Source organism: Sabethes cyaneus, chromosome 3 (assembly GCF_943734655.1).
Source record: "Sabethes cyaneus chromosome 3, idSabCyanKW18_F2, whole genome shotgun sequence".
NCBI lineage: Eukaryota > Metazoa > Arthropoda > Insecta > Diptera > Culicidae > Sabethes > Sabethes cyaneus.
In genome coordinates, this window is record NC_071355.1 from 32,910,908 (window position 1) to 32,982,473 (window position 71,566).

A 71,566-nucleotide genomic window follows, 5' to 3' on the forward strand; every position below is an offset into this window, starting at 1 on the left:
CCGATGCTCATCGAAATTGACACAAACGACCGGAACATGAAAATGCATCTTTTTATTCTTCCAAATTTGATAAACAGATTGTAACATTTGTTGACCAGTGAACTGTAAGTTTCCTTTTTTCTAGGATCCAGCTGTAGGAAAACAGCTTGAAACACATCTGTTAAGGTTCAAACACGGGTCATCATAAAAGTTTGTTGCTATTATTTTTTCTTTCAAAAGAATCAGTACTCTTTTGTTGTATTTGTGAAAGCTGGTAATAGTATATGTGAGGTTTGCACAACCAAATTTCAGGTTTGAAAATGACGCGCGACCAGGAATACTCCTTACACCCAAAAAAATCGTCACGTCCAGTTTACGTGAAAACATAGGTAATTCTCATCCACCGCACTTTGCATCTAACATTCACGTGAATTCAACCGCTTAATTGGTTTTGAGGTACAATGATGTCCTAACACGCCAGTCGTCGTATTTTCGAATCTCAGCTAGGCGAAAAGATTCGGGCCTAAACGTCTTTTCTAAGACTTGACCCTTATTTATCGACGGACTTCACAGCCAGCTATTAGAGTACAAGACAGTTACGGGGCTAGTGCAACAATCCTACTGACTATAAAGCTCTCGACTCAAGATTCGAAAATACGACGACTGGGTTGTTAAACCGGCATCATACCTCGAAACCAGCTAAGCTAAGGTTTACATGAATATTATATGCAAAGCTAGGCGGTGCTGATAGACAGAGTCAGTAGGATTGCTGCACTAGCCCCGTAACTGTTCTGTGCATCAATAGCAGGCTGTGAAGCCTGTCGATAAAAAAGGGTTAAGTCTTAGAAGGACGGTTAAGCCCAAGGCTTCGCTTTTTTCACTTGAATTATTGGTGGCTTGCACTCATACTAACCGGTGTACGTGCGATCCCGGTAACTATTATCAACTTTCCTCACATCGTTTTCGTAAAGCTTTTTTCATAATTTCTTTACAATCATCATCTCTACCGGTTATCGGACATCAATTCAATTCCCGGATCCGCTTGCTTGAGGCGTTTATTTACCTCTCGTAGTAATCCGCCTACGCATCGTAAAAATTTCAAAAACGTCAGTTGAAAATGCTTCAACAGACTCGTACAAAAGCATCGCAACATTGAAACGAGAACGATAGTAACACGTACTATTTTTATGAAGACGTTTGCTATTGAAAGTACCATGAAAAAGCTAATTAGATTTACTATGATTCTTGAATAAGCAACATGTTCTCAGACAATTTTACAACCTTTCATGGTAATGTCTAGAAATTTTTATTACGAATCTATTATTTTTGTTATACATTGAAATAACTCCGAAAGTAACGTATAATAAATTTGACTAAACAACGCTAGGGCTAAACAGAAATCTTTTTAGCCAATATTTACTGGTGCATTCTTTCATTTTTACGTTCTAATATAGTATACCCTACCATGAAATTTCCTTCTGTGTAGCGTACTCTTGCGAGAAAACCCTGCGAGAGAGTTGCGAAGACGGACCTGTTTTTCTCATGCTGTGGCTGTTCTTGGTTTCATTTTCGGGTTGACAAATCAAACTTGTGCGTGAAATCCTCATTGTGCATGTAAACTGTGCGTTTTAAAATGATATATTTTGGTGCTAGTTAGTCCACGGGTATTTCACATTTTACAAAAAAGTCAATTTCCAGTGGAAAAAACAAGACTAAATCAATTTTAAATGTGTGTTTTTCAAAAATCGCCAACTGTGAGTTATCAATACTTTTCCATTTTTGACCAACGATAACGGCTGGCTGCATATGACAGATCGTACTGGCTGCGTGAGTCTCTCTGAGGGAGAAACCAATCCAGCATAGGAGCCAAGTTTATGGCTTTTGTACATCCACATTTATTTTGGATCAAAAAATAACGGTTTAATGATTGTGTTTTCCATGGGTTTTTAAATCAATTTCGATTGTTTGATTTTTCAGTAGTAAAATATTAGATTATAATTATCTAAATGAAGAGTAATTCGAAAAAAACAGCGATTTGATAAAAACTGTCACAAAAGTATTGGCTCTAAAGTTGGCATCGCTGGTTTAATGATAATTCCGCTCAAGTAGTAGAAGAGAGTACAACGTATTCGTGTATATGTAAACAACACAATCGCGGTGTACTGCAAGCTTTTTAATTTTCACTACTGTTTTTCATTGAGAGGATTATTGGAAGATACAAGATATTTTTCAACAAAAGTGGGGTATATTTTCTGTATAAACTGTTTCTTTTTTCAGAAACAAGTTGTAGAAATTACGGTAGGGCTATTCAAAATCGGGAAGAAAAAGTGCTTTAGTGGTGTGTGCATTGTATGCGTATGTACACACTCAACGGAAATCATGAGCATCATGAAAATTAATTGCCTGTGTTTGAACCTTAAGCTCTGCAAACATGTGGAGTATTTATTTACAGCGGCACAAAGGCGACACGATTTGTTGAATATTTTCTACAAAAGTAGTTTATTTTTTCTATGGATTGACACGATATCATTCTAAAATAATCACTGAATCGTATCAGTAATCTAAATAAATCAATATCAATTATCTTATACTTTTATTCGAAAAGTGCAAAAGTAAACCTAAACGAAAACTAAGCTTCATTCATTGGTCTCTAGTCTCTCAGGTCTCTAGGTATTAGTGTTGACAAACAGAGCTACACGCTACCGCTGCTGCTGCTGCTGCCTGCCGCTCTACGCATGTTTCCTACCTTCCTACTAGCTGCTCATGCTCTAGACTTCTATCAGCCATATTATTTATGTTTCGGTCATCAAGCTGTGATGACGTCGAGGCATTGTTCAGTGTCGGTAGTGAATTTTCATTAGATTTTTTTTTGTTGGGAAAAAGAAAATCTAAACTACAGAATTTTCAATCATAGTAGACAAGTGATTTTGCGGTAAAACGTCAACTAGTGCTCTAGTGCTAAAGCGCAATTAACAACAGTGCAGAGCAGAGGCTCTCTAGATAGATAAGCAAATCTGAAAGTGTCGCATTGATTATAACATTTTTTTGGACTTCCTGCTAAATGCAGTAGATAAAAATTTTCAGTGAATATAAGTTTTGGACATTAAGAGCAACGCAGTTGTTCTCGATAAGGTAAGTTTATTATTTTGTTAGGTATCTAATAGCAGAGCTGTGTCATTCATTTGATTTCACTGCGACTTGAAGCGTGGTTTGGTAATTGATTTAGTTTTTTCACAATGGTATCGTTGAATGCCTACTTAAAAAAATTGTTGCTTTAATCATCATCACCGCTTTGAACCATGCTGCTTTTTTCTATGTCCAATTTCAAATAAAAAGTATTTGCCAGTGCCAAGTTATCCAGGCAGCTAACAACGTGATAGTCAGTTATCTAAGTTTATTTAAAGCGAATTATTTAAACAATTGAGGCTTAAAGTTCATTTCTAATTTCATACGAATAATAATTTCCTACTCTAGTGTTCGACTAGACACATTAAATTCAAGACTGACTAAGGCGTAGGATATGGAAAAACCAGCATACGCCCCCTACAAAGCTTTACGCAGCACTTACAGCATAGAATTTTCGAAGGTCATTCTACCTGAAATCTCTTTTTCGACTTTTACTTCCTACCAGGCAGCGCATCGCTCGGTCGTCGTCTGCCTAAAGTTCAATAATCCCACCCACCCTTTCTTTGCTATTCGATCGGTTTAGATTTAGATGGATGCAAAAATGAACTAGGGTGCAAAGAGCCCCTAATTCCATGCATTTTTGCCAAAATTACCAATACAAAAATAACACTGGAGGGTTTGGGTAGAAATTGTAGCTAGGAAAAAGGAAGAGATGAAAGAATACAAATGAAAATTAGCAAAGCATTGAATTGGTATAATCCTACAAGTACAGCTTTCGGTCAAACTAAGTAAATGAAAAAATAAATTTTGGACCACTCTGCACACACAAAGCGTGGTTAAAATTAAATCGCAGATCGTTCTCATCTAAGAAAACTGTTTTTCTTTTGCTCTTTCCATTCTAGCCCGAATGGACGCAGCAGCCGAGAGATCCGCTGAAAATGTGGACTCTCCCACTGAGCAGCAAAGCGGCACCGGCGCGGATATTCCGGACGGCAAAGAACTATTCGAGAGTTGGACATTGCTAGAGACGCCGACGAAACGCTCGCGGGCGACATCTGCCATGGATTCGGACGAAGACTCCGCCGGGGAAGTGCACGATCAGCAGGTAGCAGTGCTAACCGATAGTGACGAAGAGAAAAACGAGGAAGAAAATGTCGAAAAGGACCCAGAAGAATGTGCAACGGAGGCCGATGATGAAGTGGAAAAGGAACCGAACCAAAATGACCAACCGAGCGGTGTGGAAAATGTTCCGGAAAAAAATGAAAAATCATCCCACGATGATGACGATGAACCGAGCACGAAGAAGGCGGTTTGCGGTGAATATGGTGCTGAGTAAGTATATATTTTTGTCGAAAAAATTTGTCATTTCCTTACATACCTAACAGGTAGATACATATATATGTTATTGTTTGCTGTACGGATTTCCTAGCGATATAACTTTGCGTTTGTGTTTGTGTCTTCGTGAACTTTTGCTCAAAAAAAATCTTCTAATTGACACAGCGCATTTTCAAAGTGTTGTTTTTTTGGCAAATTTACAAATTGATATGCAACAATTACTTTACGTTAATGAGGTGCAAAATCCAAAGCAAAAAATCCAGTATTTACAAGACAGAATGCCAATTTTATGAGGCTCGGTATAATGTCAAATGTACAACAGTATAAGTCACATCTCACATGTGTCCCGTGTGACAAAAAAAGGAAAAAGGAATCGCACTCAAAGTTACAGAACGAGTTTTCCTAAAATTGGTAATTCCGCAGTTACTTTTTCTTCCTCATTGAAAAGCTGTTGAACAACCAAATTTTACAAGAACTAATGTATGGAGTGGCACAAACATGCGTCTATTTTCCGAGCGGGACAAATAGTTTTTAAATACTCAAGTTTTCTAGTACAGGTCGGTCTCGATTATCCGGAAAAAATTGCTCGATTATCCGGAAGTCATAATTTTTATTTTTTATTCTAAAAAAAGTATGGAAAAACAAGCATTCCAGACTTGTATTGCAAACATTGATAAATCTTTTGCCTCAAATGATATGCGGTCGCCGCCAGAATATTGTATTTGCGCATCACTTCCCAAACCTTTCTCAAAATCTTCAACAATTTGTGCCTGTTTCTTGATGGCCAACGCCTCTTCTCACTAATTCTTTGAACTTCTACCATTTTGCGAACCATGAGTCACCGGGTATGCGAACACGTGTTATGCCCACTTCAAACAAGACAGTTCTCACGTTTGACAAATGCCAACTACGATCTACTATAGATGACGGTGGTTCATTTGATATGGACTTACCATATAGGTTTAATTATTTTTATTTGGTCTCGTAAATGTACTACATACAATAAATAATGGTAATCATGATGATTTTGGTTCAATATTCGAATACAAAAATATGGCTCCATTATCCTGAAGATTCAATTATCCGGAATGAATTTTTTTCAATATTCCGGATAATCGAGTCCGACCTGTATTAATGTCTAGTATTAATGTCCGCTTATATTCTCATGTATTTTTGTTAAACACATGCGAGCCGTACAGATGGGGATTTGCATTCGCATCAGCTTAAAAGGTTACATACTGTTAAGAGGTCAAAAAGTGGATCTCTAGAGGATGATTTTCTAGAGAAAACCTTTTGATTGATGGAAGTAGCTATTTGTTTACATGTTACGGTAACTTTCGACAGCATTTTAACATATTTTATTTGTAAAAATAGTCATTGAAATACCTGCTACAATTAATCTCCTGGAAACTACTACTAGAACAAGATGTCTTGCGATCTATAGAAGTCAAAAAACCAAAAATGAATCGGTAATATAACATATTATGATGGAATTAATCGAATGGAGGTTGATCAAAGACGAAAACCCGTATTTTAGAATAAATTTTGCACCTAAATTGTACACATATTGTACAAATACACTTAAAATGACGGATATTAATTGGCGGGGAAAACTTTTGATTAATTTCTTGAAGATATTCGCAGAAAACTTCTGTTAAAATTTAAAGTGGATCGGTTTACACTTTTGCGAGTATTCTAGCTGACCGACCTTGAAAACGCAGTTTTTTAAAACACGCGTTCAAAGTTTCACGTACCTTTGACGCGTCGTTACAAAAGTGCGTGTAAATTCGTAAAAAGTTGACAGATTGACATTCAGATCACCGGCGTAGGATAACTTACTTTACTTTAGTGGCAACAGTCCGTTCCCGATCCTGCGCCGAACGAATTATGGTCCTCCAGAACTGTCGGCCCTAGACTGCCGTTCTCCAATCCCCACGAACACCAACTGAACGTGCATTGCTGTCGACAGTGCACACCCCATCGGATGCGTGGTCTGCCTCGGAGTCTACGGCCTCTTTCTGGTTCTCTGCTGAAAATAGTTTTGCCCACTCTTACGTCGGGCATTCTGACCATGTGCCCAGCCCATCGCTGCCTGCCACATTGTACTACCTTCACTGTATCAGCATATTTGTATACTTGATTCATCAATTTTCCATTTTGCATTCATTCAGCAACCATGTACTTCGTTTTGGTGGTGTTAATGGTAAGTCCCAATCTCGCCGCTTCCCTTTTAAAAGACCTGAAGGCATCTTCCACTGCTCTACGGTTGATTCCGGTGAAATCGACATCATCCGCGTACCTAGTTTCGTCGATAAACAATGTTCTAGCATTATTTGCCACAGCTCATTTAGTTTGACTGAATCGTACGCCGCCTTAAAGTCCACAAACAGATGATGTGTCTACAAGTTGTACTCCCGGAACTTGTCTAGTAACTGACGCAGGGTAAACATCTGATCCGTCGTGAAGCGACCCTCACGAAAACCAGCTTTGAACTCGCCGACGAAGAACTCCGCTAAGGGTCTCAGTCTGCAGAACAGGATACGGGAGAACACCCTTTATGCAGAATTGAGCAATGTAATTCCTCGATAGTTTTTACACTCGAGTCGATGCCCCTTTATATAAAATTGGGCAAATGAGGCCATCCAACCACTCCTCCGGCATTTGTTCTTCCTCCCAGATCCTGACAATGATCCGGTGGATTGCTTCGTACAGCCGCTCGCTCCCCGCTTTCAGAAGTTCAACCGAGATACCGTCCTTCCCAGCAGCCTTACAGTTTTTCAGCTCACTGATTGCCTTCTTAACCTCCTGCTGTGTTGGTGGCTCCACAGCTTGGCCATCGCTTACAATTCTTATCCTGTCCCTGCTGATCTCCGCGTTTACCTCTCCGTTCAACAGTGCTTGGAAGTGCTTCGTCCACCTGGCTGCTACCAGCATTTTGTCATTAAGCAGATTGCCAGCACTATTATTGCACATCACAGGCATGGCAAAATTCCTGCATGTCACCGTTTTGTAGAAATTTCGTCTGTCGTTGCTGGCGTATCGCTCCTCTGGCATAGAATAAACGAGGGATTTTAGGAACGTGGTTGACATCATCGAAGTACAGTAGAGAACTTAATGGTCGTAAATGAATGCCTTGTGGGATTCCAGACGAGGTCGGACCGAGGACCGTGTCATTTCAATGTATGTAAAAGTATGATTGATTTTGTCGAACGCCGCGGACTAATCAGTAAAGATGACGTCCATTTGAGCACGATCCACTACGCTTGGCGCAATATATGATGTGAGACACAGAAAATTTGTAGTATTTGATCTACCAACACGAATCCGTGTTGATCATCGCCTGACCTAGGTATTGTTGGCAATGTGACAACAGCGGAGTCATAATTACAAGCTCAAATAACTTGGAAGTGGTACACAATGATGAGATTCCTCGGCAGTTATTGATATCTTTCCGATCCCCTTTTTTATGAACACGAAAGAGTTTTCCCTTAAATGAAAATACTCCGTTAGAGATGGACAGGCTAAACACGAGCCAAGGGGAATAACCACATTAGCCATGTGCTTTTCCAAAAACTGAGACGGAATACCATCTGGGCCGGGTTTAGTCAGAGATTTTAACGTTGTGAGGGCTCTACAGATCATCGCTTCGTCGATGTTGAGAGTACACAGCGTATTCCCAGTCATTTGTGGAACATGGTAAGCAACCTGGATAACTTGGTCGTCTGGGATCAGTTTACCGCCAAACGTTCGCCTGCATATATCAGCAGACAGTTGGCAGATATACTTAGAATCCGAAGCAACCTCACCATTGAGGGTCTAATTCCCTACGCTGATCGCTAACATGCTTTCAGACAGTTTTCGATTGTAGCTTCAGATTACGCTGAATTCTCTACAGGTGTCGTTCTCTTGTATATAGCGTGCAATCTAATGTAATGCAACGAAAGGGAGCGAATCTCTTATTCTAAGCATAGTCATTTTTTCTGTCTCCAGCATGCGAACCTCGCAAGTTGATCGAGGCTTCTTTACGAGTAGGGAAATCTGCTGAGCATCTTAGAAGATACGGTACTATCAGACACCTGAGAAGGCAACTCAGGGAGTGGGGTTTAGGTATCCCGACCCCCCTAATGGGGCGTGAGGATCCCGACTAGGGCTGTCGGTATTGGGGGCTTTTGGTGAAAACCGGTATTTCGGTATTGGCGTAGAAAATACCGGTAGTACCGGTAAAATACCGGTATTGGCAGATTATTCGAAATCAATAGAAATATCGATGTTTTTCAGTAAATCTTTTTATTTTGAAACATTAGCTTCAGTATTGTTGCTTAGCAAAATAGAATTGAAGCAGATATAATACACTTAGCGATTTAATTCCCTTACTATAGAACGAATTTTATTGCCAACACTTCCAACAATTGAAAAAACTTCCGCTTTCATCGATGTCTAACGGCTCTAAGCCCATCAGGAATTTTCCTTTCATTTCTTCAAATTTATAGTAGGGAGACCCGCCTTTAATTATTTACAAAATATCTTGTATTGTCGCTTCCAGCATAATTAATGCCTCGGTCTCCTACAGCCTTTCAACAATTTTTTCTCCATCCCCAAACCGGAACTCCTGCAGAACGTCATCCTCTTCATCATCGTTCACAAATACCTTTTCTTCTCTGTTATCAATCCCATTATTCGAAGATAGTGGGATGCAGATTTCATCTCCTTGTATAATCAATGTATCACTCGATAGACTTGAAAAATATTCCAAATTCTTTCCTGGCAGATCCTTTGTTGGCATGAATGCTCAAAACGCGCAAAGATCCCCGTATTCTGATCAGAGCCCGGCATCGTCGAAACAAATAAATGAAGCTAACTTTCCCTTACATTCGCTTCATATATGAAGCGACTTGTTTCATTTGTTGAACAGAACGTTTCGAGCAAGCGTCAGCTGATGCTACTGACTGTGTCAAATGATGACGATTGACAGTCATGCACGATTTGTCGATGTTGAGTAGATTAATGTTGGAAATGTTACTAAAAATCCATTCAATTGCATTAAAAGTCTAGGCTGACCTTTTTCTGAATATTTGATAGAGATTTGATAGATACAAATGAAACTTTAAAACCGGTCGTCATGATGAAGTGAAAATCGTTTCAATGACGCTGATTGAAGCCAGTTTTGAAACGAAGCGGTGCTGCTTCTGTTAAAACTGAAGCTTCATTACCTCATTGTTGAATAACAATTTACCAGTGTTAGGTACCACTAATTCGCTAACCGAGCAATCGCGAAACGCTAATTAGGCTTCATAATTTATACTCAGACTAGCCGAATTGTTGCTGATCCGTAATTCTAAATGAAGTGCCGCTGTTAATTTTGAAATTAATAAAAGGTAGAGCATTTTATCCATTATTATAGGTTTTGATCTTAGTTTTATTAAGAAAGTAATAATTTGTACAGTGATAGATTACAATGCAAGTTGTTGTGATATGTTCAAAAATAAACTGGCTGTTAATTTGCAGTTTGCGATTAGTGATTAGCGAAATTTCCTCAATTATCGAGCAAATTGAATTGGTTAGCGTATTAGCGAATTAGCGAATTAGCGGTGCCCAACACTGCAATTTACTATTGTAAGTGACGTTTCTGGGCCCTGATCTTGTTTCCTAAATTTGTTATTTGAGAGCTTCGAATAATTTGGTGGCTTTTGAATATCAAGTTGTTCAAAAATAAATTGAAACGCGACGTCTGGCTCATACAATGAATCATTTTTACAGCAAAGTTGCTCTACTGTGCCTTAAACGGGTTCAAGAGCTAAAATAATTTGACCCACAATTACACTCTCTTCATTTTTAGTAGTCGAAGAATTTCGTCGGCATTAACACCAAGTTGTTTTTCTGAGAGTTTTATAATCTTTTATCAAATTTAGTTCTTATTCGAATAAGGAGTTGGAAAAAACAAGGAGATTAGAAAATACCGGAAATACCGGTTTTTTGCCTTTCTAAAACCGGTATTTCGGTATCCAAAAATTGGCCGGTATTACCGGTTTCGGTACTACCGGTACTACCGGTTAGGCAGCCCTAATCCCGACCCACTAAAACCCTACTCGAGTCTCCAGCCTCAATCCCCCCTGGCACCACCTTATCGGTATTACTTCACTATTACTTATTACTTATTACTAAGCCTCTAGTTCCTCGTTGGTTGAAGCACTCTACGTCCTCACTGATGATGATGCCAATAGGCATCATACCCGCTAATACACATATTGCGTCATACGAAACTGTGCGATACGACTCCCAGGAGTTTTAAGGACCGCGTTGACGAAATAGTGCAATCCCCACCGCTGATATTTGCTTGCTGCACCGACTTGCAGTTATTCACCACGATAACTTTCGTTTTACGATGCGCTAGTTCCAGTTTCCTGGAGCGCAACTAATCTTCGACAATGCTTATAGAGTGGGCAGCCGTCAACTCAACCTCTCTGATAGATTCACGGTAGACTTCCAAGGTGATGTTGTCCGCAAAGCCGACAATCACAACCCCTACCGGAAACTTTAGCTTCAACACCTCGTCATCCATGACGTTCCACAACACCGGGCCCAGTATAGAACCTTGCGGAACCCCCGGAACCCCCCCCCCCCCTATAGAACCTTGCGGAACCCCGGAACCCCCCCGAAACTACCACTAAGTATTACTTCGGGGGGAGACTGTGACTGTACACTGCTCCATCCACCTGTCGAGACGTGAACCGATTCGGAGATGGCGACCGTCATAACATCCACTCCTTCACAGCCACCCTCGTAGGATTTCTTCTGTATAGCCATTCTAAGGCTCTTATTTTTTAACGCATGGGTACTATCTTTCAGTACTAACTCGTTGTTCCTCTCTCCAACTACGCTGCAGCTGTGACAGGATAACTTTAATCGCCATGCTTAGCGCATTCCAGATGCTCTCGTCCCGGCACATTTCGTTAATAATTGTATCCACGCTCAGCACAGGCAAACCACTCCGCGCCGCTCCAAATCTAAGACAATCTACGACCACGTGTTCCGGTGTTTCTTCAATGTCTACACACTCGGGGAAAAGCGGCGATGATGCAAGCCCAAATAGGTGCAAATAGTGTCTGAAGCATCCACGTCCAGACAGAAATTGCGTCAGGTAAAAATCCACCTCTCCATGGTTTCTGTTTATCCAAGTCGACAGATCTGGAATGAGCCTTTGGGTCCATCGTCCTTTACCCGTTGCATTCCATTCTTGTTGCCACTTCGCCATCGATTCAATTCTAGCGGTTTTTCGAATTCCTTGGGTCCCTTTTCGTTTATAGCACTCGCTATCCTCCTCCTGGATGATTCCAATTGGAATCATTCCGGCGATTACACACACTGCTTTGTATGAGATGGTTCTGTATGCGCTTGCGACTCGGATGACCATGAGCCGATATGTTTTGTTCAGCCTTGATCTGATCCGCAGGGTTTTGAGCGCCACAACCCGGGCTGGACCTCCGTACCTCAGTATTAACAGAGATTTCCCCTCCGTTTTTGTTTAGAAAGCTCTCCGAAAGCCAAACTGCGCTTTCGACAGGCCTTGGCTACCCTCTGTAACTTTCATCAATCGATTGAGAATTACTCTTTCCAGAAGTTTCCCGAGTGTATCTAACAAGCAGATAGGCCTGTACGATGTTGAACCTCCCGGGAGTTTACCTGGTTTTGGAATCAACACAAGCTTCTGTATCTTCCATCTATCCGGGAAAATACTTTCACCCAGATATTTCTGCATCACCACTCTGAAATGCCTGGATTGCTGCTTTCAAGGTTATATTGGGGATTTCATCCTGTCCGGGCACTCTGTTGATCTTTAGCTCAGTTACCACTTCGTCCGCGTACCCGTGCGGTGATTGGAACGTACTTCTGACCCTCCTCCGTGTCGTAGCATAGCACACCGAAGCGAATCACCCGAATAGGACCAGGTTCTGTCGCTTCCATCTATTCGGGAAGTGGTCATCTTCCAGGCATCTACTCATTACTGCTCCGAGTAATTCGGGAACCTCTAACATAGCCGCTTTAATGGAAAAATTCGGGATTCCGTCTGGTTCCGGTGCCTTGCTCACCTTTAGGGATTTAGCGATCTCAATGAGTTCTTCGTTCGTAACCGTCGCTTCCTCTCCGACCTCTAAACCGCCGTCGCCCACGTTACTTTGGATGTTCGGCTGAGAGAGACCTGAGGCCAAGGCCTTGGCTCGTGGCGCGGAAAGAGGCCCCCGATGATCCGCTCCAGCATCTCAGGCGATCGCTCTGCGGGCACCATCACGCCCTTGGTCTTTGCCATTACGACCCTGTAGGCATCACCTCACGGGTTCGCATTGGCACTAACACATAACCTTTCAAAGCAGGCTCGTTTACTAGCTTTTATCCCACTCTTAAGCGCTGCGCGTGCAGCAACAAGTGCTATTCGACGTGCAGTCATACCTTCGTCCGAACGAGCTCTTTGCATAATTCTCCTCGCACGAAAACACGCTCCGCGGAGTTCCACAATTTCAGCTGTCCACCAGTAAGCCCGTGACCTCCAATACCTAGGTCGGCGTTTCCTAGGCATGGTAGCACAAATACTTCGGGATCGAAGCATGATGTCTTTCATCCACGGGTAGTTGGAGTGTCGGCTCTACTCACCGCCTGCCGCCTCGCCTCGTCTGACCGACAGCATAGCAGACCGCCTGATGGTCACTGTGAGTGTAGCCATTGTCTACCCTTCAGTCTCCTATCAGACCAGGACTGCCGAATGTCACGTCGATGATAGAGCGTCGGACGGGCTCGGTTCTTCTGGCCAGAATATACTTTGTTTTGGACGTATTTACCTTTAACTCAATCTATTTTGCTTCGCGCTTTAGTCTGGTGTTCTGTTCAGATGCCAGAGATGTTTTGCCGATAATATCCATGTCATCGGCAAAGGAGACAAACTGACTAGATTTGTTTAAGATCGTACCCGCGTGTTGATATCCTCTTGGTTCATAACACCTTGTAGCGCTATGTTGAACGGCAGGCATGAGAGACCAGCAACTTGACGAAGCACTCTGTGTGATTCGAACGAACTTGACAATCCAACCGTAATTCGAACACAGCACTGTGTACCATCCAGCGTACATTGAATCAGTTTGATGAGCTTCCTGGGGAAGCTGTTCTCGTCCATGATTTTCCGTAGCTCTTTCCGATCGATGGTATCATATGCGGCTTTGAAGACAACGAACAAATGGTACGCGGGAACTCTGTATTCACGGTCCTTTTGCAGGATATGCCGCAGTGTAAATATTTGATCCGTTGTATACCGACCTTCGATGAAGCCGGCTTTAATAAGTTCTCACAAACCTGTTCGCAATTGGTGATAGTCGGCGAAAAATGATTTGCGACAGCACTTTGTAGGCGGCGTTGAGTACGGTGATCGCTCGATAGTTTTCATAGTTCAGCTTGTTGTCCTTTTTGTGGGACGGGTAGATACTAACATCTTTCCATTTCTCCGGACCGGTAGTTGTTCCGTATACCAAATTCTAACAATTAGCCGGTGCATTCAAATCCATGCATGAAAAATCTGTCAAATTTATGGTAGAAGTAAAATCCGTCTGTGTTGTATCTGGGCCATAATATTTTCCAACAAACGATTGCATGTTAAGTACATACTTGTAAGCGAGCTTCTTAAGTACTTTAACTTCGTGAACTGCATACCAGTTTCAAGCCAGTTACCTAAAGCTGACTACTGCTACAAGTCATGCAAAAATTATCAAAATGCAAAATCATCGCCAATCATTAAAAGATATGTAATTATGTAATTATGGGTTTAACTCTTAGTGGAACTACAAACTCTAAGAAATTGGTAAAGATAAAGAAATAAGAATGATAAACAGAATACAGACATTTACGATATTTAAATTCAACTTGATTTAACAAATGAATGTAAATGTTTTCGGGTATTTACTACAATACAGTAAATACCAGTGGTAGTCGATGTTGCAAGAAGTTTTCAAGCCGACCAGTTAAAAACTTTTCCAATATTTTATTAACAACGAATGATGTTGAGATTCAACGATAGTTTGATGGATCACATATCATATCTCCCCAGATTTTGTTGAGCAATTCCAAGATCTACTCCCTGTGCAAACTGAACCGTTAGAATCGAAGCATTCCCAATGTTGTTTAATGGTGCTTACATATAGCTGTTTAATAACCAACTAATCAAATCAAATGTTTGTTGACTTGTCTGCCACTCTGGAACAACCCATCCGATTTGCATCCACATGAGACACGGTACCGATTGTTGGGATTTGAAATGCTCGAGCCGAGATGTATGACAGCTCAAGTTTTGTTCATTGCTGAACTCTGATCGATCAAATTGATTATTTAACTATACTGGAACAACTGAGTCTCCAGGCCCTAGAAAGGTCTCGTCGTACGAGAAGCTTTCTCCATCTCGAAGTACAGGTACAAACAACTTAAATTACAAATGAACAAGTTCTACATAACCGTTGCAATATATTTGAACTGTCACTGCAGCAACTTATCTGTTGGTACACAATCAGCACACGCGTTTCCGCGTTTGTGCTCTCTGGAAACACGTTTGGGGACGATTACATAACAAACGACGAAATGTTATGTATCCTAGCGGTCCCATTCCCGTAGTAAATCATTACCGTTATCAGTGCACAACAAACTAATCATTTTCTATCTACCTTTCAGTTCATCCGACGGTATCAGCATGATAAGCAAAACTGCGGAAAGCAACGAAGCGTCCGTGCCCTGTAAGAAAGCTTCTGAACCTGAACCTGAATCTGAACCAGAATCTGAACCTGAACCTGAACCTGAACCCGAATCTGAACCTGAACCTGAACTTGGATCTGAACCTGAACTCGAACTCGAACTTGATTCAATGGGACACCTTAAGCTACCCGCTTCGGCTCCCTATTCACCTAATGAAGAAGAAAATGATCCCGCTGAATATACACTGATGAACCTACTTACCAATTATCCACCAGGGAACTCCACGATAAGACGTGTGGTACTAAATATTGCGATAGGTGCGTTCGTAATGCTAATGGTTAACTCTGCCTTTTTCGGACCGGCTCAAATTAATAAAGCACTTATCGACAAGTTACAACAAGAGAATAACGCACTGAAGCTCGAATTGGGTAAGTACCAGCGCATGTATACCCGTTCCGAATTAGATCCGCAAGCGCAGGAGGCTGAAGCGGTATTGATGCAGAGACTCAAAGAGCAAGCAACTCCTGAACCGGAACCGGTTTCGGAGCCAGAATCTGAATCTGCCGCTCCAACCATGCGCAGGGTTCCAACGATGGAAGATTACGTGAAACGTCGAGTCGTCTGGGCCGGTGACGATGACAATCCGGCTTTGATTGCCGACGACGATTACGTGCTGCCAGACTTCTGCTACAACCTCAACGGTCACCAGGATGCGGAGTCCGCCACCAAGTATTGCATTGTCAAACGAGGTAAGGTCGAAGCGAAGCTGCGCCAGGCAGAATGGGACCAAAAACACGGCAAGCCAAAGAAAGCTGAAGATTACCGTAAATATATACAGCCAACTGAGGAGGAGGTGGAAGAATACAAGCGCCAGAAGACTGCTCCGCCTCCGGTAGTCCCTTCGATCTCTCCGTTAAGTTTTGACTACTCAGCAGCATTCCAATCAATCAAGGAAGAGGGTGCAATGATCATCAAAAGCCTCAAAATGATTCTAGATCTAGATCCAGAGGAGGTTTATTTTGCAGATGATGAAGCCAGTAGCAGCTCAACGATTGATAGCATTACCTCCAACGGGGCTACCGATTCACCGAAGCCAATCGTTATCAATTGGGACAGCTATCCAACATGGGTACGAGCAAAGTACGAACAGCAACCGGAGATGCACAGTAAACTAGTAAATAAAGCACAAATGTTGTGGGGTTGGGAGAATGGCAAAAATCAATTTCTTCAACACACTGGACTGAACACTCTGGCAGAGGTAAACGGTTTGACAGAGGAGGAGCTACTGCAACGATTGCAACGCAATACAAAGGAAGCTGATGCTGAGCGAAGCGAAGAACGGAAGGATCAACCTGCAGAAGAAAATGATAAGTAAGTGCGAACAAGAGGTTTGTTACGTTTGAATTTGGTTCTAATTTGATTTTTTTAAATTCGGTAGATTCAACGGAGATAAGGAACACTACAAACAACAGAAAAAAGTTGACAATGGTAAACCACAAGAGCTTAAAAAAGAGGAGAACAAGTCTAAAGAACAGGAACGCAAAGACCCCAACAAAAACTCCAAAGAATCGTCCGATGGCTACATAAATAGCAAACTTATGGAACAGTTGGATACCAATCGTAATTACAGAAAAGGTAAAAACTCGAAAGAAAATGAATATAAGAAAAACGGTGATAGTAAAGAGTGGAAAACAAAACAAAACGGACGCTCAGCCGAGAAAAGTTCGAAAGAGCATGACAAAAAGGGTGACGACCGGAAGAAATGGCATGACAACGATCGCAGTGCCGAGGGTAACGATCATCTGAACCTTCACAGCAGCGATGAGTACAGGAACAATTACAAGCACGACAAGGAACGTCACTACAAAGATTACAAGCCAACCTATCGGCGAGATAGTCATGATGACGACGACGACGACGACGACGACGACGACGATTACGACGATGATGATGATGACGACCATCACAAGCATCACAGAAAGGACGACCGGTATCGCAAATCGCAAAAAGACGGACGTGATCGAAAGCATCACAATCACAGCAAGAGCAAGGAGGAACAACACTGGAACAAGCGACACGACGACGCAGAGAAGTGGCACGCTCGTCGTGAATCGCACTCGCAGGAAAGACGGTGGTGAAGCCCGAAACAGTACGGGGAATAGATTCGTTTGAGTTTGAGCGTGTATGTGTGTGTTTGGGTGTAACGCAACTTCTTTTGGACAATTTTATATACCAAATTTCTTTTGTAAATAAGTGACAACTTTCGAGAAGGGAGGCGAGACAGAGTGATAATGCTATAGTTTATCAAATTTATACCTTGAACAAAGCTTAATTTTAATAAAGCCCGATGTATATATGTACCATTTTTTTAATGTACCTTTGGCATCCTGTTGCTCAAGTGTCACTAAAATTTTATTGGCAATTTTTTTTTTGGCAAAATTTGTCTGAAGTAGGACTACGCCCAAGCAACAATGTGAGTTTTATTGTACTCTTATGGGGGTTTTAAAGGCCAACTTTGGTCTTAAATGCCATCATAAGAGTGTAATAAAACCCAAATTGTTACTTCGGCGTTATGGGAAGGTGTTGGTGTAAAATCAAAACCGAAAACACTGAAAAAAATGTTCTGGTTTTATTTCTTAACAGGTAGCAAAATTTTTGCGTCATTCAATCAGAAGTAGGATCTAGGCCCAAACAGTATGCTGCGTCAACGCATCCGTCAGCGTCAATTTGACAGTAAACCCAGGGAAAACTGTCAGAATAAAGCTGACGGACGCGTTGACGCAGCATTCGGTTTGCCCCTAGATTCTAGTATTGCGATAGTTAAATAGTAAAAATTATCATTGACATTTTTCTCACGATTTTCAAACATCAAAGTTAGTCTTCAATCATTATCGCAGCAGTCGTTGACATGGAAAAAAGTTTTATCATACAAAGGTGACATTTCGGTAAGAATGGAACATTCAGAATTTTATATTCGCCGAAGATGGTCTACACACTTAAATGAATTTACCTGTAAATAGGTTGGATTTAGCTAAAACTAGGTTAAAACTACTTCAAAATGCCCCTGTGTATGTTCAATGGGCCTATCTTGACAAGGGGAATTATGGTTCGTCACGTTTACCAGCTCCTGTATGAAGGGCCAAAATGGAATCGGTCGGCAAGCAACATCACTTGCACGTATCAGGAGTATTTAAGAATCTTCTTCCAGAAACTGCAGTGTGACACACATGTTTTCGAACAAAAACAAATTCATATATTTTTGGTAATAAAAGTTGAATTTCGAATTTTACTTTTAGAAGTTGTTTACCCATAGATACAGAACGCAACAAACAATCATTACTCTATTGAATCGTCTTTTGCCTGGATAACACACTTCAAACGCTGTTTAAAGTCGTTACATGCGGGGCGCACTACTTCCATCGGAATATCATCCCATATCATGTTGATAACTCATTTAAACTCATCCAAATTATGATATTTATAATCCTTGAGCTTATGCTGCATGTACAGCCATATACAAAAATCCTGTGGGTTCAAATCAGGAGAACTTGGAGACCATTCTTTTTTCGATATGAAATCCGTCGGATTGGCCTTGCACCACGTCTTCACAAGATTTGCGGTGTGGGCTAGAGTTCCATCCCAAGCAGCACCATTTGTTGCATGAAGGGTTACGCAACTCTAATTGAAACATTCAAATATGGTAAAAGTTCGCATCAGTTACCTTTATCGAACTGTTATGTGATTGAAAAAGCGCAAGAGGTGGAGCCTATATGCAACCAATTGTTACACAGATGTTTTATGGAACATCAATGCGCGTTATCTATCCATTCGCGACTACGATACTAAAAGAGATTTTAAGCCTGTTCGCACTCCCACGAAATCCTATGCCGCGTTGTCAAAACTTGCGTGAAAACATAAACAAAAATACTTCCTTCTCTTTTTTTCTCGCACAAAAATCAATGCGCGTTATCTAAATACAAGCAGGTATTCGCGACTACGATACTAAAAGAGATTTTATGCCTGTTCGCACTCACACGAAATCCTATGTCGCGTTGTCAAAACTTGCGACTACGATACTAAAAGAGATTTTAAGCCTGTTCGCACTCCCACGAAATCCTATGCCGCGTTGTCAAAACTTGCGTGAAAACAAAAACAAAAATACTTTCTTCTCTTTTTTCATCGCACAAAAACCAAACAATTATGAGCAACTTCATCACGAATTATGTTTAGCGGGAACCGGGATTTCCTCTCAGACCTCAGGGATTTCTTCCTGCAAGACGAAAATTATTTATATTAATATTCTTAATGCGACTTTAGTTTTTTGGGCCTATTATGAGCTAATCTCCATGCCATTCAAAATTTATCGTGCAAAATATAATTTTGCTTTGTATTATTTGATGCGCCTCGTGAAAGTTATTAATTTATTTATTTTCAAGTTTAAAGAATTAACCCAGCCAGATTAAGAATTCGTTTACGATGGAAAAATGCGGTGTAAAATCGAACTAGATACTGCAATCAAATAATATTTTAGTAAATGCCATGGATTCCTGACGAATGTTCGTGTAATTATTGTTAAAATAAAAACATTCCTTCGTTGAAAAATATTTTTTCATAAAAATATGGCAGAATATGATGTTACATTGGTTGTATTTGCTTGGTTACATTTTATTTAACAAAATGCCGTAATCAACATGATGCAACATCATGTGACATTATTGTTTAGCAATGGCATTATAATAACACGATGTTGCGATGAAGTTTCATGTTACTAGATATAGACTAATATATTTGTGACAGCCAATATAAGTATTGGATAACCTGAATCCAACATATTAATAACATGAAGTTGCTTATTTGATGCGTGTTTCAATACTGTAACCGGTGAAGTTTTTTGCAATTTAAACAAGACTTAATAGCCACATGGAAGATGTTGCAAGTGCTGCTTGGGATCCTGTTGAAAGTCGTAATCTTTTTCACCATGCATTCCTCGAACGTAAGTTATCAAATTTTGTTCTAAAACCATTTCTGTATAGAGGATAGTATTTTGCATTAACTTTCACACCCTTGTCAATAAATAAGAGAGGAAGTTTCCCTTTCTTTAAAATGCCTCCCCATACCATGACCGTTGATGAATTTTGGTATCGTGGTACATTCCGTTTGTGCTTTGAAACGTCCATGATCGAAACCAACCACAACCGTTCATTTTCACCTTTTTTTATGTCGAAATGTTTGAGGTCACGAGAAATAGTACTGCATGTAGCACCGTTTCGAAATTTATTTATTATCAACGACCGTAACTCAAATTCTAGTACGTGAACACCGAACGAGACACGATACGAAAAAGGAACTACGTCAAGTAAGATTTAAGTCATGATGCCACACACACACATGGTCTTAGTTTGATTGTATGAATTGTATATGCCGCTGCAAGCTTGAAATGGTTTTTGTTCGAATATATATATGTGTCACAATGGGTGGGGAGAAGGACCCACTCATTATCCACAATGTGTTGTTAGCCGGGCCAAGGTAAACCTTAGGAAGTTGACCACTTCACTCCCCCTAAGCACACTGCTTCAAGCAAGTGCCCTGATGGACCCTCCCATTCATTGATGTTATTGTTTTTGTGTAGTTTAAAGATTTGAGTTTTTAAGTGATCTTCTTTAATTACTTCTGTCGTTGCACTTATTTATAGTCTTTGGGTTATAAGTCATAGTTTTATTATGCTCTTTTTTATGATGTTGTTGTGTTATAATTGTGTATTATTGGATCATAAACTTTAAGATACTTTCTATTTTCATTTTTTTGGTATTTGGGGTGGTTTCATTATGCTTTCCAATTTTAGGAAAACCGAAACGTGGATATAAAAAACAACATACGAGAAATCAGTTTATCAACACCGAAGGTTATGTGTTACCAAATCATTTGACCTGGCAGAAATCGCGCGTGAGCAGTTATTAGATACCGATAGACATTTGTTACTATACGCGAAAGCCGTCCTGGCACAAACGGTTTTATTTTGGCAATTTCATCAAAAACCATAGCTGTGCGAGATACCTTTTGACATCCTTCGATCACATAATATACTAAAACATCCTTAACACTTTATCCGGGAGCTGTTCAAAAGCTATCAAGTTTGTGATATTCAATAATCATATAATGGAAATTACGCGCGCGGTGTTCCTAGCTAACCAGTTTCACGATTTCAATGCGCGAGATACCTCGTTTATAACACTTCAATATAAGACCCGGTTTATAAACGCGTCATTGTTCAGTGAGTCCAAGCAAATTCAAAATGACTTTTAGAAACAACCACTGCCGGAAAAATGCAACGAGCGAGGCACAAAAGCAAACGATGCCAAATTGCTATGCGAAACGACACTCAGTATGTAAGCACCCGTCATATTAGACTAACCTTGATATTCGAAAATTTTCTTGTAAAGCCAATAATCACGAAAATAAGATACCGTAACCGCTCCTAATTCTGCGCAGCTCCTAATTCTGCGCATTTAACTTTATATAAGTATTTTTTAACATTGTGCATAACTATGATCATAGCGTTATTTTTTTATAAATGTCTGTTGAATATTACGTCATTATTCACAAACGGGCCATAATATTTGAGAGCGAAATAATTTAACGTGTTATATGGCGTTGTTAGCACCAACGCTAAGATTGTCCTTCTAGAAAATTAACAAATTTATGATCGAAATTCTTTGCAATCATGAAATTACCCAGCATAATTAGAAAGAATAATTAATTTTAGTCATGTTTTAGACAAAAAGAGTGATTGCATGCATTGCTTTCCTTAGAAAAATGCGATGCAATAATGCGCAGATTTAGGCACAGATTTTTTATTCATGTTCCAAATTCTGCGCAGTAATGTATCCTACGAAGAAATCGCGAAAGAATACGCAACCTCACCCAAATGGCTGAGGTATAGAGGCATGAAAATTCAAGTAGAATCTTTAACTTGCATTGATTGGAATCCTGTGCTGTGTCTCGGGATCTGAACCTACGAGCGCCAATTCATGAAACCATGTCTTCTATTTTTTTAATGTCCAACCTCATGGGGCTGTCAGAGAGTGGGGAAGTGGTTTCTATATGAAAACACAATTTTTAGTATTAGTTTAAAGTGTAATGTTCAGTATACAGAAAACCCGAATCAATTCGCCCTTCACGTTATCGAGAATAAAATATTTAGAATGATGCAATCAAAATGATAACAATGTTCCTTTACCACCCGAACAGCACAAGAAGGCCGGATCATGGATTTAATTATGGTTATGGGTAATGCCGGATTTTTTGATGTGCTTTCAGCGTATAAAGACATAAACAGCATGGCAGGAGTATTTATTTTCACTTTTTGGGTGCGCAGAATTAGGAACAAACATGCGCAGAATTAGGAACATGGACAAGAGAGTGCGCAGAATTAGGCACCGTGGATAAGTTTACAAAACAAAAAGTACACTCAGTTGTTGGTCGACTTATAATTCCCATATTTTTTACCAGATATTATAGACCGTAGCACTACACGTTGCTGTTATCCACGTTGTTAATGTAAATCTAGAATACTTAGAATAGCGGAAGAATCATAAAAATGTCTTAACTGCGCAGAATATGGTACGTTCACGGTATATAATATATATTTTTATGGATTTAATATAATGGTAATGGAACTCATAAGCAGCCATAATTTGTAAATTTACAGCCAAAAATGGTTCAAAAACCATGTGACAACTTAAATTTATTCTACCTGAAAATAAAAATCAGGCATAATGAAACGAGCTAATATATAAGTTGACAAGCATTTCCTCTTACCTACGCTAATATGCAGAGAGATAAGGCCCTACACGCTTACTACTCAAAATACCCCTAAAGTGTACAAACTCAAATTTTGAGCAGAAAATTTAATTCATTGTGGCTACTTGTTACCAATAATGGAGTTATTCGCTATGGCAAATAACGCAGTTTGCTGTTACTACTGCCAATTTTTTGGTTAAAAAACTACTCAGAATCTGAGTTTATAGATTTCAAGGGCATTTGGAGTAGTTTTAACCAAGTTTTAGCTCAATCCAACCTATTTAAACGTGATTTCCCTTAAGAGTGTACACTATCGTCTAAGTCAGTCCCCATCAGTGGCACATCGACTTCAATCTCGTCACTGGAAAGACAGCCGGACAGGCTACACACTACGTCAGGTTGGTATATCTCGGTTGCAACTGAGAAATACGAAATCATATCTGCACAAAAAAGTTGTATTTCACGCCACATAAGATCATATAAGTACCAAAGTGGAGGCAATATACGTGCAAAAATTATTTGCTGACAGTTATTTGTAATTCTATCCTGCAGTTTATACGCAACTTAAAACTCCTGAATATGTATGATCAAGATATAACTTAATATTACAATCATCTGCACTGCTTTCTAATTCACAATCATGAGTTGTATATGAGGACACGGGCGACTGCACTTACTGTTCACTTTGCTTTGCCATACTCTAATCGATATGCAATTCCAGCGTAATATTAACATGCATACGACGTAATGTGAGCTTTCTATTACGATCTTGTGTTATCTGGGTAGCCTTTGTGCACCATTAACAGTACATTTATTTAATTAACACAATAATTGCTGTAAGCTTTAATTAATTAACACAATAATTGACGAATTTGACGCCAACTGGACCAAAGGTTGCACAATGGGCAAAAACGAGCTCATAATCCCAAGAATTAGAAACCGCTGGTTTGGAATCTTACAAGATACCTATTTCTATGTAAAAAAAAGCAGAAAATCGATTGGTGATGGTTTCATCCTGCGCAGACTTCGGGAAGTGTGCCATTTTGCCCTATTTTCCCCAAAAATCATGATGAAAGCTAATTAAACAGTATAAAAACTTATTTGCCGCCCGTGAAACGAACTCAAACAGCTTCCAAATTTTGTCAAAACATTAGAAGAATCAAATTCAATTCATTCCATACAGTGCGAAATGCAAGAATAGTCCATTTTACCCAATTGACCCCCACATACATAGATAACCTAATTAAAGCGATTAAAACTAACTCAAAGGCAAAAACAGTCTTCAAAAAAAACGTGTACTACATCATACTGAATAACTTTCCAGAACAGTTGGAAGCAAGAAATTAATTGGATGCGGAGTTATTGTGCAGAATTGATTTTTAAGTGTACTTTTAAAATAAATCATTGTATCTTGCAACTAGCAAAAGATAAATAGTTACTATATTCAGCAAAGTTGCTCATTGTAATGTGTTTTATAATTTTTCTGACGAAAAAAATTTTTTGGACGTATTCAAGTAAATTGGTACTATTCGAGTTTATTCCCCTGTCTTTGAATTAGTTTTAATCGCTCTAATTAGGTTTTACTATATATTTAGGGGTGAATTGGGCAAAATGGACTATACCTGCATTTCGCACAGTATGGAATGGATGGGAATTGATTCTTCTGATGTTTTGACAAAATTTGGAAGCTATTTGAGTTCTTTTCACGGGCGGCAAATTAGTTTTTATACTGTTTAAGTAGCTTTTAACATGATTTTTGGGAAAAATAGGGTAAAATGGACCACTTCCCGAAGTCTGCGCAGGACGAAACCACCACCAATCGATTTTCTGCATTTTTTTTACATAGTTACACACTGAAAAAACCGCAGCTATAAATTTTGAGAAAAACTTTTTTCTCTTAAATATGACCGTTTTGCAATGTATGTGGAAGACTTGTAGGCCACATAATTAAGCCATTACAAATATTTTATAAAGTTTTTGTCCTTCCGGTGTTCGGCCACTAAAGGAGGGGAGGCAAAAAAAACAAAGTGAATTTTTTAATCGAGCAAAAAAAACTTGGGTTTAAGCATTTTTATTTAAAGTTTAAACGTGAAAGCCGAATCTATTCTTGCTTATATTGCGGGACAACCGCAAAATTAAAATTAAGGTTTTCTGTTTTTTTTTGTCGGAAGATTTGACCACTGCGACCATTATTTTGATCTATTGTGGTAGGTTTTCTGGTTTGTGGTTCGACAAAATATTAATTTTGTAACGTGTTTGTAGTGGAAAATATTATTGATTTGGTAAATTTTCAAATACTTAATTACTATAATATATCATGCGGTTATCTTTTGGTGGTTTGGTCCAGCTGACAAGATAACCGCAATGTGAGGATTTTTCTTGCAATCTGCAATAATATATACGTTATTATTTTCCATGCAAAAATCTACGAAAAAAAGACAAAAACGAAGGAACATTTTTTTGAACGATCTTCGGAAATTCCATTGTTCGAATTTCCATTTTTGTTTCGTGCTAGAAGCGTAAACTCAACTTGTACACTCATTTTTCGAGTTTTTCAAGCTATAGAGCCCACAGACAATTGATTTTATAAAAAAAATTGACTCATATCCTACAAATTAATGTTCTGCCCCCCGATTTTTCAAGCCAATTTCCATGGGGGGGTAACAAAAACTTTGAAAATGATTTGCAATGGCCTTATCAATCTCCAGAAAAAAATCATCAATTTCAGAAATGGCTTTTTTTGGAAAATAAAATTTTAATTTTTAAAATGCTTGTTTTTTTAGTGTAGAAATTCATTTTTATTTTTTTTTTAAATTCAGAAAATTTCCTAAAAGTCACTGGTAGATCAGTTTTTTGTAGGTGCTATAATTTTCGAGTTAAATTTTTTATTAAAAAAAAGAGAAAAAAATTAAGTCCTTTCCAGAAGTCAGTCTAGAGTCTAGACTAATCTTGGAAAAACTAAGTGTGCAAAGTTGCTTATTTATATGAACTCTGATAGGGTACTGTCAACTCCTTAGACGAGTTGGCGTGAAATTCGTCAATTGCAAAAATTGCTGACCATGTGAAGACATCAGACCGCGACTTGGGATGGCCAGAGGTATGTGGCTAACGGCTAAGGTATTCCCGAATCAAGCTTTAAATGACCCACAAAACTAAATTTATATGACACAAAATTCTGCCAAAGACCAAGAACGACCAAAATTAAAATTATACCACAGTAACGTATGCATTGAACTAATGGACTAATTTCGGCCGACTAAACATAACACAATGGGACAAATTTTCCTTGAGTTCTACGTTTCTTAAGCCTTTTTCTGAAATGCTTCAAGGCCAGTTTCCCGCGGAACCTTAGCCTTGGCTGATGGAAAAATAGATGTCGACATGCCCTGCGGCTCTTTCGTGGAGTTGAACCGCCGTTTTAGGTTCACCCAAAAAATGTTGAGGGTGATGATGAGGGTTGAATGTGCCTGCCGATGTTCAACTTCTTCGCTCCGCGGGGGAGCTATAGTGGTACGAACAAATCATCGAGCGTAATTGCTTGACTGTTTACGCCATATGGCTGCTACAGAAATCAACTGATAAAGTTGTCAATTTTTATTCTGTCGCACAGAAGGGTCGCTACGATTGGCGATGCATAGATTGATTCACCGCCAGGGCCAAAAATGCCAAAACCAGTCCATTGTTCTAATGCATAATAGATGATAAATTAGGTTATATTGGGTTAATGATCAGGATAGGATTTCTGGCTTTAATTTTTTTAACTTGACACGTGGGTTTTAATCCCTACCGGTAAATAATCTTAATTGCGTAAGCAAAGAATACGTAATTACAGTGAATTATGCAGTTCTAATAGAGTTGAAAAATCATCTATCTTAAAACTAACTCAAAAACATGCACTTACAAAAATTTTCTCTTATCAGCTGGCCTCATGCCTTCCTGCGCTAACTTTTTACAGTGGTGGGTGGACAGATTCCGGCCACGGTTGAAGAGTGCCTACACCCATCTCATCGAAGCCCTGCATATCGATGCAGCCTGCTTGACCTACTTGATCTGTATGGCATTGCTATGCCAACTAGTAAGTACACCATTTTATTTTTATTTGTACTCTCGTAGCTTCGCTCGGACCCACACTTCTAACGATGTGACTCCTCTCTTGCGTCGCAGCTTTTTTTTATGCGTGTTTTATGCCGGCTTTTGCCAGACAACGTAAAGGTCACCAAGGTTGGTCCAACTAGATTATCGCGATACTCCAGCCGGATCAAGCTGAACTAAAGCTCGAGAAAAACAAGTTAACATACCAGAATTTAAGCTCAAGTGCCGTCGCAAAAACCTGTCTAACTTTGTTCCGGTATGAACGCATCGTCGAACGGTTGGGAGAAATCAGCTTGCGCTTAGCTATCGTAGTAGAATACCCAGATTAAGTGGAAACTCGGACACGGACAATCAGCATCAGTTCGCTCAATCAATAGCGAAGCTGGTAAAAAGAACGAAGTGCGGAATACAGAAAAATACACCTGGATGATGTCACAATAGCTCAAAATAATTTCCATACAAATGAAAAGTGGTCGACACAAAAATATTACTTTACAATTTTAAAATGATCGAAGTTTGCTCATTTTATGCGTTTCAAATTGATGCGAATTCTTATAACCAACCTATAATCAAAATTCATAAAATAGTGTAGATTACCATTATTGTTAGGTATAACTAGAATGAATATTAAGACTATAAAGAATTGCGCAATGTATTTCTGTACCTACTTATAAGCTCTTATATAATATTAAATGTAACCATTTTTGTCTGTGGCTGTGCGTGCGCGCGTGTGTGCAGGAACGGTTCGATAACTTTGACTCAATTTTAAATTAATTTGACAGTGGCATCTCAGCCAAGCAAAATTTGAAAACGTTATATATGAAAAATTTGTAGAACTGATTATTATCTATAAGCTTGCTGAAACGCTTTAAATTTTATTTTTTATTTTATTTTGCTATTCATCTGATCTTTATTGGGTGGTCCCAACAAGACCATCCTCAAATGTGCATAAAAACCCCACCATCTTTTAGTGTGCTTCGCAATACATTTGATACATAAAATTATTACATTACATTGCATTACTATACCATTACATTGTCATTTTTGTTATGAAAAGACAAACTACAATAAACCACTCCAATAATCATAATCTAATCTACGACGATACACGACGGATGAAGTCTCATTGAAACTGATTAAACCTGGAACTCCACCTGAAGCATAATTGTTGGTCGCAGGAATCTTATAATCGATAACCGATAACCGATTTGCGATAACAGATCCGGAGCATCGTACTCTGCAGTAATTAGTTTTACGATAAATACAGCTGTGCGAATCATTCCAAGGTTCCAAGATTCCTCGAGGGCGTAACGAACGAACTTGCGTTGAATGCTCGCTAGTTCTATTGATCCATAGTGCCTGATACGGGCACCAAACAACACTGGCAAACTCTAGTCTCGAACGGACCGGCGGACAATATAGAGCTTTAAAGCATAATGGATCGTCAAACTCGTGAGCTGTTTTGAAACTAAACCCAAGCTGATGGCTGGTTTTCTCGCTAATCGTAGAGATACTCGACGCTGCTCACACAACATTTTTCCACGCTCGATAACAATTGGTTTCTCTTAAAACAATCGATAAATCGATTTAACAAAGTCTGCAGTTCTATGCAGTCTCCGATTTGCCGAAATGCGAGGTATGTTTTTAAATCGTCAGCAAAAAATTGCCGACGACCTGAGTCAAGGATTAGTGCTGCATCATTCACAAATACTGATAATAACAAGGGACCCAGGTTGCTACCGTGCGGTACACCTGCCTGATTCGTAGCAGATGTAGCAGATTGGCAATTTCCAACTCGTGACGGCACGGAGAACCTTCGCTCTAGCTCTTTTCGTTCGACGAAGTTTCACGTGGGCCATGGAGGATTCGGCGACAAAATCCAGACGCGTTCAATTGCCGGAGTCCCAAAAACGCAATACTGTCAAGCAACATACGACTGGTAGAAGTAAATGACGATTACTGGTTGAAGTCACCCTAGACCAGCAGAGTATCGCACGTTCCCATTCTGGCAAAAGCAGACTCAAACACACTCAACTGATCTTGTATAATACACAGATGCAATCGGCCCGTTTTTCGGGTGGGACATAGACAACCGCAATGAACGTATTTTTGGTTCCAGCAACTATTTTGACCAAAAGCTTTTCGAGTCTTACTGGAACTAATGCGACGATCTGACAACTAACGAGGGAACTCGAGTGTTTGAGTTGTGCTCGTTCCGGAAGACGATGTAGTCATCGCCGAATAGTTGCAACGAATTGAAACGACTATCTAGCCAAGTCTCCGTCAATACGTATACGTCGTGGTCGTTTCCAAAACAGCCAGATAAACATCGTCGATTTTAGTCCGGAGTCCTCTTGAACTCTGATAGAAAACTCGATTTGATCATCCGTTTCAGGAACCGGAGTAGAAGCCATTGGCAGGAAAAGGAGGAAATTCAGATGTGGGTACATTGAATTCTCGCCGTCAGTTTTAATACGTTTTAGTAAATTGCAAGAAATATCGCTATTAGGTATCGTCAATGCTAGGAGTGTCAGCGCACAAAATCACTAATTTCTGGCCGGTGTAATCGTTTCAATGGACTGAACTTCACTTTAGCACAATACAGTAGATACACCTGGTGTATCACTTGGTGAATATTTATCACACGAAACTATTCAGAGCGAATTCCACAATAACAAACGTCATGCAGTGTTGCTGGTAAAGCTCATCAACGTTCACTTGACTACCCGGAAAAAAATAGCCATAACACGAAGATAAAAATTATTGTAACAGTAGGATACAAAATACAGGAATAACAGTAAAAATTATCGTCAGAAGAGATAACCAAACCATCAAATGTATTGTTGTCCACCATAACTTTCATGATTTTGAGAGATTCTACCATAAAAGTGATGGGTTATTGCATAAAATAAGAAACAAAAATATGAATAAAATTTGAATTTGAGAGACACTTTTACAATAAATTTACCATCTGTTTCAATGTCCACAATAAAAACTGTTGTAGATGCATTGTTTCTACTACAAAATTTAACGTAATTTTTTTTTTCGGGATACCAACGAGGTAGAAGCATTGCAGCACCGTAAATTCGAATTTTACTTGGCTGAGACGGAACTGTCAAATGAATCAAAATAGAGTAAAAAAGGATTCAGTCATCCCTGGGTTTGTTTGTCTGTGTGTGCATGTGTGTGTGTGCGCGTGTGCGTGTGTGTGTATAGAATATTGTTGATATCAGTTGTAATCGTAATGACACAATCGAAATGATTGACTTGTAATAACGCCTAAAAATCAAGCAGAGAGCAGATATCCGGGCTAAAACCAATGTTGTAATTATCCTAGCCTGGATGTCTGTGCTGCCCCCCTAGTATATAGGAACTAACTATACTATAGCTATAGATCATAGAGAAACGGACATAACATTCACTGTTTTGCGCTGTTCACGCGCGAAATTAGAGCTTCAAATTTCAGAATTGGCTTTGGTTGGGAATAAATCTCCGCACTTGTCAATAAACTTGTCGCACTTGAGTGCGATAGTCCAACCTAACCATCAACAACAGCAGCCAATTAGTTGCGTCCGATGTTCAAAAAAAATTTTGCATTAAAATTGATTGAGGCATTACTAATGAGTAGATAGGTAAATAGATTTAATTAATTAATAAAAACAAGAGTTATATTTTAGGTAAACTGAGGCCTTTCATCCAAGAATTAATCATGATTTATAGTTAAAAATGGGGCTGGATTTGTAAATTCCCACTGAACTAACAAGATATATTACTCTAATTGACATCTAGGATAATTAAATAAACAGATGTATAATAAATGAAAAATTCAATTAAGGTAAAACAAGCCGTCATCGATTCTGCATATTTCAAAAGCAGTTAATGTTAATGGGTTAATGACTGCTAGTTTCCCGTTAACAAAAACAAAATTTGTACATACAAGCAAATAAGCGATCAGTTCCTGCTCTAATTACGTTATAACTACAGGCAAACAGACATAACACTCACTGCATTGCATCCGTCACTCGCAATAAAAGTTTCAAATTCGACTAATGGTTCTGGTTCCGGGAATGTCTCCGCACTTGTGCAGCTAGTGTCGTTGAGAAATTCATCTATTCATCTGAGTACTAGCCTAAACTACCGCAGTCGATCGGTTGTGTCTGTTCATCTGTGCATTAGATTTACTTAGTGGTTAAAAATGGGGTAATCTTTGTAGAATCCCTCTGCAAACATAATTGCTAATGAATAGATATGTAAATGAATGGTGGACTATATTATTAAGTAAAAGCAAAATTTGTACATAAAGCAAACCGAAGTTGACGAAACTTGAATTATTTGAATTAATAAGCAAAAATGGGATTGTCTTTGTACAATCCCACTGCTGGTATAAGTAAATAAAACTAATTAATAAGTAAAAATAAGACTGATATATAAAGTAGATGGAGATGGATTAATTTTAATTAATAATTTAAAATGGGGTTGTCTTTGACAATCCCACTGCACTGGCGTTGATTTCCGAACTAGGATAATTAAAAAAAAACTTACGAATAAAACCGTTACAAATATTTAGTAAAGTTTTTGTCTTTCCGATGTTGGACTGAAGGGGCAAAAAAACAATGAAAGATTTTTAACCGAGAAGAAATATTAGCGATTGAGGAAAGCATTTTTACTTGAAGTTTAATTGTAAAAACCAAAATTATTCTTGCTTCTCATATATACCTACGTTATTATTTTTCATTTTTCAAGCTCTTGGGGCTCTTGGAGCCCACAGACAATTAGTTTTATACAGTTATCTTACTCAATTTAAATCAAATTAAATTTAAAACAAATTTTTAACATTAAAAATAATTTACAATGACCAAACTAAATGGATTGATAAATAAATAAATGAAAAATTCAAGCAAAGCGACAAACTGATGCTGTACTTAGGTTATAACCACAGGCAAACAGACACAACACAAAGTGCAATGCATCCTTCGCACGCAAAAAAGTCTCAAACTTTACTATCCAGCTTTTGGCGTGCCATAATGGCGGCTGGCATAATCCGTGGTCGTAATATTTGAACAGCATTTTTGATATTTTCCTAATATATCGAACGTTCCTTTGGTTTTACGGTGAACGTGCGATGTATTACTGAAACGTCAAAAATACTGTTCAAATAGTACGAACACGGATTATGCCAGCCGCCATTATGGCACGCAAAATGCTGGATTGATTTTGGTTCCGGAAATGTCTCCGTGCTCTTGCCACACTATCGTTGAGAAAGTCATCGGAGTACCTAAATTACGGCATTGTGTCTGTTCATCTGTATGTTAAATTTAATTAGTGACTAAAAATCGGGTTGTTTTTGTAAAGCACTACAGCAAAAGGTATTTGAATAGATAAGGAAACAAATGGGAGATTTAATTATTAAGCAAAAACTACAGTTGTACATAAATCAAACCGAGGCTCATGCGCGTCTGAGTAATGTAATAATGATTAGTGTTTTAAAATGCACCTTTGTCAATTCCCACAAGCGATCTACCGATTCTTGATCTAGGATAATTGATAAACATATAAATAAGTAAGTAAATAGATAAATAAAAAAATGTAAATTTTCTTTAACAAAAACATCACTTTAGCACGAGCAGACCATAAGCAAAGGAAATGATTAATAAAACCAAAAGTTGTACATAAAGCAAAGCGACATCAAACTGGCATAACCATATTACCACAGGCAAACAGACATTACACTCACTGCGTCGCACCCATCGCGCGGCTAATGAAAGTTTTCACAGCATATCTAAGCCACCGCGGTCAGTTAGTTGTGTCTGTTCATCTGTGTATTAAATTTAGTTAGTGGTTAAGACTGGAGTTACCTATGCAAAATTCCACGGGAAATGAATAGATAAGTAAATAAATAATAAATTAAGTTAATAAGTAAAAGCGATATTTGTACATAAAGCAAACCGACGTTTTCGAATGGATAATACTAATTAATAAGTAAATATGGGATTGTCCTTGTACAATCCCACTGCAGGTATAAGTAAATAAAAGTAATTAATAAGTAAAACGAAAACTTGTACATAAAGCAAATGAGAAATGTTCAGATGTAAATCAATTTTAATTAATAGTTAAAAATGGGGCTGTTTTTATAAATCCTCATTGCTACAGGCATTGCTATTGCGTAATCTACAGCTAGGAAAATTAAACAATAATAAGTACATACATCCAGCTTTTTACGAGCCATAATGGCGGACGTATTCGTAATATTTGAACAGCATTTTTGACATTTCCCTAATGCATCGCACGTTTTCTTTCCGCGCGTTCACGGTAAAACTAAAGGAATGTACAAAAAGAAAACGTGCGATGTATTACGGACATGCCAAAAATGTTATTCAAATATTACGAACACGTCCGCCATTATGGCTCGTAAAAAGCTGGATATACATATATAGTTTGGCGGATAAAAACTTGGTAAATTGGCATCGTTGATTTATAAAATTAAATTTAGCACCACAGAAAAATGTACAGGTTTTTACGAAAAATTATCACGAGTTGAAAATGAATAATTCTATGAAAGTAAAGTGTGTTTTTTAAGATTGCTCCCGCATTTTGGATCTTGAAAAACGATTGGCTCCGCTTTTGACTTTTAAATTAGCTCCCAATTTTCTAGGATATATAGAGAGAGACTACACGGTAAAATGGCATAACCACAGGCAAACACCGGCAAACAAACATAACACAAACTGCACAGCATCCTTTGTCATAGTATCGTTGAGCATTTATCGACCAACATTAGAAAAGGGCGGATAAGCCAACTGTTAAACAGAACGAGCGTGAGTTCATTTTCCTATGCTGCTTCAGCAAAAAATAGCTCTCACTCGTTTCAAATGTTGGTCGACATTTCATCTACTCATCTGAGTTCCTAAACTACCGCAATCAATTGGTTGTGCCTTTTTATCTGTACCTGTATTAAATTTAGTTATGTATATTGATTAAAAATAAAATTGGCTTCGCAGAATGGAAATGTACCATTGGAAGAATGGATAAGTAAATAAATGTGAGATTTACTTAATAAGAAAAAAATAGTTATAGGTACACATTGACACTGACACAGAGACATGGAATCGATGGATTTTTTTTTGGATTTTGTTTTACTGGGTTAACTAAAGAAAACAAGAAAAATATTTTTGGCATTCTCAAACCGAAATATGACGGTATTAACGAACCTCAGGAATAGCAGATAACTCAGATACATGTAAGGCATATCCAATTTAAAATCAAAAATACATATAAATTGATAGTCGTAAATAGTTTAAGTAAAGTGTTTACAATAAATCGATGTCACTCATGCCAAATTTCTGTTTTATTTTCTTCTCTATAAATTGAAACGAAACTCCCCATTTTTTCTGCTGCACGCACGTGGGAAGGGAACCTAACATATGAGCCAACGTACTAACCTGCAAGCTTACTCTTCAGCAGTCCTCAAATGCTGAAACAGCTTGCTGTGGAATTGCTGTTTTAGCAGCCCCTTCCCAAGCAACGAAAATCCAACTGGCCTAGAAAGAAATGACAAAATCTTCCCAACCCAACAGGCCGATGATTCTTTGCGACGAATGAAGCTAGACCAATTTGATATCGGTGCTTGGGAAGTAAGCCAAACAAATGACAAAGTCTCCTCGTGTCAAGCGATTAAACCTAGCCCAATTTGATGCCTATGTTAGGGAAGTGTGCAAGAAAAAATGATCAAAAGTCCCTCGAACTAACAGATCGCAAATTCTTTACGGCGAGACGATTACAGTTCTTGTATGGATCATGTCAGACCATCGACGCTACCGGCAGTTGGTTGCTTGCAAAATTGGGGAGGTCCTGTCCAAATGCAACGCTGAGGTGTGAAGGTGGATACCCACCAAGGACAATGTGGCAGACGAAGTCACGAAATGGGGCAAAGGGCCAAACCTACTCCTAGATAGCCGCTGGTTAACTGGTGCACAGTTTTTGAGAGAACCTGAAGCGTCGGTCGTGGGCACAACATTACGCAACCGAGGAAACTCCAAAAGAAGTGAAACCGTGTATGGTGCAACACCTCGTATCGCAGAATGAGTTAATCGAATGGAATCGTTTCTCTAAGTTCGAGAGAGCCTGCTACGCTCCTGGTCGTCTTGTTCCAACCGGATTTGAGGCAAACACCACATCTTTGCAGAGTAGTTGTTCGGCATTCTTGCATCCGACCAACTTTGCCATGTATCCGACCAGCTTTAGCCACTTTTTGAATACTGGTTTTAGCTGTGCGAGTTCATGGTTCACCTTCCGCCTCCATACTCCGTTCTCCTGTACGCCGCCGAAGATCGTTTTTAGTATTCGTCTTCCGAAAACCCCGAGTACTCACAGCTCCTCCATGGTTCATTCACGTAGAGAACAGCCGGACGTCTTATACAGGGTTTACTTTGTACGGGGGCTTAATTTGCCTGACCGCAATGGCTTGTGAAGCCCATAGTAAGCAAGACTTCCGCTGATAATACACCACCGAATCTCACGGATGGTATCATTGTCCGCCGTTACCAGGGAGCTGGAGAGCATTAGAGAGTCGCCAACTTAAACCGAAAATTCTAATCGAACAGAATCAGTTGTCAAAAGTAACCCAGGTAACCAATAAGCATTAGTATAAGCAGTAAATCAATCGTTTATTAGCATCCCTGGCGTTTTATACTGCAGGTTGCTGTTTATCAGCCTTTTGTCTGCATAACTGTTGTAAATTGGCATCCACTACTCTATTTAAATTCTTTTTGTCGGTAACTATCATTATCATCATCATCATCATCATCAAAATTATCATGAAAAGGAATTACATATCAAGATTTTATAAAAGTTATTTATTCCAAATGTCTATTGATCACAGAATAATCTGCGCGTGCGGCAACACTGATATACGCAACTGCATTGTTGCTAGAGTATTTGTTTCAGATAGCGACTCTCCTCTAAGGCTCTCTACAGTGGGCCAAAGTAGACTCATCGCCAAAGATAAACTGATCGCCGTCGATCGTTACATTACTGCCCAAACGGCGTCGGTCGGCCTCGGTGCCCGGCGGCAGGATGCACTTTGTTTTAGACGTATTTACCTTTAATCAAAACCGAAGCGAACCGAAGATGTTCTCTTCCATGCTTTTTCAAAGCTCTTTTCGGTCAATGATATTATCATATGCGGCTTTGAAGTCAATGAAGTGGTTATTCACGGCCCTTTTGAAGAATCTGTCGCAGTATATATATTTGATCCGTTGTAGACCGACCTTCGACGAAGCCGGCTTGATAAGTTCCCACAAATCTGTTCGAAATTGGTGATAGTCGGCGGAAAATGAATTGGGACAGCTGCATTAAGAACGGTGATTGCCCGATAATTCCCACAGTCCAACTTGTCGCCCTTTTTATAGATTGTGCAGATAACCCCATCTTTCCACTCCTCCGGTAGCTGTTTCATATCCTAAATTCTAACAATTAGCCGGTGCATACAAACGGCCAGCTTTTCTGGTCCCAATTTAATAAGCTCCAGTGCGATGCCATCTTCACCAGCTGACTTGTTGTTCTTTAGCTGCATAATGGCCTCCTTAACGTTGCCTATCGTTGGGGCTGGCACCTCTTCCCCGTTTGTTACACCGTCGAAATCGGTATCCCCATCGCCGTTCTTCGCCTGGGCGCCATTCACGTGTTCGTCGAAGTACTGCTTCCGCCTATCGGTCACCTCACGATCGTCCGTCAGAATACTGCCAGTCTTATCCCGACACATTTCGGCTCGCGGCACCAAGCCTTTGCGGGATCCGTTCAGTTTCTGGTAGAACTTCCGCGTTTCCTGACAACGATGCAGCCGCTCCAACTCTGCATATTCCTGCTCTTCCAGGTTGCGCTTTTTCTCCCCAAAGATTTGGTTTCGCTGCATCTTCTTCTGTTTGTGTCTTTCCACGTTCTGACGTGTGGCACTGCGCATCTTGGTCGCCCGCGCAGCGTTCTCCTCATCCATCACCCTCCTACATTCATCGTCAAACCAATCGTTCAACTGATTCCCGGCCACATGCCCGATGGAGCTCTCCGCTACACTGCTGATGGCTGTTTTGATAGTGTTCCAACAGTCCTCGAGAGGGGCTTCGTCCAGCTCGTCCTCTTCCGGCAGCGCAGCTTCGAGTGAATGCGCGTAGTATCAATGAGTATGCATAAGGTTTTGACTACTACATAGTTTGAGCAGCTTCACCAAAAAACCATTCTCTTCGTTCTGAAAATGATTGTCGGAGTTTTTCAAGCATTCAATCGAATACCATTTGAGTAACTCCAATCCATCCATCCATCCAATTTTATTATATATATATATTAACTTTATTTACGAGATTGTCAGTTTCATTACTTTTTCCGGAAAGGTATAATTGGAAATCGTCAGCATATAAATGAAAATTTTAGTGTAGTAATTGCTCAGGAAGATTACTAATAAACATCGAAAACAAAACGGTCCTAAAATTAACCCTTGCGGAACTCCGCTTACAAACTTGCGCTAGACAAGTATGATTTTGTGCCATTGAACTCAACATGTTGTGTCGACCAGATAGACATGAATGAAGGAGAGTAATAGCATATTTTTGAAGTGAGAATGAACGCGTTAGCTTTACACAAAGTAAGGCATGCTTGATTGCGTCAAAAGCTCTGCTAAAATCAAGGAGTACCATAACTGTAGTAAGCTTTGGATCCAACGCGCAACGTATATCGATCATTCCTCGCCAAGTGCTCGAGAAAAAGTACAAATTTATAACCGACCCCTCTCGGATTTTTACCAAATTCGGTCAGATTGTTCGTTTTGGGCCAAAAAGCTAAAATCCCGAGTTTGATACCGATTGGACTACCCTCTCTTTACAAAAGTCCCTCTTTTATAAGCAAAAGTCCTGTTTTCGTCAAATCCGCTTATTTTCTTTTGCTTATATCTTCGGAAATATCAAATCTAGAAAGACACTATTATCACATTTTCAAAGAATGTTACCCAAAAAATTCGAAAATATAGTATTTTTTAGCACCAAAAAAGCAAAGACATCGATATAAACGTCCTGTTGAGAACTTGACCCTTCTTTGTCGACAGATTCGCAGTCGTTTATTAGAGTACATGGCAATTACGGGGCTAGCGCAACGATCCTACTGACTCTATCGAACATTTGAATTGGAACATGATAAAATTAAAATTTTTAAGATAAGATTGTATTCATTGAGAAAAATAGAAATTTAGTTTTTAAATCTAATTAAGAAATGCTTGGCAACACTGGAACTAAAAATTAGTATTTTTTCGAGTTCCTTGGGTAATTTTCTTTGAAAATGTGAAATTAGTGACTTTCTAGACTTAATATTGAGAGAGGAAGTCCAATCGGCACCAAACTTAGGATTTTTGCTTTTTGACCCAAAATGAACATTCTGACCGAATTTGGTAAACATTCGAGAACGTCAATTACAGGGACCTCGGACACTTGGTGTGGAATGAATGACCCATATAGTATCATTACCACAGTCAGTAGGATATTTTGCCCTAAATAGTTATTCAATTGTTTAGTTATAAGACCTTTAAATAAATAAATAAATAAAATAATTTGCTTTTAGTTTCTATGCGTAGAAGGGAAGTAAATAGGTATCTATTACAATTCTCGGGTACTTTTTCATTTCGACGTATCTGCAAATAAGAGACTCTCTTCGTGTCTCCTCTCTTCCGCCGTTTACGGCGATACTAATGCATTTTGAGTCATTTTGACACATCAGCTTTGCATGAATCAGTTGCCGGAGTCACTAGCTAGCCAAATGTTTTGAAAATTTTGTTTTCAATGCATTAGTATCGCCGTAAAAAGCGGAAGAGAGGAGACACGAAGAGAATCTCTCATTTGCAGATACGTCTAAATGAAAAAGTACCCGAGAATTGGACTTCTACGAAAGCATCAGGCTTAAAATCGCGTCTATCACATTCGTGATCGAGCGCACTAACCTTCCGTATACACTACAACGACATTATCTCCAGAGCCAATAAGCAACTTGGATTTATTTTTAAAATCGCCAAGAAGTTCCGTGACCCGTACTGTTTTCGATCTTTGTACTATGCACTTGTAAGGTCTGTTTTGGAATTCGGATCAGTGATCTGGTGTCCATATCAACAAATTTGGATCACTAGAATCGAAGCAGTGCAGAAAAAATTTCTACGGTATGCTTTGCGCAGTCTTCCATGGCGCGATCCCAGAAACCTTCCGCCATATGAGGAACGCTGCCGTCTGCTTAACTTGGAGACTCTTGAAAGAAGACGTGCCTACGCTCAAGCCACGTTCCTGGCTAGATTGCTACTAGGAGATATTGACAGCCCCGCTCTTCTGAGCCAACTAAATCTGTATGCTCCTGAACGACCCCTCAGAACCAGGTATTTCCTGCACCTGCAGGGACGGAATGCAAACTACGGACTGTACGACCCTATCCGATTTATTATGGCAATGCGGTTTAACGAACTCTACGGTTGGTTCGATTTCAACAACGACTCTCTCGTAGACGATAAATTTGTAATTGTACTATTGTATGTATTTACTGTCATATGTGTTTATATCATGAAGACCACCTTGTGTCCGATGATTTTTTTTACAAATAAACAAATAAACAAAATTAAGCAGACTTACTTACTTTAGCAGCCGAGCCGGGGTGGCTCTTGCCGTATCAAGAATTCCTCTCCATTGTACTCGGTCCTGGGCTACTCGTCGCCAATTCGTTTCGCGTCTCGACACACGCAAGTCGGCTTCAACCTGATCGAGCAATCTAGCACGTTGGGCCCCTCTATTCCTAGTGACGGTGGGGTTCTTGAAGAGAACGGATTTCACTACACAGTCGTCCGGCATCCTTGCTTCAATAGTCACTGTCCCTGGGAGGTAAACGATGCTCCATATATTTGGTCGATGCATTGATTTGTAACTCTATCCTCCTAGCCTCCATTTTTAGTCTGGCGTAGATTGCCTCCGCCATCCCAAGGTTTCTGGTAATGATGTCGAGGTCATCTGCAAAGGCTAAGAGCTTGCTACTCTTGCTGAAGATCGTACCTCTCGTTTCGATACCCGCTCGCCGGATCGCACATCCAATAGCGATATTATTATTATTATTTATTACAAAAAATCCATCTGACTGTTTGTCTTAATGAATAAAATAATTCTGGCTTCTATTGAAAACATTGACTAGTCGCTCTTGAAAAACATGAACTGCAGCATTGAAGTCAAATAACTCAAGCACTTCATTGAAACGTTGGCACATAATTCTGACAGGTTCATGAGCTCCAAATTGGCGGTTCCGCGGCTCTAGGTACAGAAAATTCTTTTGCCGTAACTGCCTAACAGGAGCATATATGTTCAACTGCTCCAGTAGCGAAGGACAGTCCACGTGGTTGGATAGAAGCTTCGCAGCGAAGATAGCTTGGGCAATTCGTCGTCTCAACACCAAAGGCTGAATACCAAGAAGTCGGCAGCGATCTTCGTATGATGGCAGGTTCAGCGGGTCACTCCAAGGCAAATGGCGAAGCGCATAGCGGATAAATTTCTTCTGCACCGTTTCTATTCTGTTGCACCAGTTGGCGTGAAATGGGCACCAAACAACAGAACCTGCTGCTCTGAAAACCACGAAAATATTATGTGTGGGTACGTTGTACTCTCGACATTTCTGGAGGATTTGTCGGAGAGTAAAAATTTGATCCGTAGTAGCACGGGCCCCCATACAGCCCGTCTGCCCTACTGCCCTACAATCAATCAGAAACGGTTGGTACGAGACGTCCCCGTTTCTTTTTCCCCTGTTGATTTTGAAATGCATCTATGTATGAATAACTTATTCACACAAGATTCATTTCGTAAATTGTCTTCGCGGCAATACTTTACAGTTGGCCTGGCCAATTAAACATTTGCAATATATCACTGATATTATGCAAATGTTAATACAGACAAGAAAATAATTTGAAATATTTCTATAAAAATAGAAATAATTAAAATTATTTCCGGGAATCCTTAATTGTGGCTGTGAGGGTATTAATAAGAATAAGAGTAAGAATAAGAATAAGAATGGGACAGACTACACCTTCCATCCACTCCTCCGGTAGTTTCTCCTCTTCCCAAATCCTTGAAACCAGTCAGTGAAATGCCGTTGCTAGCGGTTCTTGGCCATTTTTGTAGAATTCAGGCGGGAGTCGGTCCTTTCCGGCGGCTCTATTATTCTTCAGCAGACCGATTTCTCGCCGAAACTCTTCGAGATCGGGAACCGGTACACTATTGTCGTTTGTAGGTACTCCGAGGTTAACTTCCATTGCGTCTCCTTCTGCTATATTGCCGTTGAGGTGCTCATCGAAGAACTGCTTACACTTGTCGACCAACTCGCGCTCGTTTGTGACTAGATCCCCTCCCCCGTCCCTACACATGTCAGGTTTGGTGTGTGGGCCTTGCGAGTTTGGTTCACCTTCTCGTAAAACTTGCGGGTGTCATTAGCCCGGAAGAGTTGTTCTAGCTCCTAACGATCTCTGTCCTCCTTCTGGCGCTTTTTCGTCCTCAAGATCGTGGTTAACTTATTCCTCGCTCGTCGATACTTGGCCAAATTTTCTTTCGTGGATATGCTCAGATAGTTTGCCCAAGCTCTTTTTTCCTCTCTATCGCTTCTTGGCATCCCCCGTCAAACCAATCATTTCGTGCACTCGAGGTTTCCACACCTAGCACCGTGGTTGCGGCCTCGTTGACGGCCGAGTTCCACAGAGGAAGGCAGAGCTTCATCCTGCAGAGTTCTTCATCCAGCAGAGTTCTTGGAGGCGGCAAAGTCGATAAGTCCTATTTCATTGGTCAGCTGGTGTGCGATGAACCCTCTAATCATCGGTTTGTATTCCTCCTCCTGCTCGACGTAAGTGTCGAAATCCCCTGCCTATGATGATCTTGATACCATGTTTTGGACAGCAGTCGTATTCACTCTCCAAATGCGTGTAGAATTCATCCTTGTCGTCATCGGTACTTCTGAGGTGAGAGAGCTGTGTATGTTGATGATGCTTATATTGGGCCCTTGGTTCGCAGCCTGCACATTCGAGAATTGATTTTCCACAACCCAATCACCCGTTTCCTCATTCGCCCATCTCCCTGTCGGTATACGACATTGACTTTAACCGGGGTTGGTTACCCGATCTCCACCAAGATTGCTCGTATCCCGGCTAGGCTATCACGAGGGGTAGGGGTATAAGTTGCTGAATAAGTGGCTACGACTGTAGGGTCTATTTTATGCCAACAGGTGCACATGGCACCGATGATACGAATTATTCAGCCGTTTACCAGCCAATACCGAGATGCTAGAGCTGCCGAAAACGAACTTTATCGTCGTAAGAAACGCCAGTAGTGGGATTACTTGCCTCGAGAGGCACGATACGAGAAGCTCAATGGAATCTGAAACCGGACCGTGATGTCACATGTTATGTGCAACGACAAGGATGGCAACCAGAATTCCAAAAGATCGAAGGTGGCTAGACGTTGGAAACAACATTACAATGCATTTTTGAATGGTGAACAAGATGGAGCGGACAATGAAGGATCCACCAACTTTGGACGAGGTTAAGAAAGCAGCGAGAGCTGCTGCAAAGCAGCTGGAAAGGACGGCATCCCCACCGAACTTTTGAAAGTCGGAAGCGAACGGCTGTATTGTGTGATCTATCAGGTTATACTAAACGTATGATCTGAGAAACTACGGACTGGTTGGGAGGTCTCATATGCCCAATTTACAAAAAGGATTTTCTAGAATGCAGCAATTACCGAGGCGTTGCTCTCCTCAATGCTGCATACAAAATTCCCTCCCGCATCCTGCTTCTCAGACTGAGGTCGTTGCAGCAAAACCTTTGCTGGCGAGTACCAGTGCGGTTTTCGAGAAAGACGCTCCACGACGGACCAAATTTTCACCTTGCGACAAATCCTCGATAAATTCCGGAAATTCAACTTACAGACTCACCATTTGTTTGTAGACTCCAAGGCGTCGTACGATTCAGTTAAACGAAATGAGCTGTGGCAGATTATGCTTGAACATGGTTTTCCAACAAAACTGATTAGGCTGATACTTTCTACCCTTAATGATTCAAAATCAAGCGTCAGGATAGCGGATGAGACATTGGACTCGTTTGTGATGTTAGATGGTATGAAGCAATGTGACGGTCTATCGAATTTGCTCTTCAACATCGCATTGGAAGGTGATATTCGAAGGACAGGCGTGCAGAGAAGCGGTACCATCATCACGAAATCTCATATACTCCTAGGCTCTTGGGATTTTAGAGCGCAAGATTATACGATCAATTCTTGGCGACATATTAGACCAAGGAGTCGAAGGCTAGCCACGTAGCAAGGATGCCAGATGAGAAACCTGCGAAAACAAAATTTAGCAGAGAACCGCGAGCAGCGAGTGTTAGAGGCGATTGGCGAGAGGCAGCCTAAGACCGAAAAACGTGGAAATGGCGCCTGAATTCGGCAGGGATTCGATAAGCGGATTGTCGCCGAAAAAGTAAATTAAAACTAAGTAAATTGTCTTAACTGTTTCAGAAGCTAAAGAATAAAATTTCAAACTTGCTGAGTATCATATTCAAACTTTTAAACTAAAAGTCAAATAAAACCCCGAAGTATCTTATTCCATACATTTATTATTTACTAGATTTTTACATACTTTAGTTAGAGCAATCTTGACGAGATGATTAAGAATAATAACAATTTATATTGTTTAAATTTTACTGTACTCAATTTTAATACCACGTATCAACAATCGTTTTGCTGTCAATGTTCAGCTTCATATTTTATACGCTTATTTATTATTTGATGCTGTTGTTCTTGAACGTGACTCGTGTCTTACACCGAGCGAGAACCTCTTTCCCTCTCTCACTTCGTTTGATGACTCGTCTGCTCGGTTTTTAAATTGTTTTGCGCAAAGCATTGATTGCAATTGATTGCTTGCAATGATTTCAGTACGATCGACTTTCTAGATGATATCCAGTATTTTTGTTCGTAACGAGGAATGCAAATTGTGAGTTAAATTTACTTAGACAACGGTGCTTGTCGTTCGTAAAGGTAACTCTGAACGAATAATATATCTTTGGACCCGCGGGGAAGCTACAAAATAAAGGTTTGCCGCTTTAGCGTGCCCGAGCAAAGTTTAAGGGCAAATTGGAAACTAAATTTGATATTTTATTCTCGTGGATTTTGATTATACGGTGTAATTTTTTATTTGGTTAACCAATAACGAAACTTCCAACTCGAGCTCCAAATTTGCTCCAAATATTATAATGAAAATATATGAATAATGTTTTATATCAATAAAAACTGGAATAAACCTATATTTTTTTAATGAAATTTAAAGCGTAATGCTAGCGAGTTTAGATTGATTATAGATGATTTCAATTCGACTTCAACAGCAGTATATATAATAATTTAGATATAATGTTTGCTGTTAAACTATGCTCGGGTAAAGCAAGAAAATTTTGCTGAAACAATAAAATGGCAGCTTCACAATTATTACGCTCCTAACCATCATAATGGTAAAAATAATCCATCGGGATACTTGCGATACTTAGATGAGATTCACGGCGAAACTCAATATGGCTCACGTAGGCTCTATAGGTCTTTACAACATCGCCGGTTGCAGTGTTGTTTTCTTTCGCTAAAATAAAGTAATATCCGCTATAACATTCCACATTACCAAAGAAAGGCATTCCCAGTGAAGGCATTTGTCAAGATTTTCTTAAAAAGCATCACTTACCTGGTTGATAAATGAGAATACAAGCATTCTTCATGGAGTGACATTAAATGTGACTAATATTGCAAAACAAAGCGTCATCCCACCCGCGAAACCGGCTCCTTACTCTAGAGAATTCAACGTCAGCAGTTGTTTCAGTACTTTGGTCTGCGAAGTTTCCCGGATCTCTCCAGCCAGGAACATTTCGTCCACAACCGTGTACACCTTGTAGAAGTTGAACACCAAGTCCAGCTCGCACACATTGTGGAAGTACTCGTTCAGAACCTCGACGAAGTTGTGAATCGCCTCCAGATAACACAGATTATTGTCATTCACGTCCACACAGATGCAGAAATACAATCCGGCATATCTCCGATAAACGATCTTAAAGTTACGGAACTCAACGAAGTTCGTGTGCTTGGCATCGCGTACCGTAACGACGGCGTGGACCTCCTCAATCAGTTTCTGCTTCTCGTCGTCGTCGAAATTCATGTACCACTTTGCCAACCGGGTTTTTCCCGCACGGTTCTGGATGAGAATGAATCGTATCTGCTCCCGGAAGAAAAACATCATTCAATTTAATCCGCAAACTTCATTCCGGCTACCCAAGCGCAAACTTACCATTTTCGATGTTCGGCGGTTGACGTCGGTGGAACGTGACGGGAACAAACGGATGTTTAGCTGCGAGTTGCAGGATTTTTCCTAAAATTGCAAAATTTGGAACCTTTTAACGAGCCAAAATTGATTATCAGCTATGAGATAAATTTCTCTTTTAGTTCCCTTTTTTACACAACTTTGACAACTCGGCGAGACACCCACTTTTTCGTTGCCAACAAAACAAAGAGAAAGAAATACCTACCTACACGACAAATACTATCTACTCATAATCGTTATTTTGTTATTAGATGTTATCTTTTAAATTATACGCGATTTTGCGGCAATTTTTGATGCTAGATTTCGATTTTTGCTTGGTTTACTCACACTTACTTACTTAATCAGCTCTAGGCCGTGGTTTCCTCTGCTGTACGAGGAAGTCGTCTCCATTCCACTCGGTCCATGGCCGCAATTCGCCAGCCACGTAGTCTGCGTAGGGTCCGCAAGTCGCCTTCCACTTGATCGATCCATCTTGCTCGCTGCGCGCCCCGCCGTCTCGTTCCAGTCGGATGATTATTGAGAACTTTTTTAACCGGGTTGTCGTCCGACATCCTTATGAATTGCTGATGCAATTCATGGTTCGTTCGCCTCCTCCACGTTCCGTCTTCCATCTGCACTCCACCGTAGATGGTGCGCAACACTAAGGGCGCGTTGGTCCTCCACGAGCATAGCCAATGCCTCATGGTCGTAAAGGACTACCGGTCTAATCAGCGACTTGTAGATTGTTAATTTCGTGCGGTGGACAATTTCGTTGGATCGCAGCGTCCTACGGAGTCCAAAGTAGGGAAGAATTCCTGTCATAATGCGTCTTTGTATTTCTCTGCTGGTGTCGTTGTCTGCGGCAACCAGTGAGCCCAGATACACGAACTCTTCTACCACCTCGATTTCATTACCGTCTAAATGAATCCGGGGAAGGAGGTCAGCATTCACTTCTCTGGAACCTCTTCCTTTCATGTATTTTGTTTTCGATACATTAATGACATGTTTAATTTGTTTGGCTTCAGGTTTCAGTTCGATGTACGTTTCCGCCATCCTCACAAAGGTACGTGTAATGATGTCAACGTCGTCAGCGAAACCAAGAAACTTGAAGGACTTTGTGAATATCGTGCCACTCAAGTCTCTCTCCGCTCTTCTTATCACACCCTCCAAAGCTATGTTGAACAGCAAACATGAAAGCCCATCACCTTGCCGTAACTCTCCTCGAGATTCAAAGGGACTCCCCAAGTAACAGTTTTGTTGTATAATAGCTTACTGAACAGCTGATTCACGTGGAACAAGTGCTTGATAAGCTATTGTACAACAAAAATGTTACTTGGGTCGAGACTGCCCCTGATACTCGAACAACACACATTACTCGATCCATCGTCGCCTTGCCCAATCGCGTTAGTTTTTCGGGAAATCCGTAGTAGTGCATAATCTGCCACAGCTGATCTCGATCGATCGTGTCATATGCCGATTTGAAGTCGATGAATAAATGATGCGTGTGCACGTTGTATTCGCGACATTTCTGCAACACTTGCCGAAGCGCGAAAATCTGATCCGTGGTGGCACGGGCACCCGTGTGAATCCCGCTCAATATTGCCCCATTGTTTTGCTCATGCAAATCCTAAGAACCATGTAAGAAACATTAATGAAACTGAGATCAATCTAAAAATTTTTTGAACGCGATCCCCGATGTGGCGTCGAAGCTACAATCAATTGATGGATCGAAAGGAGCCGGACCTGACAGCCTGCCACCGCTTCTTTTCAAAAACTGCTCTGCAACACTTGCAATTTCTCACCCCATTGACATCTCTATAACGAGCTGCAGTGAACGTCAGTGACAGCATGTCCTGGGCTCAAAATTTGACAGCGGGCCCAAATCAGACTGCTGGCAGTTGAGTGAAACGCAGTGCTGACATGCTATCTCATTTTCGCACACATGAGATGTTGGCAGCGAAAACATGGTTGCCTGCCGATGGGGTGCAATTTCTGCAACGATTATTTTTAATCAATCAATGACGGAAGGAATTTTTCCGAGTGTTTAGAAGACTGTTGCAATTCGCGTTGACGAACGTAAGCTGCTGCCATCTCCAAAAGTTTACTGTAGGGGTGAAGCGGAATAGAAATTTCTGGAAGAGCGCAAGAGACCGAAACATTTTGGCAGATTTTCACCCACACGTACATACGGGAATTTCTATGAGTGTGCAAGAGATCGTTTAATGCCGTCAACGCGAATTACATCTGTCCACAAAGCAGGTAGGACCTATGACGTTACGAACTACCGCGGTATCTCGATTCTTAGTTGTTTACCAAAGGTTTTTCAAAGCCTTAAGGCCCAAACAGAATGCAGCGTTAACGCATCCGTCAGCGTCAATTTGACAGTAAACCCATGGGAAAACTGTCAGAATAACGCTGACGGACGCGTTGACGCAGCATTCTGTTTGGCCCTTTATACACGATTCGCTTTACCCGAAGGTTCATCATAATATGATAATATTATTATCTCGGAATGGCAGCATGGGTTCGTGAAAAAACGTTCGACGATCACAAACTTGATGGCGTATGTTTCAGCACTGACGAGAGCGCTTGAAAAGCGACAGCAAATCGATGCGATTTATGTTGATTTTGCTAAGGCTTTTGATAGGGCGCCGCACGGTGCGGCCCGCACCTGTTAATAGTAACGAAGCTAGACAGGATGGAATTTCCTGTGTGGCTGACACGGTGGATATCGTCATACCTTACCGGTCGGAATGCGTTTGTGCGTGTAAATGGAACCAGTTCCCCTCCAGGTTTGCCCCAAGGAAGCAATCTGGGCCCATTGCTATTTATCCTTTTTTTGAACGATTTGTGCTCTACAATTGTATCCCTTAAGTGTATGTTTGCCGACGACCTGAAGTTCTACCGTGTAATAGCTTCGAGAGTTGATTACTGTGCTTTACAATCTGACATTGATTCGTTACTAAGTTGGTGCACCCTGAACGGAATGGAGGTGAATGTGCAGAAATGTAATGTTATCTCATTCTGCAGAAATAGACAGATCACTTCGTTCGGCTATAAGATGGAAACAGCCAGTATCACCCTGGTCGATACCGTAAAAGATTTGGGTATTCTTCTGGATAGCAAACTTTGTTTTGCGCAGCACGTCGCAGTTACTACTACTAAAGCTTATGCTATACTAGGCTTTATCAAACGGAATACAAAGCAGTTCCAGGATGTCTACTGTCTAAAGTCCCTCTACTGTTCCATTATGTGCATTATTCTTGAGTACGGGGTGCTTATATGGGCGCCCTACCATGCAGTTTGATGGTCAAATCAACCGGATCGAACGAATCCAGCGCAACGACTATTTATCTTCGTCCTCCTGCAAAATAATGTCGATAGTAGGACAGCTTCGACTCAACGTTCAACTTTCAATGCACCGTACTTTGTTTGCCAGGAATAATCCTATTGATGTGTGTTGCCGTGAGTTTAATGTTGTACCTATCTGACTGTTTTGACTATAATGTGACAAGAACTACTTTTAAACTTAGAATTAGTATATATTAGAACTGGCTGTACGATACCTTCGAAGATCAGTTTTAATAATAAAGAATTGAGTACAGCCTTGGAGTACAGCATAGTTGTTTAATTTACGCAGCTAGGTCTGTAAATTTCGTTATGAACGTTCATTTAGCAACGAAAAAGGTACAGCCATATTACAGTGTAATTGGTGTAAACTAATGCGATACCGTGGTACACCGTGGATTACCCGCAATTCGCAACAAATGTTTCATATATGACTTTTACTTGCCGTACTAGGACATAGCCTGTACCCCAATAAACATTTTTGTTGAATAACAGTTTATTAAGCACTGGTTCCCCGGTAATTAGCTGTACAATGGTTGAACAGGCTACTATTCAATAAAAAAGTTTGTTGGAAAGGTTTCTCCAATTTACTCGGTTGTGGGTTATCGCTCTCTAATTACTCGGACACCAAGTGCTCTGCACCAGACCTCGCTACACCTTGTCTAACCATCTTGGTTGCTGCGTTCCTGCTCGTCTTGTTCCTAAAAGATTTGAGGCAAACACCATCTTTGCAGGGTAGCTGTCCGGCATTCTTGCAACATGCCCAGCCCATCGTATCCGCCCAGCTTTAGCCATCGTTGAATACTGGGTTCGCCAAAGAGCTTTACAAGTTCATGGTTCATCCTCCGCCTTCATACTGCATTTTCCTGTACGCTGCCAAAGATCGTTCTTGGTACTCGTCTTTCGAAAACTTCAAGCACTCGCAGGTCCTCTTCGAGCATTGCCCATATTTCCCGCCCGTTGAGAACAACCGGTCTAATGAGCGTCCCGTACAAGGTACACTTTATACGAGGGTTTAGTCTGCTCGACCGCAATTGCTTGTGAAGCCCATAGTAAGCGACTTCCGCTGATAACACACCTCGCGATAATACGAAGAATTGTGAAGGCAGGGCAAGCACTTGTTCCACGAGAATTAGCTGTACAATAGTTTAAAAAGCTATTCTTAAACAAAGATGTTTGATGGGTTATAAATAAATTTGGAATTTTAGTTGTAAATGAAATATAAATAGGAGTTGAAACTGAAGTTTTCGTGAAACTAAACGTGAAGTTGTATCTAGTTTTACCTAATTTAATTTATCACAAAAATACTGGGCGGTTAAAACAAAGCGTTTGAGCTTCTAAGTTTCAGCCTCAGCAACTAGTTTGTTTTACATTACCGTGTGGTCATTGGCAGCATTCGCGCTCAATTCTAGGGGGGCTCTAGCACAGGTGCGCAGAATTAGGCGCCGAAATTAGTGGTGCAGCATTAGGACACATCACGGTAAAGGTGAGAGCACGTGCTCCACAGAGAGGATGAGGCACGTGCTCCGCAGTGTTGCTGCGAAAATGAGCTATTTTCGTATTAAAAAAAATTCTGTGGCGTTTGATTCAAGAGTTATAAATTTTTAAAATAATCGCGATGCCCCAGACAATCGCAAATTACCCCTTTAACTTTGCTGGGAAGCAGGGAAAGCTTGATTTTCGAATATTCACTTTTTCTATAGATCGGACCCGGATCCGATCAGAAATATCGCTTCGATCAGAATTCAACACGTCAATCGGGATGTTTCTGATCGGAACAGGCCCGATCGGAATGTAGAATATAGGCGATTGTTGAACTTCTTGGAGGGCGTTCTAATCCTGTCGGTAGAGATTTGACAGCATGCCCAGTCTTGATTTCTGTAGTCTTCGCCATTGTCGAAGATTCCCCTCTGTAATCTTTGATAAAAGGCTGGTTTTAGACCGAATCGTTTCAGTGTCTTCGGTGCACTTATTGCTTGGAATACATAGAAATAGTGCGCCAAAAATACCGAAAAGACTCAATCTTAAATAATACTTTTATGAACGATTGCGCACTGCTATGCTTTATGCTTAAAATATTGTTCATTAGTAAGCTTTGCACCAAAACAGACCAAAAACTACAAACAAGGTGTACACTCTTTGGACAGAGAAGGTTCTGTAAAATAGTTATACGGCTTTTCGTTTCATGAAGCTTAAGATTTGTTTTTGTTTTTCAGGCTATAACTCGGTTCGTGTAGGAAGATAAAAATCAAAAAATAAAGGTTTAAAATTATTCTTTCTGTTTAATATTTTAAAAACATTTGTCCTATAAAGAATTATTGAAAATAGCATTTTGAATTCTCGGTTTACGACATACTGTATGTATAATTATTCTTTGACAAACTTACAAAGGTAACATCACTCCTTTCAACTGAATCGTCGCAACACTGGGCATGTTTGTATCTTCTCAAACCGAACATGAACTATATAAACTTTATAAGATAACGCAGAAAAAATAGCTGCTTTTAAAGATATGTGCAACAGGAAAAACATCGCGTAGTTACGGACTAGGTTAGCTTCTAGCATCGTTGATGGTTGCCGGTACGCGCACTTCCATACCATTCATCCTCTTGGTCAGCACAATTTGGCAGCCAAGGCGAGAAGTGTCGGTCAGATCGAAAGCCAGATCCAGCATGTCGAGCTCTTCGTCACCTGGCTTGTCTGGCAAGGCATCGTAATCTGCCTTAGCTAAGATCAGATGACATGTCGAACAGGTCAGTGTACCTTCGCACGCCCCGAAACCGTCAAAATCCAGCTGATTATTGACGACTACGTCAAGTAGTGAATCACCAACTTTTGCTTTCGCCTTGATACGCTCTCCACTAGAGCGGACAAAAGTAACTTCAATCCTGAAATGAGAAGCAAAATAGGAAAAGATTACATATCGCAATGCACTTTTATCTACGAGACAATCGAAATAAAAATAAAACACTCAAGTGTTGTTTAGCGGTCCAAGCAGTGTCATTTACGCACGCAGTACTATTTTTCGTTTCGCAAGCCGGTTTCATAACCTTTTTCACTAACAAATAACGTGTTGTCCGACGCTTCCTCAAAGCTAATGCAGGTACATAACAGTTTACAATAGTACGAGAGTAAACAAATGCCCAAAGGCACCCGCACGCGACATGACTTGCAAGTGTGAATAATATCAGGAACTTAGGGAACTTACTCTTCGCCCTGCAGTTTCGGCTGGGAAGTAGATAAATAGCGAGAAACGCCTTGGGTCACACGTGCCTGATGGCACGAAACCAAATTTCGGCTATTGCTATAACCAGCAGCCTCTGCCAAACGGGTTTTGGTAAGCAATTTTCGAAACGTATGCTGAGTGGATCGTGATGTAATCAGCTTAAACATTTTGCTGGTTTCGCTTTCTTTTGGCGCTGGTAATCAGCTGGTGCTACACAACAGAAGAGGTAGACTTAATTTAGTTTATATACAAGCTTTAACTTGACTTTAAAACTGGACACACATCCTTAGAAAAAAGTCACTGAAACGAATTATCTGATAATTCACTGAAACTTTGTACACATCACACTCGCAACCTCGCAACCTGTACTGTTACTGGGTCTGGAGAAAGCAAAAGAAATGAGCATAGCTGATCAGGGTGGCCAGATGAAAAAAAATCCATTTACGCTTTGTAGGTATTTCAAAAATTAAGAGGAACTATCCGAAGATTCAAAAAAGAATTGTTTTCTTTTGCGTATCATCCGCAAATTTTAAGTTCAAAGTTCACTGTCAGAGAAGTTTATAAAACATTTCGGCATCAAATGTAAAAACTATTTTATGAAAGTATAAAGAGGCATGTAGAAAAACACCTGACATCCCTGAAAATGTCTAACAAGCAGAAGCTGTCACCACTCACCACGGTCACCACACCACATGATGATCATCAATGATTGCCAATGAAATATTTCTCAATGACATTTTTGTTAGCCCGCCGTTTTTTTTGCGCGCTATCAGCGTGGCCAGGCCCGCAGACATACTTCTTATATGCTCAAGCTTCATGATTTCCCCGTTGTGCAAGCCGTTGTGCCACCCCGTAGTAATGCAATGGAGACGCACGATGTCTTGTTGCCTGAGACGGATTTTCCTGAAAGTACTCATTTCTTGCGGGGGGAAATAAAACGTTATGCATCTCAATTGTATTGCCGCAATTTTATTTCTTTGAGAAATTATTCCACGAATGATCCAAAACTGGTTAAAGTGACTATAATGTAAATAAAAAAAATATCCACGAGGCCACCTGGAGATCACCAGACCAACGAATAGAAAATCAAATTGTCCATATTCTAATCGACGGTAAATTCTTCTCTGATGTTTTAAACGTTCGCGCCTACCGCAGTGCGAATAGAGATTCGGACCATTTCCTAGTTGTAGTCTGCATGCGCTCAAAACTCTCGACGGTGTATAACACGCGTCGAAGTCGTACGCCGCGACCCAACATCGAGCAGCTACGAGACACCGGAGTTGCCCAGGAATACGCGCGGCAGCTGGAAGCAGTGCTACCAACGGAAGAGCAACTTGGCGCAGCCACTCTTAAAGATGGTTGGAAAGGCATTAAGACCGCCATCGGTAGTACTGTACGAGGTACGAGGTACGAGGTACGAGGTACGAGGTACGAGGTACGAGGTAGTACAAGCAATTACTGCAGGAGAAGAATGCAGCACACACGATGTCTTCCGTCCACTCCTCCTGTAGTAGCTCCTCCTCCCAAATCTTGACAATCACCCAGTGCAGCACTCTAGCCAGTGCGTCACCATCGTATTTCAGCAGCTCCCCGGGTACCTGATCAGCCCCAACCGCTTTACTGTTCTTCAGCCGACCGATCTCTTCTGCTACCTCCTGGAGGTGGGGGCTGGTATTCTGTCGTCTTCTGCACGTGCTCCAAGATTCATTGCCATATCGTCATCTTCATGTTCAGCTACATCGTTGTTAAGGTGCTCGTCATAATACTGCTTCCACCTCTCGATCACCTCACGTTCGTTAGTGAGACTGAGAAGATTACCTTCTAAGTACCGGTACATATCGGCTTGCGGCACATAGCCTTTGCGCGAACGGTTTAACTTCTCGTAGAACTTTCGTTTATCGTTAGCCCGGTAGTTCTTCCATCGCCTCGCGATCTCGTTCTTCCTGTTGGCGCTTTTTCCTCCGGAAGACCGAGTTTTGCCTGTTCCGTGCTTGTTTATATCGCCCCACATTCGCCTTTGAACGGTGCTGCAGCATTTTTGCACGTGCTGGTCGTGTGTCCGATCTACAAAAAGGGCGACAAGTTGGATTGTTGTAATTACCGCGCAATCACACTGTTGAACGCCGCCTACAAGGTACTCTCCCAACTTTTATGTCGTCGATTACACAGTTCTGCAAAAAATTATTTTTTTTCACATGCATGAGATACTTTAGGTAAATTACACTCAAAATAATAATCACTTACATATCAAGTGCAAAACTATATAAATATTTTCCATAATACTTTTCACCTAAATATTATGTGTTCGTCACGTAAATATTCACATTAATATGATAGTCGGGTGCACATATAAGTTACGTGGTATTCAGGTGCCTTATGTATGAACTTCATTTAACTTCTAGTAGAATATCACATACATTCTATCTGCATCATGCGGAATGGTCAATTTCTTCAATAGTATTAATAGTTTATTGATATAATAAAAATAACCAGATATTTGATGATATAAAGTTTATTTAAAACTTCTATGCGTCATACAAACATTATATACTCACTTTTTATATCTACTATATTTAGCTGCATTTAGACATTGCGCAATTTTCCTAGGTGTCTAGAGTGACTAACTTAGTTTCTATTGGAAAAATTGGTTCTGAGCAACGCGGTGCAATGCTTCGTATCTAAAAAAAGTAAAAAAATAACATAATATGCATTAATTGTTTGAGAACGCGTATACCTTGGATTGCAGTCCTTGTATTAAAATTGATAAACACATTGACAGTCCGCTGATCAGTCGTGCAATCGTAACTTTATAATTTTTCACTACCAATCGGACCCTTAGATTCTCGCAGCATAATTTCTCTCCTAAGTATTTTGCCATGACTCCATCGAAAAAACACAAGACCTGAAATTGTTAATGTGGATTAATTTTAGTGCTTATATGAATTATAATTTACATTTAATTACTTGCGGTAAACTGCGTGATGGGAGCCCAAATTCGTTTGCGTAAATCTCACTTGATGCCATGGTTGCTGTTTATTTTGCATACCTGTCAGTCACGTGACAGCTATATGAACGGTACATGAAAATTACGTTACATCACTTTTCGCATACCTGATTATCACGTGATAGTTATGTGATCGGCACATAAAAAATACGTTGCGTCATCTATTTATTTTGCGTACCTGATAGTCACGTGACAGCTATATAAACGGCACATGAAAATTAGCTTACATCATCTAATTATTTTGCATACCTGACAGTCAGGTGACAGTTATGTGACGAGCACATAAAAATTACGTTTTGCATACCTGACTAACAAGTGACAGCTATGTGAACGGCATATGAAAGTTACCTTACATCACCTATTTATTTTGCACACCTGACAATCATGTGACAGTTATGTGAATGGTATTAGAAAATTAAGTAAAGGTATGTAAAATATATATGATGTCTGCTTGAATATTAACGTATTGTCATCTAAATATTATATGCTGAATATAAAACGTATATGACAGCTCATTTTTGAAAAGTATGTGCGTTTGCACGTAAGATGTAAGTGGTCTTTTGGTTGAGTGTATGTTTTTGAGGTGCTGAATCCAAAACTGATTTCCGTTTCTCTCCATCACGTGCAGATTTTTTGCAAATTATGCTTCTTATATGGAAATATATATAAGTTAAGTGGAAAAAATATTATCACAAATTCGTAATAAAGACCCTAAATAAGGTCTTTTTTATTACTTTTGTAAATTTTTACTTAATAAATACAGGAAAAATACTACTGGACTGAAATATTTTACCTTTACTATTCTTTTTTTTCTCTTCAATAGAGTTGGTTTACTCAGGTACGCTAACTTACGCACATTCAACTGCAGTGCCTCATAGAAGCAAAATCTGTAAAAAACATGTAAGAAGCATTTGTATAGCTAAATGTAATCTACAATTTTGCTGAATAGAGTAGTATATTATTTTTTTCCATTTATAAAGGAAACGGTCTTTAAACCAAATTATATAAATAGAATGTTTGTTCGCGTTAAGGATAAATTTGCAACACTATTACTGTGTAAATACGACAGATAATGGAGTACTCAGTTCAGAAAGATTGTAGATTGCATTTAGCTCTAAAAATGTTTCATACATGACTTTTACCGAATTTGCTTCTATAAGGCAATAGAGTCGGCTGAGCACAAGCGGGCGTACAACATCTGCTTTAAAATAATATTCTCCATAGTTTCTCCTCATATATGGGTTTCTTCCAAAACATGGAAGGGTTTACATTAATAAAAACAATTCTGATGTAAAAAATATTAATGTAAATTACATCCGGGATATTTCTGCTGCTTTATGTCTGAAACCAACTTTCAAGATTATTCAACAAGTATTGCATGAAAACGTGACGTGATGGACAATTTTTATTATTTTTTCTGAATTAGTGTTTTCGGCACCGTATTCACAGTAGATTCAGTAGACAAAACGGAATGTTTGGCATTAGAGTTTCGACAGGACGGTCAAAAGATCCTCCTAATGGTAATCTATAATCCGCCGGAAAACGATTGCTCGGCTTTCCTGGCAGAAAAGTTGGCAAATTTTGCTGTATACTACGACAATGTTTTCCTGGTGGGAGACTTCAATACCGACATGCTCCGACTCAGTAACAAACGTACGTCATTTGAATCGGTGCTTCGTACGTTTTCTCTATCTTCAGTCAGCGATGAACTAACGTTTTTCCATGGTGGAGGATGCTCGCAGCTAGATCTTTTCCTAACCAACAGAAACGAGAAGGTCTTGCGATTTGGACAAGTCAGCTTTCCTGGGTTATCACAACATGATTTGATTTTTGTGTCAGTCGATTTTGTCGTTACACGGTCCTCCAGTTTGCGTACTTATCGAGACTACGCCAATTTTGATCCGCATGTCTTAGAAAACGAAATTCGGTCTATCCCCTGGAACCAGTTCTACGCGATGGAAAACCCGAACGTTTCCATGGAATTTTTCAACGAACACATTAAAAGAGTGCATGATTTGTGCATCCCTCTTCGTGCTAGTACCAATCGCCGTCGCTATAATCCGTGGTTCACGGACAGTGTACGTCAGTCCCTGCTTGAGCGTGACTTAGCGTACAAGGATTGGCTGCAAGCTCCAACGTATTTGAAAGACATGAAGCGGCATCACTACAAGGCACTGCGAAATCGCGCTAACACGAAAATCACTCGAGCCAAGCAGGAGTATCTGAATCGTTTTTTGAACTGCAGCACTCCGTCGAAAACCTTATGGCAACGGTTAAAGAGCCTTGGAGTCGGTAAGGATAAACACTCTGGGTCATGTGATTTCGATCCAGATGATGTAAATCGTGCTTTCTCAGCCAACTTTACAAACAGTTCCCGCCGGGGAGAAATATCCGTAAGCTCCGAATTAGGATCACCATACAGTTTCTGTTTTCAACCAGTGCACGACTGGGAAGTCGTCAACGCCATCTGTGACATCAAGTCGAACGCCGTCGGAATGGACGGCTTGCCCATTAAATTTGTGAAGATCATCCTACCGCTAGTCGTGCAACACATTACATATTTGTTTAATATGTTTATCGAGGGCTCCACATTTCCTGACTCTTGGAAACACGCAAAAGTTTTACCATTGAAGAAAAAGGCTCGTTTGAACGACATCAGTAATCTTCGACCTATCAGCATACTTTGTGCGTTGTCGAAGGCTTTTGAGAAGCTTCTTAAACAGCAAATGACGTTCTACATAGAAGGTAATGGCTTGCTAACGGACTATCAGGCTGGCTTCCGTCGGGGACATAGCATCAAAACCGCAGCTCTTCGAGTGTATGACGATTTAGCATCCATTGTCGATAAAAAAGGTTCCGGTATATTGCTACTGCTCGATTTCTCAAAGGCTTTTGATACAATTCCGCAAAGTAAGCTACTGACCAAGCTGAGTGCTCAGTTCAACTTTTCCTCCGCTGCCGTGAGTCTGATGAAATCGTACCTGCTTGGAAGACAACAGACAGTTTTCTGTGGTGATCGCTGCTCACGTAGCATAGAAGTGCCGTCTGGCGTTCCTCAAGGCTCAGTGCTTGGCCCATTACTTTTTTGCTGCCATATAAATGATCTGCCTACGGTGATGAAGTACTGTTCTATTCAAATGTATGCCGACGATGTGCAGCTCTATGTCGGTAAGCTTGGCCCTTGTTCGCGCGAATTAGTCAGAATGGTGAATGCTTATCTGGAACGAGTTGCGGATTGGTCACGACGAAATGAACTTCTTGTGAATCCAGCCAAGAGTAAAGCTCTATTCATCGCAAGTCGACGTCGTAGAGTCGGAGGTACCGATTTGTCAGCACCTGGACTTGTACTGGATGGTCAAAGCATCGAATGGTCAGAAAGTGCCAGCAACCTAGGTTTTATCTTCCAAAATGATTTGCAGTGGGATGGCCTGATAGCGCAGCAATGCGGAAAGATTTATGCTAGTCTACGAACGTTGTATTGCTGCACACCCTCCGCACCGACTGCCACCAAACTGAATCTGTTCAAATCCCTGATCCTGCCGCATTTCCTGTTTGGCGATGTTCTGCACATTCGTCCCAGCGCAAGCTCCTTAAATCGTCTGCGTGTGGCATTAAACTGTTGCGTGAGATTTGTGTACGGATTGAGCCGCTATGACCATGTGAGTCACCTTCAGCAGAACCTCATTGGGTGCCCTTTACAATGCTTTTATGCTTATCGGTCATGCGTTTTCCTGAGGAATCTGTTAATAACACAGTATCCTAGTAATCTACATAGGAGGCTTATCCAAACCCGTGGCCGCCGTTTGCAGAGTTTGGTAGTTCCAGCCAATAACACGACAATCTACGCAAATTCATTGTTTGTTCGAGGCGTTGTAAATTGGAATTCGTTACCGCCCGCTGTTAAACGTTCATCGTCGGAAGCAAATTTCAAGAGAGGCTGCATCGACTTTTGGAACCGAGACTAATTTTATTTTGAATTCGAGGGAAAAATCCTGACAATGTAGTTGTAGTAATATGATAGTTAATTAAGTTGTAAAATTGTGTAATAACTGTTGGTAATCGGAGGTAGCAAATTTTTAAAAGATTAATGTCTTAAGCTACTGGACAATGAATAAATGAAATGAAAATGAAATGAAATGAATTCAGTGGACAAAAATCTATAAGATCTATCTTTCAACTGATGAAAAATCCTATGCAGTTTTTTTGATGCAGACCTGTGTTATCACCATTTGCAAAGGAGTTTGTGGGGCAATATCAAGCGGGATTCATAGGTGTCCGTGCCACCACGGATCAGATTTTCGCGCTCCGACAAGTGTTGCAGAAATGTTGCGAACACAACGTGCCCACGCATCATTTATTTATCGGACACAAAATTCGCCACCGCGCGAGGTTAACAATCTACAAGACGCTGATTAGACCGGTATTCCTTTACGGTCATGAGGCATGGACTATGCTCGTGGAGGACCAACGCCCTTAGTGTTTTCGAACGGAAGGTATTGCGCACCATCTACGGCGGAGTGCAGATGCAAGACGGAACGTGGAGGAGGCGAACGATCCATGAATTGCATCAGCTGCTTAGGGAACCACCACCCCACTGTCACAAAGTCATTCCCATACATTTTTCGTGTAGCCAACATCTCATCTAGCCCACAACAAACTTTGCCTCGGACAAAATGTATTTGTGAGTAGCCCGCTGTAACTTCAGCCTCGGATGAATCCGTATTGGTAAGCTCTCGAACAAAGTTTTTTTTTTTTGCTTTTTTCTTTTTGTGTTGGACGTGTAGGAAGCGTAAAAAGATGTTAGCACCTTCTTTACCCTTCAACCACCCACCGCACACACCGCAAAAATCGGTCGCTTGTGATAGGCTGGGTACGTCGTGAGGATGTCGGACAACAGCCGGGTTAAAAAGTTCTCAATAATGATCCAACTGGAACGAGACGACGGGGCGCGCAGCGAGCAAGATTGATCGATCAGGTGCAAGGCGACCTGCGGACCCTACGCAGACTACGTGGCTGGCGAATTGCGGCCATAGACCGAGTGGAATGGTGACGAAGACTTCTTCGTATACAGCCTGAATTCGTTAATTGGGCCACGACTGCACTCCAGCTGATTCGCTAATTGGGCCGACTGACAGTTGTTAGAAAATTCTAAACTCGAAAATTCCATACAATTTTGACATTCAAGTTGTCACATAGCCCAATTAGCGAACGCCCAATTAACGAACCGCCCAATTAACGAACCACCAATTAACGAAACTTTGCTGTACAACAGAGGAAACTACGGCCTGGAGCTGATTAAGTCAGGGGGCTGATATGACGTCACATTTTCGTTGCTCACATGAAAAAGGCGGCAAACGCATAGTGAATTCACAAAACGAATTTAACTAACCATTTTCACAGTTTTATGTATTTCGCATCAATTGCCTGCCTGGCATTAGCTATGTGATGCTAAAACCTTGGCTAAAATCAAACTAAAACTAACAAAATTTAACAATTTACACATCCGACTCGGTTGTCAGCTTGAGCCCATGTATGAAGCTGTCAGCTTGGGCCCGCTCTATGTTGGCTACGTTTTTTTTGTATAGGTTGGTATTGGAAGTGTCATTCCCGTGGATTAAGTAAGTACGTGATAAAAAATATCTAAAAAATCACAGATCTGAAATATTTCACGGATTCTACGAAAAAAGACTGGCATCTCTGAAAGTCTTGTGTTTTCATGTTATTTTTCTTTGTTGATTTTGAATGTATGTAATGTTATCTTGAATAATTACAGTTGAAAAACATGAAAATATGTGGTTTTTAAAAAGCCTGAACAGCGGTAAGTACAAAAATATATTTACTTTTTGGCGTCGGTTTAGCGAAATTCTCAAAATGCTTCTTGCAGATGCGATTTATTACATCCGGCCTGAGCTGGCCAAACACACGGTTAGTCGTTCGGTAGGCGACCTGATTATTCGGGACGATCCGTCAATCAGCCGGAACCATGCATTCCTGTATCCGGAGCAGGCCGCGCTGAAGGTCATCGACGCTGGCTCCCGGTATGGAACGTTCATCAACGACGCCATCGACAGTAGCCGGGAACAGATTACTAAAGATGTCCCAACAGAGTTGAAGCTCGGCGATCGAATACGTTTCGGCAAATGCCAGAGTATGTGGAACGTATGCCGGGTCGATTTTAACTGCATCACTTCGACCATTAGCGTAAGTGGGACGCTGCAGGATGCGCTTCGCAAGCTCGGAGGGCGTGTGGACGATATTTGTCAGCCCAAAATAACTCGGTTTCTGATAATGAAAACGATTACGACAACTACGAAGTTACTAATGTGTCTGATTGAGCAAATTCCGGTGGTTCGACCGGAATACTTTGAGGAGTGTGTTAAGGCAGTGGAAAACAATGTCCGACTGCCCAATGTTGATGATTTTATTCCGGAGTTTACCGAATCATACGTGCGTAGTGACGGCATCGACTTTAAGGCCGTTCCGGCTAGGAAAACATTATTTAAAGATAAGGTATTTATATTTCTTAAGGCAAAGCACATGAGCCAGTATGAGAAAATAATTACATCTGCCGGTGGAAGCTGCATTTGTGCTCAAAAGCGCAAGATCGCGAAGTCGTTTTTTGCAGAGCCACACGTAATTGTAATGCAAAACATGACGGACTCGTGCTCGCAAGGCTCTTCCCAAGCTATTCAAGGTCTACAACAGCTTGTAACGGATGCGGGTCGAAGAATGATTCCCGAAGCAGATATCGGGCTGGCTATCCTTTACTGTTCCTTGGAAAAGTACTGCAACCCATTGTACAAGTTTTCAAATCTGCTGGATCTGGAAACAGTACGATTTACTCAAGGAGCAACTCTAGCTAAAAACAGCGAAGAATTGTCCAAAGAAGTATGCTCGAAACAGAATGTCTCTATTCCGGAAACGGAATCTCGAGATAGTTCCGAAAGTTTCGATGTTCACGGAAGTTCAAGTGTAAACTCAATGGCACTGAAGGCTTCTGAAATTGTTTCGGAGTTTACCAAACCAGCTGCAGCTGCAACGAATGCAGTCCGTGGTAAACGCAAGCGAGAAGAAACGACTGATGAAAAACGTCCAGCTGAGGAAAGAAAACGCCATGGAAAAAAGGTTGAAATTGATCGGGTTTCAGTTGCTGCCGAGAGTCCAGAGTTGGTGATTCCTGAAACACCACCGGAACAACAGCCGCCTTCGCAGCTATCCCAGATGTCTGGATTCCTTTCTGTGAATCATGACGAACCTATGTCACCGGCCAAAGCAGCTCCGAACAATCAGCCTAAAAAACGACTGTTGAACCTTGATGACAACGACGATGATCTGTTCAACTTTGGCGATAGTCATGTACCCAAGCGAGCTAAACGCCAAACGTCGTTGGCTGACTCGTTTAGTGCTTCCCAGTCCCAAAAGCGAACTCGTTCCAACGACCGGGAAGGCGATGGTGATCTGTTTTCGTTTAAAGCTAGTCGATCGAAACGCGCAAAGAATTCCTCATCTACCGAACCTGCAGTGTCTTCAGAAAACTTATCAATAGATCCAAAGAATGCCACTACTAGTAATTCCGCTACGAGTTCTTCCTACAAGCAGTTTATTAAGCCAATAAAAATTCCGGTTGATAATTGGCTATCATCTAATTTTTGTGAACTTAGTGTTAAGACGCCTATTGACGGTTCCAACATGCCAAACGGTTCTGAAGAACAAAATTCAGAGAAGATTAAAGTGGACCCGGATGATGTGGATGATAAAACACGAGTATGGTTCGATGGCATGGAAGCTATGTTCCAAGTACGGGTCAAGTGCATGAACCTGACATCGCGTCGTCCGGCAGCGGACAGTATTCTGTCGTCAGAAAATAGTTACTCTGGATCGTCAGCCAATCGTGGATTTAAAGCATTCGTGAAGGTAAGTGGAGAAGTTTACTGTAAAGCACACTAAAGGTTATCCTGGCCCATATTCTTATAAAATGGTCCTTAGACTCGATTTCGATTATTCTCTTCCAGAAACACAACTACAAAACGCAGCAAACGATAGTTAAAACCAAACCAGTTTGTGTGTTGGATAACACTCAGGATGATAACTTTTGAATGGAGACACACTTTTAGATAAGTTACAAACGAATATTTGGAGAATTTTCCAAGCAAAACAAAAACGTTGTTGTAATACATAACATTGTCACTTTGTTGCGTGAAGAAGTAATTTTAATTCTTGCTTAAACGTCGTCACATAATCCTTGGTGGACATTTTATCAAACCCGCGCTTCATTTTGGATGCAAATTTGTCAAACGTCGGTGCTTTAACATTTCGTGTTAGTGCAAGGGACACATTTTCCTTTCGTTTCTGTTTTTCGTGTTCCAAAAACTGCTTACAATCAAATTTCGATTTCATTTTCTCTACCACAGCTTTACAATCAACCGGCTTTTTACCCGCAGATTTGTTCGATTTGCGTTGCACGGTCTCTCCTGCATCAGATTTAATTCGGTTCATCAGCAGATTCGTTGGAATTGATTGACGCTTGGTAGGTTCTTCCGCTTTTGCCTTTTTATTCAGTTGATCATCAACTTTTTGCTTGGAAGACAGATCTTCTGCTTCCCCGGTTAGTAGCACAAACAAATCCGTATCAGGTTGCAAATTCAGCGCATCATTTTCAATCGGCTTAGCAACGACTTCCTCGGTCCAATCATCCGCTAGCCAAGTGGAAAAGCTATCAGGCAGCAAAACGCCACCTTTCGAGGGCCACTCTTTGCCATCATCCACGAGTAGCGATCTCATCGGCACCAACTCATCGTAGTAGGCTGCAATCCGCTGGCACATCTCCCTGGATTTGAACCAAATCTCCGCCAGCAAACAGAGAAACATCGAACTTAAATTAAAGAAATATCCATTCGATATAAACCGAATGTAATACCGGGCAGCTTGTTTTGCTACCACTATAGTGCGACACAGCAATTTGGCCAATCCTTGTAATCGCACCAGCAAATAATCCAGCATGGCCCGGTTCGGCAGTTCGACGGTTTTGTCCAGATAGCTCGGCAATGTCGACGAGACATTAGTTAAGATTCGCACTATGTCCACACTAGCTATTCGTTGCAGGGCTTGTTTGAGTTTCTTCAGTAATTGAAAACCGTGCATGTTATAGAAGCGGTTGTTCCATCGAGTAATGAAGCGTGATAGGTATGCGCCGGCCTTTTCGAACGACTGGAGCGATTGAAAGTACTGCAGGGCGGATGAAATACTTGATGTAAAAGCTAGAATGGCTGTTGATAAGATCGTTATTATAGTTTACTACCCATAGTTGTTTCACAGCTTACCATCTTTTCTATTCTTAGTTTTGCATGGAAATGTTACCATTACTGGGGGTGCTAGATCTCGCTCGTTCCACAGCTCCATGTTATAGTTTTTGTACTTTTTGCCCGGTTGTTGGCTAAAATGCTACATAAATAAAGTCAACCGCTTGCCTTTGGCTTTTGATATTTACCTATTTTTATGATTTTTATTTACCTTTGATCCCTTTGATGCACAGGCAGACCGCGATACATCAGAATTGAAAATCAAAACAAAAACAAAAGCCATGTGCCTGCCAAAGTTGCCAGATTTCTCAAAAAAAAAAATTATAAGATATTGTCAATTTCCCACCCTTTCATACGCGATGAATTATAACCATCGCGGGTGAAACCGTCGCCAGAATCATCGCGGGGCCAATATCGTTTATTTTATCAAGTAAATCAAAAGCTTACGTGCTAGACAAGCATAATATATACTTAGAACTTACATTACCAGCAAATTTGTTGGTTCCTGTCAAAATTAACAGTTTAGTACCTATGCGTGGGACATCGAAAATGTATGAATTTGACAGTCACTTCGCCCCGTAGGTAGGGACTTCTTAAAGTCTGCATTTTGCAAAAACCAGAAAAATGTGCACATCTGGCATCCCTGCGTGTCATCGCGAACGGCGGGCAAGTTATGAAGTAATTTGCGGTTTCGTCACCAACGAGAATGACATTTGCTGAGGATCGCTTATGTAGGAGTGAGAGGGGAGCAAAGAGTGGAGGAGAGGATCCGGGAGTTTGGAATTTGATGTTGTTGATATTACTCCTACTGCAAACAGCCTCAGCGAGGGCCTCAGCTAATGTCAAAAAATCTTTATATGTGTGCGTGGTGGAATACTTCATACAAAAAAATTAAAATCAACTGAAATATTTTCAAGACAAAATACACGGAAACTAATAACCAGAGGTGGACACGGCTAACCGAAATTTTAGCTTCGCTAGCAGCTAATCTGCTAATTCAAACCGTTAGCTTTGATAACCGCTAAATTTATTTTATTTTATTCATTTATAATCCATGTCCCTTGAGACATTTTTGTCTCTTTTAATGTTACATTTTGTTAGTAGCGTAAATTCTTTGATCAGCGCTAATTTCTTGTGAAGAAAACCAACGTTGCGAAGTTCTCAGAAAAAGTATATATCGGTCTTGGACCAAGCATCAATGTACTATCATGTACCCCCGCTGGAATGACCTTCTTTAATCTGTACATTTTTAATCTGTACCCCGCTGGTATGAATGCGTTCACATTAAAAATTGCTCAAGCGTCACACACAATTGGCGGTTAAGTTGACCGGTCAAATTGAAAAAAAAGCAAAAAAAGTTAATGCGTTCCCTCTTGCTCAGCAGCTTTGGCAATACAGCTCATATGCAACTTACCTCTCTTCAGCACCTAAAATAGACCGTATTAGTTGAAACTGTCGAGCCAATTTCCTCTTCAACAATCCAGACGTGTAGAATTCGCGCATATTCGAAACGTTTGTTTTCGTCAAACCAAAACAACAAGTTCATAGGGTGCGCGCCTTGTGCGTATGTGAAAATGAATAGAGTTACCAAATATTCAGATTAAAAATGATCTATTCTGAACGCGGTGTTTTTCATATTAGCGGGGGTTGAGTGTACAGTAAGTATATTTTTTCTAAGTAGAAATTCAGGAAAAAATATTTGCAAAAGATTTCACGAAATTTTTCACAGTGGTGAAAAACTCCAATGAAAAATCAAAAGAACTATGCCCTGCCACTTCTTTGCACCCGCCCGTTCGAAAACTCCGAGTGCTCTTCTAGCAATGTCCACGTTTCATGCCCGTAGAAAACAACCGGTCTAATTAGTATTTCATACAATGTGCACTTTGTACGGGGGCTTGGATTGTCCGAACGCAAGTGTTTGTGGAGTCCGTAGCTGTGTCCGTAGTAAGCCCCACTTCCGCTGATAATACGCCTTTTAACCTTACTTACTTACTTATTCAGCCGAGAGCCGGGGTAGCTCTTGCCGTATCAAGAATTCCTCTCCATTGTACTCGGTCCTGGGCTACTCGTCGCCAATTCGTTGCGCGTCACGACGCACCGGCTTCAACCTGGTCGAGCCATCTAGCACGTTGAACCCCTCTATTCCTGGTGCCGGTGGGGTTCTTAAAGAGAACGGATTTCACTACACAGTCGTCCGGCATCCTTGCGACGTAGCCGGCCCACCGTAGTCTCCCAACTTTCGCCAGGTGTACGATGGGAATCTCTCCAAGCAGTGCCTGTAGCTCGTGATTCATACGTCTCCACCACTCTCTGCTTTTCGTCTGTACTCCGCCAAAAATAGTCCGCAACACCTTCCGTTTAAAAACGGCAAGTGCACGTATGTCTTCCGTAAGTAAAGTTACTGTCTCAAGTCCGTAGAGTCTGATTAGCGTTTTGTATATCGTCAGCTTTGTGCGGCGGCGTATGCTCCTTGATCAAAACGTCTTGCGAAGGGAAAAGTAGGTTCGATTTCCAGCTTGAATGCGTCGTTGGATCTCCTTACTCGTATTATTGTCGGCGGTGACCAGAGATCCCAAATATACGAACTCATCAACCACTTCCAGCTCATCGCCGTCAATAGTCACTGTCCGTGGAAGGCAAGCGTTACTATCTCGGGATCCTCTACCTACCACATATTTGGTTTTCAACGCATTAATTTGTAACCCTATCCTCCTAGCCTCCGTTTTTAGTCTGGCGTAGATTACCTCCGCCGTCCCACGGTTTCTAGTAATGATGTCGAGGTCGTCTGCAAAGACTGAAGATTGTTCCCCTCGTTTCAATGCCCGCTCGCCGGATCACAGCTTCAATAGCGATATTGAACAACATGCAAGACCCCTTGCCGTAACCCTCTACGCGATTCGAAAGGGCTTGAGAGTGTCCCCGAAACGCGCACGTAGCACATCACTCGTTCCAGAGTAGCTTTGATCAGCCGCGTCAGTTTGTCCGGAAAACCGTACTCGTGTATTATCTGCCATAGCTGTTCACGTTCAACGGTATCGTATGCTGCTCTGAAATCCACGAAGATATGATGCGTGGGCACGTTGTACTCTCGACATTTCTGAAGGATTTGTCGGAGAGTAAAAATTTGATCCGTAGTAGCACGGGCCCCCATAAAGCCCGCCTGATACTGCCCTACGAATTCTCTTGCTATTGGGGATAGACGACGCAACAAAATCTGGGAGAGCACCTTGTAGGCGGCGTTGACCAGCGTAATGCCGCGGTAGTTACAGCAGTCTAGCCGGTCGCCCTTTTTGTAGATGGGACAGACTACGCCTTCCATCAACTCCTCCGGTAGTTTCTCTTCTTCCCAAATTCTTGAAATCAACCAGTGGAGTGCCGTTACTAGCGGTTCTTGGCCATTTTTGAAGAGCTCTGCCGGGAGTCGGTCCTTCCCGGCGGCTCTATTATTCTTTAGCAGACCGATTTCTCGTCGGATCTCTTCGAGATCGGGAGCCGGTACGCTGTTGTCGTTTGTCGGTTAACTTCCATTGCGTCTCCTGCTGCTATATCGCCGTTGAGGTGCTCATCGAAGAACTGCTTCCTTCTGTCGACCACCTCGCGCTCATGTCAGGATTTGGTGTGTGGGCCTTGCGAGTTTGGTTCACCTTCTCGTAAAACTTGCGGGTATCATTAGCCCGGAATAGTTGTTCAAGCTCCTCACGATCTCTGTCCTCCTTCTAGCGCTTTTTCCTTCTCATGATCGTGGTCAACTCATTCCTCGCTCGTCGATACTTGGCCATATTCTCTCTCGTGGATATGCTCAGATAGTTTTCCCAAGCTCTTTTTTTCCTTTTAAAGCCTTTTAACCTAGCGGCTGGTATTGTTGTCCTCTGTTTCCGGTGAGCCAAGGTATACAACTAACTCCACCTCGTCGATTATCTCAAATTCATCCCTATAGATTACCATGGTACTGCCTAAAAGGGTCCTGTCGCGATTGGTCTTACATATACTTCAATTACCGTCAAACGGGGTAACTTGCAACAGTTCTCAACTATGAGTACAAGTGAAAACTTATCTGTAGTACATTTGAGGACATTTAATTAATACAAAGTTATTAGGTCTAGCATTGAACAATTTCACATATTGAGAAAAAATATGCGAACAATGTTGGCTGTTGTAGAATTCTTTAACTAATTTGGTACTGGTAACCTCTTAAACGGGGTAACTTGCAACAAGCAATATTTTTTGGAAATTGAACGAATTTAAAGATTTGTATGAGTTTCTTTTGACTTGAATATGCAAATGATAATTAGACTTGCGATTTGCTATGTCACGTTGGTGAAAAAAAATTTATGAGCCCCGTAACGGAAATTACAGAAATAACTTTTTATCCAGCTTTTTACGCGCTATAATGGTGGTCGCTATAAATTGTGTTCGTAATATGCGAACAAACTTTTTGACAACTCTGCATACATCAAATCTGGCACTCTTCTCTTGCAACACTACCGTTCTCTTTCTTTCGTTTACGTCAAAGAAGGAAAGCAAAACTGTGCGAAATGTAAACAAAACTATTGCCTTCCTTCTTTTGCGTAAACGAAAGAAAGAGCAACACTGCCGTACAGGAGAAGAGTGCCCAGTTTTGATGTATGCAGAGTTGTCAAAAAGATTGTTCACATATTACGAACACAATTTATAGCGTCCGCCATTATAGCGCGTAAAAAGCTGGATATCCAGCTTTTTACGCGCTATAATGATGGCCGCTATAAATTGTGTTCGTAATATGCGAACAATCTTTTTGACAACTCTGCATACATCAAATCTATGGCACTTTTCTCTTGTAACACTACCGTGCTCTTTCTTTCGTTTACGCCAAAGAAGGAGAGCAAAAATGTGCGAAATGTAAACAAAACTATTGCTCTCCTTCTTATGTGTAAACGAAAGAAAGAGCAACACTGCCGTACAGGAGAAGAGTGCCCAGTTTTGATGTATGCAGAGTTGTCAAAAAGATTGTTCTCATATTACGAACACAATTTATTATATTTATTATTATTTATTATTGTCAATTGCAAAGAAAATTGTACCATCCAAAGTGCGATATCGCTCATAAAAGTGCTATTTTAGCTTAAATCGTTTCGGTCTCTTCGGCGCACTTATTGCTTGGAAGATAACGAAAAAGTGCGCCGAAGATACCGAAACGATTTAAGCTAAAATAGCACTTTTATGAGCGATATCGCACTTTGGATGGCACAATTTTCCTTGCAATTGACAATATTATTATTCATTATAGCGCGTAAAAAGCTGGATTAATCATGCAGTTGATATTCCTTGTCTGGATCCTGCCTTATTTAAGGACCATTCACGTATTACGTAACGCACTTAAAAAAGCGGGAGTTGTGTAATTCGCGTTGACGGCATTAAACGATCTCTAGCACACTCATAGAAATGCCCGTATGTACGTGTGGGTGAAAAACTGCCAAAATGTTTCGATCTCTTGCGCTCTTAAAGAAATTCCTATTCCGCTTCACCCCTACAGTAAACTTTTGGAGGTGGCAGCAGCTTACGTTCGTCAACGCGAATAACGCATTACACGTCGTATATCCACTATACAAAATCGCGTCATGAAGTGGAGCGGGAGAGTTAAAAATCATCGATATTTTGGTTATGTACCCAGGTAACCAATAAGCATTTCCAATGCAATTTAAAAGCAAGCCAATAAGCATTTAAGTTGCCTTAAATGCTACTTAAATGCTATTTTGGCAAAATATGCGGCTACTTTACTGCTAGCCCTCTTATAGTGCTGACAATGCTTATTTGCAGCTAGTTCCAACAAGAAGAATTTAAATAGAATTTTGAATGCCAATTTACAACAGTTATGCAGTCAAAAAGCTGATAAACAACAACCTGCAGTATAAAACGCCAGGGATGCTAATAAACGACTGATTTACTGCTTATTTTAATGCTTATTGGTTACCTGGGTAATATATGAATGTTCATTACGTTACGAGTGATCGTAATTAGACACAGTCATATTGCTGGTCGATTCTCTCAGTGAGGTTATTTTCTTTTTGGCCTTTTCTATGGCCATTTTCAGTATATCCAGAGAAAAACTGGCATATTTTCCACTTAGCGAGAGTATCTTACACTCTTCAGGTGTGCTTTAGTATTGTTTGATGCAAAATTAAATGATAACTTGCCTCTTGAAGCTAACGGAATACAGCTTTTTATATCTATCAGCTGTTGCAAGTTACTCCGTTTAAGTATTTGTTTTACGAATAATGTGGTAACAAGTACGATAAACAAGACTAGTAATTATAAATCGATTATTTTGTTTCCTTATTGTTCATTTTGCTATAAAAAATGTATGTTGGGTTTCTTTTATTTAAAGTGCTGTGGGCGACACAAACGTTTTACTGACGAAAAATTGACGATGAATTTGACACCATCTTGTGTAATTTCTTAAAAATCACCAAAACAGCAGAAAATCAACATAACAGTATCTAGGCTTTTTTGAACTGTTAACAACAAGATTCAGTGACTGCTATAGATTAAAAATTGACGTAACAGATGAAAAAGTACAGTAAATTGGATCGATATAGTGTTGTTGCATGTTACCCCGCTGTTGCAAGTTACCCCGTTTGACGGTATCTTCTACCCAATCTTCTCTGTTTCGCGTTTTAGTCTGGTGCACCGTCTTCCACCGCCTCAAATGTTCTGCCGACAGCATCCACCTCGTCAGCAAAGCAGATAAATTGACTAGATTTATTAAAAATAAATCTTGTAACACCTTCAAGCGCAATGTTGGATAGCAGGCAGGAAAGACCATCTCCTTGTCGAAGCCCCCTGCGACATTCGAATGGGTCCGAAGTCCACCCGAGACTCTCACACAGCACTGGATCTCATCCATCGTAGCTATGAAAAATCTAGTAAGCTTACCCGGAAAGCCGTTTTCGTCCAAAATTTTCCATAGCTCTTGTCGACTCACACCATCATATGCGGCTTTGAAATCGATGAACAGGTGATGCGTGGGGACTCGGAATTCGGGGCACTGCTGGAGAATCTGCCGCAGGGTGAAGACTCGGTTCGTTTTAGACCAACCCTCCATGAAGCCGGCCTGATAACTTCCCACAAATCTATTGGCTATTGGCGATAGTCGATGGAAGACGACTTGGGACAACACTTTGTAGTCGGCATTCAGGATAGTGATCGCTCGGTAGTTCTCACAATCCAGCTTATCGCCTTTCTTGTAAATAGGGTAGATAACCCCGTCTTTCCACTCATCCGGTAGTC

At 40.7% G+C, this 71,566-nt stretch overlaps 6 protein-coding genes across 8 annotated transcripts; 3 read left to right on the forward strand and 3 right to left on the reverse strand.

The window, feature by feature from the left end:
- The first annotated feature begins 2,784 nt into the window (after window positions 1-2,784).
- On the forward strand, window positions 2,785-27,525 carry LOC128741833 (uncharacterized). Of its 2 annotated transcripts, XM_053837918.1 has the most exons (6): window positions 2,785-3,111; window positions 4,008-4,437; window positions 15,142-16,533; window positions 16,601-16,797; window positions 26,883-27,037; window positions 27,127-27,525. In XM_053837918.1, exons 2-6 carry the CDS (start codon window positions 4,013-4,015, stop codon window positions 27,232-27,234), a joined length of 2,277 nt encoding a protein of 758 aa, XP_053693893.1. In that variant the 5' UTR covers window positions 2,785-3,111; window positions 4,008-4,012; the 3' UTR covers window positions 27,235-27,525. The 2 variants fall into 2 exon arrangements, with proteins under 2 accessions (XP_053693893.1, XP_053693892.1); XM_053837917.1 differs by lacking the exons at window positions 26,883-27,037; window positions 27,127-27,525 and having other exon boundaries at window positions 16,601-17,505.
- A 16,168-nt stretch (window positions 27,526-43,693) lies between these two features.
- Window positions 43,694-45,547, reverse strand: LOC128742417 (AP-2 complex subunit sigma). Its single transcript, XM_053838773.1, has 3 exons — window positions 45,412-45,547; window positions 44,815-45,339; window positions 43,694-44,715 (listed from the first exon to the last, which is right to left on the reverse strand). Exons 1-2 carry the CDS (start codon window positions 45,412-45,414, stop codon window positions 44,914-44,916), a joined length of 429 nt encoding a protein of 142 aa, XP_053694748.1. The 5' UTR covers window positions 45,415-45,547; the 3' UTR covers window positions 43,694-44,715; window positions 44,815-44,913.
- A 5,467-nt stretch (window positions 45,548-51,014) lies between these two features.
- LOC128743083 (adrenodoxin-like protein 2, mitochondrial) lies at window positions 51,015-52,360 on the reverse strand. The gene is made up of 2 exons (XM_053839602.1): window positions 51,980-52,360; window positions 51,015-51,659 (listed from the first exon to the last, which is right to left on the reverse strand). The coding sequence occupies exons 1-2, from the start codon at window positions 52,162-52,164 to the stop codon at window positions 51,323-51,325; spliced, it is 522 nt and encodes a 173-aa protein (XP_053695577.1). The 5' UTR covers window positions 52,165-52,360; the 3' UTR covers window positions 51,015-51,322.
- Window positions 52,361-53,352: 992 nt separating this feature from the next.
- LOC128739449 (uncharacterized) lies at window positions 53,353-59,794 on the forward strand. Its single transcript, XM_053834934.1, has 5 exons — window positions 53,353-53,425; window positions 56,451-56,654; window positions 56,700-57,961; window positions 58,421-58,660; window positions 59,786-59,794. Exons 1-5 carry the CDS (start codon window positions 53,353-53,355, stop codon window positions 59,792-59,794), a joined length of 1,788 nt encoding a protein of 595 aa, XP_053690909.1.
- A 954-nt stretch (window positions 59,795-60,748) lies between these two features.
- Window positions 60,749-63,195, forward strand: LOC128742124 (nibrin). 2 transcript variants are annotated; one of them, XM_053838347.1, is made up of 3 exons: window positions 60,749-60,819; window positions 60,886-62,915; window positions 63,014-63,195. In XM_053838347.1, the coding sequence occupies exons 1-3, from the start codon at window positions 60,792-60,794 to the stop codon at window positions 63,095-63,097; spliced, it is 2,142 nt and encodes a 713-aa protein (XP_053694322.1). In that variant the 5' UTR covers window positions 60,749-60,791; the 3' UTR covers window positions 63,098-63,195. The 2 variants fall into 2 exon arrangements, with proteins under 2 accessions (XP_053694322.1, XP_053694323.1); XM_053838348.1 differs by having other exon boundaries at window positions 62,988-63,161.
- On the reverse strand, window positions 63,186-64,429 carry LOC128739450 (uncharacterized). Its single transcript, XM_053834935.1, has 2 exons — window positions 64,322-64,429; window positions 63,186-64,267 (listed from the first exon to the last, which is right to left on the reverse strand). Exons 1-2 carry the CDS (start codon window positions 64,398-64,400, stop codon window positions 63,186-63,188), a joined length of 1,161 nt encoding a protein of 386 aa, XP_053690910.1. The 5' UTR covers window positions 64,401-64,429.
- Window positions 64,430-71,566: the final 7,137 nt, after the last annotated feature.

Bases quoted from the DNA above. Each gene is read 5' to 3' on its own strand.
- LOC128741833 (XM_053837917.1), top strand. From the start codon at position 4,013: ATGGACGCAGCAGCCGAGAGATCCGCTGAAAATGTGGACTCTCCCACT. The intron at 4,438-15,141 runs GTAAGTATATAT...TCTACCTTTCAG, and splicing joins TGCGGTGAATATGGTGCTGA to TTCATCCGACGGTATCAGCA. The intron at 16,534-16,600 runs GTAAGTGCGAAC...TAAATTCGGTAG, and splicing joins CCTGCAGAAGAAAATGATAA to ATTCAACGGAGATAAGGAAC.
- LOC128743083 (XM_053839602.1), bottom strand. From the start codon at position 52,164: ATGTTTAAGCTGATTACATCACGATCCACTCAGCATACGTTTCGAAAA. The intron at 51,660-51,979 runs GTAAGTTCCCTA...TTCTCATTTCAG, and splicing joins CCGAAACTGCAGGGCGAAGA to GATTGAAGTTACTTTTGTCC.
- LOC128739449 (XM_053834934.1), top strand. From the start codon at position 53,353: ATGGTTGGAAAGGCATTAAGACCGCCATCGGTAGTACTGTACGAGGTA. The intron at 53,426-56,450 runs GTACGAGGTACG...CCGTATTCACAG, and splicing joins TACGAGGTACGAGGTACGAG to TAGATTCAGTAGACAAAACG. The intron at 56,655-56,699 runs GTACGTCATTTG...CTCTATCTTCAG, and splicing joins GCTCCGACTCAGTAACAAAC to TCAGCGATGAACTAACGTTT.
- LOC128742124 (XM_053838347.1), top strand. From the start codon at position 60,792: ATGTGGTTTTTAAAAAGCCTGAACAGCG. The intron at 60,820-60,885 runs GTAAGTACAAAA...TGCTTCTTGCAG, and splicing joins TTTAAAAAGCCTGAACAGCG to ATGCGATTTATTACATCCGG. The intron at 62,916-63,013 runs GTAAGTGGAGAA...ATTCTCTTCCAG, and splicing joins GATTTAAAGCATTCGTGAAG to AAACACAACTACAAAACGCA.
- LOC128739450 (XM_053834935.1), bottom strand. From the start codon at position 64,400: ATGGAGCTGTGGAACGAGCGAGATCTAGCACCCCCAGTAATGGTAACA. The intron at 64,268-64,321 runs GTAAGCTGTGAA...TCTTATCAACAG, and splicing joins AACTAAGAATAGAAAAGATG to CCATTCTAGCTTTTACATCA.